This window comes from Anolis carolinensis, chromosome 1, assembly GCF_035594765.1.
Source record: "Anolis carolinensis isolate JA03-04 chromosome 1, rAnoCar3.1.pri, whole genome shotgun sequence".
In the NCBI taxonomy this organism is placed as follows: domain Eukaryota; kingdom Metazoa; phylum Chordata; class Lepidosauria; order Squamata; family Dactyloidae; genus Anolis; species Anolis carolinensis.
Window position 1 is genome coordinate 185,561,572 of NC_085841.1, and position 59,586 is coordinate 185,621,157.

The 59,586-nt window shown below is 40.4% G+C and overlaps 2 protein-coding genes across 3 annotated transcripts; one reads left to right on the top strand and one right to left on the bottom strand.

Annotated features, from left to right (window-relative positions):
• Nucleotides 1–230: 230 nt before the first annotated feature.
• Nucleotides 231–38,046, top strand: fam117b (family with sequence similarity 117 member B). 2 transcript variants are annotated; one of them, XM_008114965.3, is made up of 8 exons: nucleotides 231–1,051; nucleotides 16,626–16,774; nucleotides 22,701–22,793; nucleotides 24,466–24,579; nucleotides 26,510–26,653; nucleotides 29,537–29,762; nucleotides 30,802–30,922; nucleotides 32,339–38,046. In XM_008114965.3, the coding sequence occupies exons 1-8, from the start codon at nucleotides 364–366 to the stop codon at nucleotides 32,655–32,657; spliced, it is 1,854 nt and encodes a 617-aa protein (XP_008113172.2). In that variant the 5' UTR covers nucleotides 231–363; the 3' UTR covers nucleotides 32,658–38,046. The 2 variants fall into 2 exon arrangements, with proteins under 2 accessions (XP_008113172.2, XP_008113171.2); XM_008114964.3 differs by having other exon boundaries at nucleotides 232–1,051; nucleotides 16,623–16,774.
• Nucleotides 38,047–39,899: 1,853 nt separating this feature from the next.
• wdr12 (WD repeat domain 12) lies at nucleotides 39,900–58,890 on the bottom strand. The gene is made up of 13 exons (XM_003223543.4): nucleotides 58,735–58,890; nucleotides 56,480–56,574; nucleotides 54,636–54,730; nucleotides 54,391–54,497; nucleotides 53,805–53,920; nucleotides 51,734–51,888; nucleotides 47,359–47,404; nucleotides 45,653–45,744; nucleotides 44,219–44,359; nucleotides 44,012–44,117; nucleotides 42,620–42,752; nucleotides 41,435–41,507; nucleotides 39,900–40,513 (listed from the first exon to the last, which is right to left on the bottom strand). The coding sequence occupies exons 1-13, from the start codon at nucleotides 58,773–58,775 to the stop codon at nucleotides 40,436–40,438; spliced, it is 1,278 nt and encodes a 425-aa protein (XP_003223591.1). The 5' UTR covers nucleotides 58,776–58,890; the 3' UTR covers nucleotides 39,900–40,435.
• Nucleotides 58,891–59,586: the final 696 nt, after the last annotated feature.

Below are 59,586 nucleotides of genomic sequence, written 5' to 3' on the forward strand. Positions count from 1 at the left end.
AGGCGCCCTTCTCCACGCCGCCTCCAGGGGGCGCTGTTTGCAAAACCAAAAAAGGGAGGCGTAGGAGCACGATGCCTACAACTCCCTCCCTCCGCCGCAGTCTTTCTCGGGGAGCGCCTGTCTCTTTAAGCCTTTGGCCACGCCCCCTAGCCAATCAGGGCGCTGTAGCGGTCTGGGCGCATCCAATGGGAGAGGCCGCTGCAGCCACTATTGTTGATGAGGCAGCCTCCTCGCGAGGGTCTTTCTCAGTCAGTCAGTGTCGATGCGAGGAGGAGAAGAGGAGGAGGAGGCTGAAGAGGAGAGGGCCGCCGAGGCCTTGTTTTTCTCCTCCGCCATTGAGGGCTTCCCTCAGGCGCGGCGAAAATGTCTTCCCATCCGCGAGGAGGAGGAGGAGGGGCAGCGCCGGCGGCACCGGCGGCACCTTTAGCAGCGGTGACGGCCTCGAGCACGAGCAGTAGCCGCCTTCAGCCCATGCGGGCCACGGTGCCTTTCCAGCTGAAGCAGCATGGAAGCCCCACCCGGAGCGGAGGCAACGGAGGAGGAGGAGGGGAAAGAGAGAGAGACAGAGAGAGAGACAGAGGAGGAGGAGGCCTGCCTCGCGCGGCTATGGCAGCAGCGGCGACGCCCTCAACGGCCGCCGCAGCCCCGCCCTCTCCTCGCGCCGCCAGCCCCACGCGACCAGCGCTTGGCAACGGCGCGCGCGGAGGGGGCGCAGGAGGAGGAGGGGGCAGCAGCAGCCCCGCTGTGGCCACGCAGACGCCCGTCGCCGCTGCAGCAGCAGTAGCAGGATCCTCCTTGTCGCCCAGCCCCCCTCGGCTGCCCCCTCCTCCTCTGCCGCTGGGTTCCACCCCGTCGCCCTGCTCCTCGCCGGTCTCCCCGCCAGCCCCCGAGAGCAGCGCCTGCTCCTCCTCCTCCTCCCCCGCCGCCGGGGCCTCCTCCTCCTCCTCTTCCGCCGGAGGGGGGCGCGTCCGGCACCGGCAGCGCCGCCGCTCCCCCGAGCACAGCCGCGCCTCGCCCGAGAGGAAGAGCCCCAGCTCCCCCGGCGCCAAAGGTGCGTGGCAATCACCTTCCATCATCATTATTATTATTACTGGGTTGTTATGAGTTTTCCGGGCTGTCTGGCCATGTTTCAGAAGCATTCTTTCCTGACGTTTCGCCCCCATCTGTGACAGGCATCCTCAGAGGTTGTGAGGTCTGTTGGAAACTAGGCCAGTGGGGTTTATATCTCTGTGGAATAATGTCCAGCGGGAAAGAAAAACCTCGTCTGTTTGAGTTAAGTGTGTATATTGCAGTTGGCCACCTTGATTAGCATTGAATGGCCTTGCAGCTTTCTGGGCACACAGGAGATTGGGCGACTTGGGACCTCATCACACTAGAGTTTGGATCCCTTTTAGGGAGGGGGCTTTAAACAGTTCAGCCAGACAGGTCCTGGGCCTCACCAAATTACAAACCCCAGAATTCTGCAGGAGGCAGAAACCAGATTTAAAGTGGAATCATGCTCTGGTGTGATGAGGCAGTTGGAAGGTGCTGGACAGACTGCTCTCTGGCACCACGAGATGCAGAGCCAACTTTAAGAAATGGGACCACAAAGTGGAGTCCATGACATGTGAGTGTGCAGAAGAGCAAACCACAGACCACCTTTTACAATTCAGCCTGAGTCCTGCCACATGCACAATGGAGGGCCTTCTTATAGCAACACCAGAGGCACTCCAAGTGGCCAGCTACTGGTCTAAGGACATTTAGTATACAGTAATGCTAAGTTTTTAACTGTTTTCAAATACATTACAATTGTACCCTCGGTTTGCTTCTAACACAATACATACATAAGCTTCAAAGACTGGCTGCTTCCTGCCTTGGGGAATTCTATGTTGGGAGGTGTTAGCTGGCCACGATTGATTCCTGTCTGGAATTTGCCTGCGTTCAGAGTGTTTTTCTTTATTTACTACCCTGATTTTAGAATTTTTAAATATTGGTAGCCAGATTTCGTTCATTTTTCATGTTTTTGCCCTTTCTGTTGAAAGCATCCACATGCTTGTGGATTTCAGTGGCTTCTCTGATTACTCTGACATGGTAGTTGTCAGAGTGGTCCAGTATTTCTGTGTTCTCAAGTAATATGCTGAGTCCAGGTTGGTTCATCAGGTGCTCTGCTATGGCTGACTTGAATTAGTTTGCAGTGGCTTTCATGTTCTTCAGCTATGGACAAGTCTATGTAGGGACCACCAAACACAGCGCCCAAACACAAATCAAGGAACATGAAAGGCACTGCAGACTTATTCAACTAGAGAAGTCAGCCATAGCAGAGCACCTGATGAGCCAACCAAGATACAGCATATTATTTGAGAACACAGAAATGCTGGACCACTCTGACAACCACCAAGAACTCTTGTCTGCTTGAGGCAAGTGTGAATTTTGCAATTGATTACCTTGATCAGCATTGAAAAGCCTTGCAGCTTCAAGTCTGGCTGCTTACTTTCTCCCACCCTGGACATTATTCCACAGATATATAAACTCCTTTTGCCTAGTTTCCAACAGACCTCACAACCTCTAAGGATGCCTGCTATAGATGTGGGTGAAATGTCAGGAGAGAATGCTTCTGGAACATGGTCATGAAGTCCAGAAAGCTCACAGCTACCCAGTGATTCTGGCCATGAAAGCCTTTGACAACACGAATTACATAAAATACATGTTCAACAAGACATCACAAGCCAATTAAAGCAGATAACCCATTACCTAACCCATATACAACAAATTAATAAATTACAACATATACCATTAAAAGATTCCATAACCTCAGGCCACTGAGGCTTTCTGTAAAACAGGTTATACTAACATCCTAAAAACCATTTTCATTAGGCTGTGTCACAACTTTGCCAGGTCCAACATAACATACTGAGGTAGATATTACCAGCACCTATCTGGCAGTTAAAATAATAATAACTTTATTTTTATACCCCGCCACCATATTCTCAAAGGTACTCAAGGTGGCTTACCTGCGGGACCAAGCTCAAAGCATACGACAAGATTACCAACTAAAATGTAATTTAAAACATGGTAACTTATAACAGACTAATTAAAACAGCAGGGTATCATAGAACCATAGAATAGTAGAGTTGGAAGAGACCTCATGGGCCATCCAGTCCAACCCACTGCCAAGAAGCAGGAAATTGCATTCAAAGCACCCCCGACAGATGACCATCTAGCCTCTGCTTAAAAGCCTCCAAAGAAGGAGCCTCCACCACAGCCCGGGTGAGAGAGTTCCACTGCCGAACAGCTCACAGTGAGGAAGTTCTTCCTGATGTTCAGGCCATTGTTCAAGTCCTAGTCTCCAGGGCAGCAGAAAACAAGCTTGCTCCCTCCTCCCTATGACTTCCCCTCACATATTTATACATGGCTATCTCTTCTGCAGGCTAAACATGCCGAGTTTTAAGCCACTCATAGGGCTTGTTCTCCAGACCCTTGATCATTTTAGTTGCCCTCCTCTGGACACATTCCAGCTTATCAACATCTCCCTTCAACTGCGATGCCCAGAATTGGACACAGTATTCCAGGTGTGGTCTGACCAAGGCAGAATAGAGGGGTAGCATGTCTTCCCTGGATCTAGACACTATACTCCATTGATGCAGTTGGCTTTTTTAGCAGCCGCATCACATTGTTGGCTCATGTTTAACTTGTTGTCCACGAGGACTCCCAAGATCTTTTTCACATGTACTGCTGTCGAGCCAGGCGTCCCCCATTCTGTATCTTTGCATTCCATTTTCTCTGCCAAAGTGAAGTATCTGTTGAACTTCATTAAAATGTATCAAAACCAAACCTCAAGAACCAGTAACCAGGAATATGGTGGTGATAAAACAAATTCAAAGTGAAAAACCACAGCACCCCATGACTTGATCTTAAACACCTTCATCTTTAAAAACCTTCCTGAATAAAAAAGGCTTTTGCCTGCGGCCAGAAGGACAGTAAGCAGGGGGCCATTCTGGCTTCCCTGGGAAGAAGGGAGTTCTTCTCAGAATCAAGGGGCAGCCACCAAGAAGGAAGGCCCGGCTTTTTAGTTCCCACCGAGCTTGAGATGGAGGTGGGACCAAGAGAAGGGCCTCTCCTGAAGATCTCAGGGGATGTGGTCAGCCAAATAGTCTGGACATAAGCCATACAGTTGTTCTCAACCTGTGGGTCCCCATGTGTTTTGGCCTATAACTTCCAGAAATCTCAGTCAGTTTACCAGCTGTTAGGATTTCTGTGAGTTGAAGGTCAAAACATCTAGGGACCCACAGGTTAAGAACCACTGATAGGGCTTTAAAGGTCATAACCAGCACTTTAAATTGTGCCTGAGAACACAGTGGCAGCCAGTGGAACTGCTGCAACGAGGGTTGTCTGCTCCCTGTAGCCAGCCCTGGTGAGCAACCTGGCTGGAGCTCTTCATTCTTGTTTTTATCATTCTGTACCGTCTATCAAAAAAAAAAAAAAAGAATATCCAGGGTGAGCATTCTCAAGGCAGCAAGAGTTATACAGTTCTTCCAAAAGAGGGCTATGCGGCAGGCACTTCAGACCCTTTCATTGTTTTGACTCTATTTTGACTCTCGGGTCTGGACTGTTTTTCTCTGTTGCCTTTCCCACCATGACTTAGTTAGGAAGGGCCATCCAGGCCATCGTTGTTCTGCCATCCATAAACACACAATCAAACAATTCGCAGATGGCCGTCCACCCCCCAGAGAAGGAGATTCCACCACCCAGGCAGTATAGTCCACTGTCCAATAGCTCATGATTCAGGCCAAACAACTAATTTAATTAGACAGTAGGAAGTGAATTAATAAGGCATATTCAGTGTGCCTATTAAACAGTCAGAAAATCACTAGTGATCTATAGGTGTCCCTTTCCCTCAAACCAACACTTGGAAACAATCACACCAGACTATAAAGAGCGATACAAGATGGCATTTTCAACACATATTTCTTAATTTGGTTTATTCAAATTAAGATTTACAAACTGTGTGCCCTGACATGTTAATGTGTCGGCTGATGTGTGTAGGTGTGTCGCATGAAACCTCTGAGTCTATGTAGGATAAGCAATAGATCATATTTTTAGAAAATGTAAATGAAAGGTTTTCACAAGCATTTCGATACTACACTTTGTTTGTGTCCATATCTCTTATAAAGGGTGGGTTAGCCTCTGGCTTGCTAGTAAAACTGTACTACTGTGCCACCAAATGATGCATGTCTACAAAGTGTGTCACCAGCATGAAATGTTTTGGAAAGCTCTGGTTTAGGGTATCTCTGGGGTTTATGTGTCTTTCTGTTTGAGAGTTAGAAAGCAACAAATGCTGGGCTTGAGAAGAGGGGGGAATGAAAGGAGTGAATGAACAGGTCTAGACATGTCTGGCATGAATGTAGTTGTAACACTCAGCCACTAGTGCTGTCACTCTCAATAGGTATGAAAGGAGACTGTCGCAGTCGGCCCTCCAGATCCAAGCATCAAACCATGCAGGTGTTGAATGAAAACATTAAATTCCCACACCCCCAAAAGCAAACCTTAGTTTTGCTATTTTATATAAGGCACACCCATTTTCTTCTTCCATTACATACAATGGGTCATCCCTGATTGTTGTTATCCACAGGGGTTCTGGAACCCAACCCCAAAGGATACCAAGGGCCCACTGTGTCTCCTTCAGGGAAAGAATCTATCCCATACAAAGGAGATTATAGAGGGGGAAGGAAACCAACAGCTTGACAGAACACTCCCAAGCCTCTGAGTGTGGCTTTTTACCAGACAACTTCCCATGTCATCTGTTTTGCCCTGCAAATTATTCTTCAGAACCCTGAATGTCTAGGTCTTGGAAGGTTAATAGATTCAGACAAGCCCCATTGCTTAATTTGATACGGGATTAATATCAAGATAGAAGTATTTCAACTTTATTTCTGTAGTGACTCTCTTTCAGTGGGGAATTTTTCTTTTGAGTCTATTAAAAATTTCTGTATCTTAGGTCTAGGAAGAAGCCTCTTGCAAAGAGTAGTGGGCCTTTGCAGGTGCATTGGTGTGACTTAAACAATAATCTCAAGAAAGCAGTACCCCACCCCATACATAAACTTAACTGAATAGCCTTGAATGTAGTCAGTCAACAGAAGGATGAGCATAACAGCTCCCCCATTCCTTTATTCAGTGAAGATACATAATACAAAGATCTCAGAAACAATAACAGTGCCTGGGGAAAGAGTAGATAGTTTCTAAGAGCATAGAGTATATAGTTTCAAGAAACCAGGGAATACTGAGAAGAGGCAGCATGTCTACATAGCAATGAGCTGTCAAAACCTTGCATTTTGTGTAACTGTAGTGTTACTGCTTTTACCGTATATCCACTTGCTTTTTAAACCTCTACCAAGGATCAAGTTTCACCAATCATGGAAGCTCCTGAAAATTACATAGACCAACAACGACAACAAAATTTCTTGGTGTCTTTGTTTGTAGGTCTGTTTCTGGGGTTATTTGTGGTTACATAGACCACATCTGCTCTAGTTTCTTAGATATGGTTATCATGGTTTTCTGTGGGTGAGCAGATGGCAATTGGCAGGTGGCATATGTTCTGTATTTCAAAAACTAGAACTGATAGGGGAAAACTGATGTATAGCAGGTCAAAAATACCAGAAACAGGTCCAACATTTGAGGTACCGTATTTTGGCCAGTGTTATTGAAGAGGCAGCTGAAATTTTCTGGAACCCTATTACCTTTTGACTCCTTTGCAAGACTGTAATAGTGAAAAATATTGTAATACCTGACATTCTTTTATTCTGGAAGTCAACATTTTAAGTATAGAATAGAATTCCAAGCTTCAACATAATCCTAATCTATTTGCAAGAAGATGGAGTAAAGATTTTTGTGTACACGCTTCTGCATATTTGTATGAATGCAGAGTATAGGATCAAACTACACACCTAAAAACAATACGTTTTTTCTCTTTGATATATGCATCTTTTCTTCATGTATCTATAGCTGTAAATCTGAAGAAGGAAGATGCTCTTGCATTGCATTGTTCAGTGATTTATTGGATTTTGACATCCTGTATTAAAAGTTGGCTTTTAGGAAGAAGAGCACAGAGTTTTTTTAAGAAGAGTTTGATATCTTATTTTTTAATACAGAATAGGAGGAATGAAGTTTATTTTTCAAGGGGCCTCTATGTATATATTTAATGTAGATTTTCCCCTTTCTTTCTGTTTGTAAGTAGAGAAACAACAAGGAGCTCTCATTTAGGTGCTGGCAATTTCATTTGAAAGTGAACATATAGAAATATTAACTTTTCTACAGTGGCATGCACAAAGAAGGTTTTTAAAGAGTTAAAACTGTCAAATGAGAAAACTGACAGAAAGTAGGAGTTTTAATGCATTAGTAGGAGATAGAGCATGTTATAAATGGTAAATAGTTTTTTGAATAATATAATAAGAATTCTTTTTACACTGCTGTGTATTACTTATAATTAAGTACTGCCAGCCAATTTATTCCAGACTTGAAACATCTGCAGTAAATGTTGCCTGGAATATAAAGAGTATGGTAACTCTAGGCTCGGGAAATTGATATATTCCATATATTGATTCTGATATACAGTATGGATAAGAGAGTTGACACCTTCCCATTTAAGGTTGAGAGTCCACCTTTGGTTTGTACCAATGCCTTCTTCCTGCTCTGTTGTTGTGTGCCTTCAGATTATTTCTGACTTGATTGTGACCTCGACACTGTATGATTTTGGAAACTAAGCAGGGTTGGCCCTAGTTTATATTTGGGTAGGGGACCACCAAGGAATACAACGTGTTAGTTATATTTCAAAAGAAGGAACTGGCAGAGGCACCCGTGAGTTTCCTTATCTAAGAAAACCTTCTACAATTCATGGCTTCACCATAAGTCAATAGATGACTTGAAGGTACATACACACACAGAGGTAATATTAATTTATCATACGAGTTTATTTCTAGGATTTGTTTATAGGTGGTTTCCTCCATCTGAGGGTGAGAGAATGTGAATTGTCCCAAGATTAACCAGCAGTGGGTTTCTATGACTAAGCAGGGATTTGAATCCTGGTTTCCAGAGCTATTGTGCAACATTCAAAACACTAGACCATAATGGCTCTAATTGATTCCTGTGTATAGATCAGAGAACTTACAGGGTAAAAGTCCACCCTTGAGTCATGCCAGTGCATTTTTCCCACAAATGCGTATATTTTAGGCCTTCTGATGGGAAAAAACAAGGAAAGATTTGGGTGGGGAGTACAAGCCAAATAATCTGTTCTGTCACCATGAGATGTACAAAGAAGTTTGATTTTCTTTGTATGTAGTCATCTTTGCCTGACTTCAAGGGGTGGGGGGCTACCTTTGTTCCTGGTTGTTGAATCCAGTAATACTTGTATGTCTGGCTGCTTAGCTACAGTTCTGTTAATGCCATGTAATTGATTCTGAATGTCTTTCTGTGAGAGGAAATGGGTTCATGGGTTTTGCACTTACTACCTATGACTATTGAGAGCTGATTCAAGAAGGTTGGAGAGCTTTCAGAGCAGCTTCTTGGGAGAATGGCCAGAAATAGGCCATTCACAGAAGAATTTGATCCATGTAACACTGACCTGAAACACAAGACAATCCATGTAGTCCAATTACATGTTTAGAAATTAGTTTTTCAAAAGTGCTCAGCTGGATTCAGCTGAAGGTTTACTTAAATCTAGCATCCTGTTCTCCAGATCCCTAATGCAAAACAAGTTCAACACATATACTTAAAATGTGGTTGAGTGTTCAGTAAAATATGAATGTAGAGCCACATAGACCTAAATATCAAGAACTAGGAAACATATTTAATATGTGCTTGTTTTGACTCCTTAGTAGTTTTCTTACTGTTATGTAACGACCTTACCTTCATTGAAACAAAATGGTGGATCAAGCAGAAAATTGTAAAATGGCCTTAGCTATATATTACTGATTTCTTGCTCACTGGATATTTCAGGGTTTTTTTCCTGAAAAATATCTGAATGAGAAAAGTTGCCTAGTTTTAGTTTAATTGGGATACTTTAGCCACCTGAAGAATTGATCTGGGTTTCTAGAGATATCAGGTGAGATTGAGATGGTAGTGACCTTAAATGTGTGCAATGGGAAATTTATAGCAGAGTGAGGAAAGCAAGGCATTTCTTTATGTCAGTCACCTGTGTGGCAGGGAGTTGGACTGGGATGGCTCATGTGGTCTCTTCCAACTCTCTGATCCTGTGATCATCCTGTTGGCAAACCCACCAGTAAAGAGGAGGACAGCTGTCCTGGTCTGTTGCTAAAATCTGACAAGTCACCTAAAACATCTCTTGCTGCCTTACACCAAATCAATCCCTCTAGCTCAGTAATGTCTACATTAGCTGGCTTCTGGAGTTTCAGATATGAGTCTTTCCTCCTTATATCTGGAAAATTCAGAGATTTAACACGGGGACATTTATTTGTTCAAAAATATTTTTATCCTTTTCTTCAGCCAAAAAAGGCATCCATAGTGGCTTGCAAAAAAAAGTGATCATTGTCTTTGGGCATTACGTTCTATGTGGGTGGGAGGAAGAAAAAAACAGGATGTGGTGATAGAATTCATTTGCCCATACAAGTATATCTATTCTGGAATTGATTATATACTTGGTTCTGCATTTTGTTTTGCTTGTGGGTTGGAATGTTTTTTCCTTGACCTAACCTAGTTTTTTTCTGTTACTTTGTTTCTTTTCAACTTCTACATTCTACTTATGAACTCGTACCTCCTCTCCAGCATAAGAAAAATGGTTCTTGAGCAGACCTTCTGGTGGCAGTTGGGGATGTACAGTGGGAAATGGTAGTGCCAGTGGCCATGTTAACTGGCCACTTCTGCTGCTGAGTAATGGCTCAATGGTCATATGGGTACCCAGATCTTTCCTTGTGTTGTGTGCTCCAGATTATGCTTCAGCAGCACAAATTCAATACACAGAACAGAAATTTCTGTGATAAATTGGGATTCTTCCTCCCTTACCTGATTCCCTCGGTTTCCTCTTGGGTTCTGCATGCAGGTTCACTGGTACTATTTGGGAAGTTATTGGGAAGCTAGCATAGCACATCTACTTTGATTTGCAACATTTCCATCTTTCCAATATTTGTTCCTTATTGTGTATCTATGTATGCATGTGTATGTCTTGTTTTTAATGTTTATGTGTTTGGATGAATTTCAGTAATCAGAAAATCTTAGAATTCTAGCTGCTCATAAAAATATATAGACTTCAACTTCAACAACATATGGTTTTGGAAATATGATCAGCTTATGCAGGTTGGACACCCCATATTTAGAATTCTGAAAACTGAAATCTTCCTAAATCCAACATTGTCCACATGGGTGTTTGAGATACTCATGTCTTTAAATCCTGATGTTCCAGTGTACACAGGCTTGGTTTCATGCACTACATTAATTAAAATATTGTATAAAAATAAAATTCAGAGGCTGTGTATAAAGTATATATGAAACATGAATGAATTTTATGTTTGGACTTGAATCCCATCTACAAGATTGCTTGTTATATATGTTTGTATAAATGAAGATACAGTATTCCAAATCTCAAAACTCCAAATCCAAAACACTTCCAGGCCCAAGCATTTTATTTCAGGATACTCAACCTATATTATTGTAGTGTATATGCCTAGTCCACATTCATATCCTTTGTATTTCCTGTATATGCTTACTCTTCAGCAAAACAGTAAAATGGCTCATAGGTGGCTGATTTAGCATTTTCATGATACTAAAATAAACATTAAGTTTTTTAAACATCTTTTCTTTAGTCAATGGCAACAGCAAAATTATACCATACAAAGCATAAAATAAGCTTAACAAAATGAAACCAGGAAATGCCTCCATTCTTTAGTTACTGTGTTTTGGTCTAGATAAATATTCATTTCAGCTCTTTCATAACATAGTGCTACAGTTGTGTTGTTAAAACATCTGCTGCCCTACTAATTTTTATTTTCTTTTTATGTACATCTACAACTTTTAATGTCAAATCAGTATACAATAAAATAATGGTAAAACACTCACATAAATTTAGAGTACTATGAATAAAATATTAAATTCACCTGAACTGAAGAGAGCTTGTCTTTCCAGATGACATTTCACTCCAGGTTGTCCTAAGGTTTCTTCTTTTCAATAGCATAATTTATTTTGAGCACATGTTTCCAGTAAGGTGGGTATACAAATTCTTTGCTGATTTATTGCAAATGACTCAGATTTTTCAGTTGGTCTCAAGTCACCTGCTGTCCATCTGTGCTCTGAATGGCTGGACACTTGCACCTTGTTGTCTAGTGTCTACCCTAATCCAGGGACCTTAACAGTAGGAACTGTTCGTCCCAATCCCAAATGAGCTATAGCTTTCAGACACTGCTGATATGAATCCATTAGATCAGGGGTGTCCAACCTTTTGGCTTCCCTGGGCCACAGTGCAAGAAGAAGAATTGCCTTGAGTCACACATAAAATAAACTTACACTAACAATGAGCAAAAAAAAAAAAAAGGCTGTTCATAATTTTCACCACCACAGATAAGCAAAAAAAAAAAGTTCTTGCATAGTTATCCTAATTATGTGCTGCTGCTTTCAGAGAGTCGTCTAAAATTGCTGAGCAGGTCTGGTTGGACAGTTTTCAATTATAATGGGAATTACGGATAATACTCAAATATTTGTAGGCATAGCGTACTCTAATTATTCCATTCTGTTGTCATCTACAATGTTTTCACATGATCCACACAATCAAGTTATAATCCCCACCCCCACCATCAAATCTCATAATGTTTTAAGTAAGTTTACAATTTCATGGAAGTACTGGGCCTCATTCGGCTTATGGGCCACAGGTTGGGAAAGCTTGCATTAGATCAAGGATTAGGATCATGCTATCTCACCCACTCCATGATGATGTATTTCAACTCCCAACAGGGTCTAGTTAGCAAAGGCATTGAAGAGGAATGTTGAAAGTCGTAGTCTAATGGTATCTGGACAGCTGCATGATTCCCACCCCTGTGTTAAATTATAATCTTAATATTAACAAATTAATTTGTGTATTCTGTCAGGGAATCTTAAATGGTATGATGTTTTCTGAGGGAACTGATTATTTTTCTAGATTGCTGCCTGCAAAATGGTGGTGTAGCACATGCAGGGAAATACAGCATCTGTTGCCAGATTAGGGCTAGCTGGATTTTTGGGCTGGCATGGAGGAGCAGTCCACATACTGATTGTGTGGCAGTGGGATTTCTGTTTTTTACCAGATGGCAAGCATGTAGCCTAGGTGCTATGCAGAAACGCCCATTCCTGTTTGTGTTTTCCAATAGTAGAGCTAACATGTTAGATATTCATGTTAACAAAACATGCCAGTGAATTTGTGATTTTCCACAAAGCAACACTGATGTTCTCCTTTATACTCGGTAATATGAATTGTAGATTTAGAACTACAACACAATTTATTATTTACTTCGCTTTATACATTATTAAGATCTTTAACCGCTGTGCTTTCCTTGTTTCATATGACTGACTGCTGGGATCCTGGCTTTCTGTGTGCTGACATCCTTTCTGCTGAGATTTTTGTTTTGACAGCCTTTTGGAAGAACTGGCAAATGCTTTTAGGGATGGGTGGCTCAGTATTTTCAGTCTCTTTGTTTCATTTGTGTTCATTCATAAGTCTGTTCTAGCATATTTCTGCATTGAACTATAAGGTTTAGAGGAAAATGTGTAAACATTTTATGGGAAAATATCATTTTTTGTTCATTTTAAGTCAGAGGATGTATTACAGAGTTCAGAAAAAGGTTCATTGAAAAGATGTTTGTTAGGAATTGTGAACCAGGTCAGTTTACTTCTTAAAAAAGATGAAAAGAAATATTTGTACTAGTGAGTGTTAACAGTGTTGTTGATAGGTTCTTATGTGTTTTAGTTTTAAATAGTCTTGGAAACAAGTCCATAGAAATTATTATTCTGTGTGCCTCATGATAGATAGATATGGTAGATAGATATGTTATTTAAAGCCAGAAAACCTCCCCTTTCCTGCTTTCCTGAACACCATTATCAGAAACAACTGAGCAGGAAAATTATATTATATTAAAGTTTATATTTACTATATCTGGTGTATATGAGCTCATTTAAGAATACCTCAAACTGTAGAATGAAAAAGCTAAGCCATAGATTTACTGAGAGTACTTAGTTCCTGGTTCATAAAATAGTTAAATGACATTTTCTGTATTTAGCTTTGCATAATTTTACTATAGAGTGATTCATTCAATTTCAAAATATCTATTTCAGAACTTAAGATTCTGGAACTCTTTCTGCTTTATTTTTTTATAACTCATTTCTTTTCTACCACATAATATGCATATACACATACTAATCTTTATTGTAGGCGAGTACTATGTCCAGGCAATTGCATTGCCATAGTGTAATTAGGTCTAATAAAATAAGACATTGCTAAAATACCACTATTGTTCACCCTCCCAGCTGTTGTAACTGCTATCTTGAAGCAAGTGCATCTCTTGTTATGTAGGTCACATCATGTGAAGCTAGCAGCTGAGCACTTGTGGGCAAGGGGGGCGGGTGGGCTGGCACAGGAGGGAAAATTACAATGAGAATACTATGTCCTTCGTATTTTTTTTTAAAAAACAAGATATTAACAATTCACTTAGGAATATAGATGAGTAAATGTGTTGGCTGTATTCAAAAATAATAAAATAATTTAAATAGCTTTGATTTTAGGGTTGATTGTGGCTGATTTATGCAGAATTGCGCAGTTAATTATATTGTGTGCATATTTTTTCACATGAGCCCCATAAATGCATGTATTTATCTTCCACAAGGAAGAAAAAAGTCATATGAAGCATGATTACATTAAGGTAGTGTATGAGGAATGAAGTAAAATGACATCTATGTCTTAAAATAATTGTCTATTTGGTGACAGTATGACAGAGCTATAGACAAGTCTTGTTTCCTTAACAGAATTGTGTTTTGTGTGTGTTCATGCACATGCTTTGTATGATGTTTTCTACATTGGCCTTATATAAACAATAACAAAATAATTTTATAAAAGGAGATAAAGTTAAATCCTATGTAACTGAGCTATTTGAATAGAGGTTTGTCTATGTTTTTGTTTTCTGGATGACCAGCTGACCGTTTTCCCCCTGGATAGAGGTTGTAATATACATTGTATTATAATTTGTGCTTTACTGTACAACTGATACCATATGCATTTTTATTTTAAAATGTTAAAGGAGTTTGAATAAAAAGCAGTGAGGTTACATAATAAAAAGAGCAGTATGTTAGGAACATTCTGAGTAACTGGATAAACAGTTGCATATGTTTTAGTGTTGAAGATCTTAACAGAATTTGATAGATGTTTTCCCATCTGTGTCATATCTGATGATGCCAGTAGAAACATGAAGTTTCTTCTCTCTATCTCAAAATATAAAATGCTCATATCTTACTGGACACCCTAAAAATTCCTGGAAGAGATATTATTTTTGAAAGAGAAGAAAGGTGTTCATGCACAAAAAATGTTTTTTCTCTTTTAAATGCAAAACTAGTTGTTTTTCAGACATTTCTAAAAAAAGCAATGGAAGACATAGAAATAAAGCAAATTTAAGTTGGATACAGTTACTTCACTTCTTGGGGTTAGGAGTGTAAGACCACCACAAATATGGGGAAAAATTACAAGTAAAATCACTTTTTTAAAAAAATCTGAAGACTGTTCTGGGTCCTCCAGCATTACTCCATAGTCCACATCTGGGGTGGGGGTTGTCAGCCATAGAGTTGCACAGGAAAACATAGATATTCCTAGAGACACAATATTGATCAAATCTGCTAATTTTATTACTACCTGGCATTTTAAATTCAAAAATGTCATTCCTTACCCTCTGAAAACGCAGGTGTTTGATGTTCCCATTCAATACAAGTAGAAGAAGTTTCAATTTTGTCTTATCATTTCAGTTTATGTTCTCCACAGTGATGTGGGTTTTCTAGAAGCAAAACTGAAAGTTTTCAAAAAGAAACTCCATTATCTAAGTATTTGTTTTGGCATGTTCTGTTCTAAACAAATATTGTGATATGTAAAGCATAGATTTGGCCTGAGACGTAATGATATTGCACACGGATACTGAGGATGTTGGAAATGTTAGACTTCAAAAGGGGTAGGCCCCAGGTTTGATTGTCTAGTGCAGTTGTTCCCAAACTTATTTGGCCTACCGCCCCCTTTCCAGAAAAAATATTACTCGGCGCCCCCCTGGGGGGCGTGGCTTAAATGGGGTGGGCGTGGCTCCTGCTCAAGAGGGCGGGGTTGAGCCCCTCCCCTAGTCCAAGATGCAGGGCTGGGAGGGGCAAGGTGGGCGGGGCCACAAACGGGTGGCCAGAACTGGGATGGTGGAGTTACGAGCTCTGAGGCAGGGCTGAGCTTCTATCCCTGTCCTGTGGCGCCTGCCAGGACACGAGGCGGGGCTAGAGGAAGGGGCAGGGCCTCTTCCCAAGTGCCTGCCCCCGCCCCTAGCCCTGCCCTTTAGTCCTAAAAAGCCTCTCAGGAGAGGTATAGAGGCTCAGCCCTGTCTCAGGTTCTTGGAAGGAGGCCCCGCCCCCTTCTCTAGCTCAGCCCTCTGTGTCCCAACAAGCGCCTCAGGAGAGGTATAGATTCTCAGCCCTGTCTTGGGCTCTTGGGAAGAAGCCATGCCCACTCCTCTAGCTCCGCCCCCTGTGTGTCCTAACAGGCGCCTCAGGGGCTCAGCCCTGTCTCCGGCACTTGGGAAGAGGCTCCGCCCCTTCCCTGGCCCCACCCCATCTCTTAATAGGTGCCATCACCACCCCTCTGGATCGCTACCGCGTCCACCGGGGGCAGTAGCGCCCACTTTGGGAATCACTGGTCTAGTGAGCAAAATGTATTTTAATGAGCCTGAGCATGCTTACCTGATCAGTTGATGACTTGTGGCGATGGCAGCAGTAAATGGGTGTGGGCTGTAGTTTTAATTTCCCACAATAACTCAGTGTTATGTTGCATAGTTACTTGAGTAACTAATGCACTTTGCTACCTGATGCTGCTGAAAGCACCAGGTGGGGAAAGGGTATACAGTATAGTAGCCTTAAGATTGTATTCCTAGATACCATTGTCATTAAAATACAAATAAATCTTAAGCCAAATTGTGAAATACCAAACTTTCACTAAAAGCCAGAATGAGAAAACTGCAGTTACCCTACTTTGGATATATTTTGAAAAAAGAATGAAACTATGGTAAACAGGAAAAGAAGTCATGGAAGATGCATTTTATCTTGGGGGAAATCATTCACATGGTTGCCATAATTTGAAGCTGATTTGATGGTACAGAGCAAATTTTGTAAAAGGTTGGGACTTTGGCAACTATCAAAGGATGTCAGATGTTGATACCTAGCTAGAGTCCAAACATTCTATTAGTGTTAATAGGAAGCCTTTGCACTATTTGGCACAACAGACCTTTGCTGTCAAAGAATGAGTAGACTCTGATCAAATAAATGTCCGTAACCTCATAAAAACTGTCATATGTTGAGTATGAAAAACAATGAACAGAATGAGAGTCTGAGCATAAAATGTGTTTTATTCCTACTGATGATGGGCATATCTTCTTTTCTTTTTTTAGTAGATAAGCCACGGCCACCATCATCAAGCCCTTCTAGTATTGCTCGCCGTACCCCTTCCCTAGACATACTTGCTGCTCCGTACCTTGCTGGACAGTGGCCTCGTGAGAATCATGGACAAGCTGCGCCTTGCATGAGGGACAAAGCCACACAGGTAAGAGAGCTGATTACATACAACTAAGAAAACATTACTCAATGAAAGCATTGCTCTGATCACTTCTTACAGCTTTGGTGGATTCACTGAACATCAAGCCAATGAAGTTTTATACAACAAACAGGCATGTTTCAATTAGTTCTAACACTGAAATAAGATTCAGATGTTTTATGGTTAAGTACCGGGTTGGATAATGTGGAACATCTTCCATTGTCCCCGGCACTCGCTCCATCTTCACCATTTGAACTTGCGTCTGAAAGGCAAAAGAAGCATGAGGTTGAAGGGTGGCCAGTTGTAAGCAAGTATAGATTGTAGTGGCACATAGCATCATGCCTGATTATGAGACCCATTTGTTAAGTCACCAGCTTTAGCTTCTAATTTCCTGGCTTTATGGTGCCTGACCTGAAATGAGAGTCTTGACTTGGGTCTTAAACCAACAGGCCTTCGACTATTGAATCTATAGCCGTGCTTAGTGGTGGTTTAGTCTTATCCTCCACGAATTTATTTAATCCTCTTTGAAAGCCATTCTGTTTTGTACTAGCAAATTCCATAGTTTAACTATGTACTGTGTGAAGTACTTAGATATTATTTTGTTTGGCAATGTGGCTTGCTGTCAAATGATGGCCACATAACAAGTTACTTCTCCTTCCATCCACAGAAATCAGTGACCTAAACTTAGAAATTGCATTGCTGCCACACATTCTGTGAGAACACATAGAAATCAAACATGCCTTCACTTAGTATTTGGAGTGCATTTTATTTCTTCTAGGCTTATTTTTCTCCTAAACAATGTACTGAGTAACTGGCCTAGGAAGTGACAGCTACAGCCACCATGGCATTAGTCACTAACAGGAGTGCAAAAGAAGATTCTACCAGTCTTCTTAGAGGTGAAATCTTTGTAATTTCCCCCAGCAATTAAGATCAGCACGGCAAAATGATTGGATAGGAGCACAGTCCCATTTTCGCACAAAATTAACCAAAAAATGTGGGAAAACAGACAAGTAATGAGTGCACACCTGATGAGATCTTGAAAATGAGCATAAATCACAAATGCAAAAAGAGTTCCAATTTTTTTCAAAACAAGATCAAGGATAATCAGAGCCTAAGAATGAATCTCCATTTCAGAAGCATATCAGTAACAAGGTAGGGATTTGTTGGTGTTCTTCCTGGCAGACATCTGACTAGAGTTACACCTTCAAAGCATCACCTGCTATGGGTTCTCAGAAAACTAGGGTACAGAGAATCTAAACCAGCTCAGGGATGTATTTGCTAGGGTTGCAAGATACACTAACACAGCCCATGAATTGTCTGAAAAAGCACCAGGTCATCAAATATCAAACCTTTAAAGCAATGATTTATCAAAACCTATTTTCTGAAATACATAAAAGAACCAGAGTTTCATCCTTTTGCTGGTGTCAAGAGATGCTGGTATTTGCTAGCACTGTGGCTTCTCATTAAGTTAAAGGTATTCAAAGGTGGATAAAATCCTTCCTTTTGGTATGAAGGCGCTCCAACAGCACTCCATGACAGCAGAACAACTTTGAAAATCCCTGGTTAATCGCACAGTCCTGATTACTAGTAGGACGAAATGAGATCCAGTAATTCATTTAGTACATTACTCTTTGATAACTTTGCTTTCTGGGAAATGCCAGGTTACCTTTTTGTGAAGATAAAATGGGGAAATTACTTTTTCAGTTACCAAAGTGTTTGGTAGTCATCTGTGAGAACCCTATTAAAAGCATTGTTGTGGTTCAGGCTTGAGATAAATGTCTTGTAATTGCATCCTAGTGGGTGGGAATGGGAGGAGGTATGTCAAGACAGTCTTCAGACATTTTGGCTCCTGCATATCTCCCTCTGGGTTACTGGCTATTATCTGCCTGAGTTCTCTGTATAGCAGAAGGCAAGATTTGAGAGGATGTGGAGCTAGAGTTGTAGTAGTCTGTTGGGACTCCCATCTTTTTCACATGTGCTTTTTCCCACAGTCTGGTTTGTATGACTACATTTTTAAGGTAGGTGGCAGGGATGGAGTAGGGATTCTATTGGTGTATCACCTTGCCTGCTGCTCTATTGTCTCCTGAGTTGAACTCATCAACAGTTTTGGAGTCTCCCCCCCGCCTTCCCAGCTTCTTTTGCTTAGACAACAAATATCCATGCTGAGACTTCTCTTTTGGGTGCAGCTCCACGTTGACCATGAGTCGGCCACAAGTGTTCCCTCCTACAGATTAGAGCCAAACAAGCTGGCAGTGAATGAAGTAGTGGGTTGGAGACAAAAAATGCTGCTTATATCTTGTTATTGGGTACTTTCCATTTTGTGCAGCCATTACATTTGTACTACAGTTGGGCCCTTCCTAACTTGGTAGAGTGACTTCAAGAGACACTGCTTTTTGCCGTGTTCAGTCTGGTGGATATTTTTTTGATTTGCCTGCTTTTTCTGAAGCTGTTTTGTCTTTGTGCCACATTCTATGCTATAAAGTCACATTTAGTTTGAAGTTTAAAAAATCTCGTATTCCACTTTTGTGGGCTTCACACTAGCGCATTTGATTATTTGCCAAATTTGAAATGCTGTTGTCTCTTGAAGTTGGTGCTGCCATGTGAACATTCATATGGTAGCCCATCTTTAGGGAGTGAGGAGACTATCTGGGAGTTTTGTTTGCTGTGAAATTTCTATTGTGTCTAGTGTTTCCTTTCTTTCCTAAACGAAACTTCTTTGCCTAGATGGCAAACACTTGGATAGTTCCTCCTCTTACTTGCATTCTGCAAGTTTGTTTCCTCTTCTTGAGTTCCATGAATTTCATTTCTGTCCAGGCAAAGGAAGGGAAGTACCAGGGAGAACAAGAATATGCAACACAGAGGAAGAGGAGAAAGAACCAGATCTGCTAAAGCTGGTTACATCTCTTCTTCTGGTTTACTGTGTGTTTCTTTTCCCCTTGCTATCTTCCCTTTTCTGAGTGAAAGGGAGACTCATTCCACATAGAAAGAAGAAAATAAGCTGGTTTCTGCAGAGTAAGTGAAGTGGTGCATGGAGTCGGCTCCACCCCTGGGCCCATAGAGGTGGCGCCACATCTCCCCCCACAATCTTCATGTTTTTTCCATTTTCACAGAGGAGCTGCATTCCTAATCTTCGCAACAGTGAGGCAGGACTGTACTTAGAGCCCTCATTCAAGCTCTTGGTTATATAGATTTGATTTCAAGTATGGCAGACATACTTCACAATGTAATTCGAATTAGGCTTTGCATGCTAGCTGTTCTGCATACTCCAATCAGGTACTATATTTTCTAGCTGTAAACACAGCAGATGAGCACTAGAGGGAACCCTTTCTTATTTTTGAGTCCTTCATTTTTCCCAACTTTCTCCCAGGTTTTGCCTGGGAGTCCTTAAACATCCAGTAAATTATATTATCGGCTCACCAATGAGGTCCTAAAAATAAGGAGAAGAGGTGGAAAAAGACAAATGCTTTTTTGAAAGTTGCTCTAAGAAATAAAAGTAGAAAATGTGTATTCCCCAAGTTATTAATTCTTAGTTATTAGGTGGTTCTCATAATCCTGGAGATCTTGATTTTACATCAGAGGTTATGGGGTTGTAACCTCTGATGTAGAGCTCAATTTTTCTGTTCTTGTGTTCTAATCCAGGAACCAACCTGGCTCTATCCAAAAGTCATCCCCCATCAAGACTTCCAAGTTGAATCATACCGTCATACATTGTACTTTGCCTATCAAATCAACTTCTTTAAGCATCAGTCTGCTATTTGTCTTTGGCCATTCTTGTATTTTCTGAGTTCATGATTTTAGCTATCTTATCATGTATCCCCTGGTTAGGAAACCTTCTCTAGGCACCTTTATAGGAGGTGGCTTACTGTGAATCACAAGAAACTCTCCTTGGTGTTGAATAATATGAAAAAATATATAAATTCTGTCCACTTTAGCTCATTCATCCTAGTCCTGTATTGTAACGATTATATGTTCCTGCTATATGTCTTGTGAAGCCAGGGCATTTATTTTCCATCTGAGCATATCAGCAGGTGAATGTCTTTTCAGCTTGAGTCTAGTTCTGTCATTATATACAGAGCTACTTATCTTTGTCCTCCACTTTTCCCTAGTAGCTGATCACCTTGCCTTCTGACCTGAGAGCCTCAAGTGCTATCACTATCTGTTGCTTTTTTTAAGATTGTCTTGTCATAATGTTTAATGAAAAAGAAAATTCAAAAGTGGGATGCCAGTCTCTTAGACATCCACCAGTGCACTCTTTCCCTTCCAGCCTAAGCTGATTGGAAATATTTTTCAGAAAGTGTGCTGTGTTTGTCTGAACAGAAGATCTCCTGAAGTTTCCAAGTCCTGAGGACTGTTCTGATCATGCATTAGTCAAATGTTTACTCCTGTGGATAGTTGGCAAAAGAAAAGACTCTTTCTGTACGTAACACAATTGTTCCAGAGTTCAAAGAAGAGTATTTCATGGGAACCGATGGAATGTTTCTAGAAAGAATTATTCTAGTGCTATAGTATATTGCCTTCCCTGTATCTGCTTAGCAAATGTGAAACTAAGGATTTGTTAGAAGTCTCTGCAATGCAAGGATACTAAGTAGCAGTATTTGCTTGAAGATTCAATGTTCAGGACTATCTCAAATCAAGAACTAGCCATTACTGAGTAAACCTGTTTTTCTACAAAGTGGAAAGTAAGTGCCCATGCTTTTTGTTTGATACTACAGGCTGTGGCATGTAAACAAAAGTGTATATAATTGCTGTGTCATTTATATTCTCTGCCTATATTTGTTGAATAATTCTGTTCTGGTTTGTTGTTTTGTGTCCAAAAACTAGCTTTAACTTAATTTGTTTGGTCATAGACTCAGCTGTATGAAAGTGTATTCTTAAACTTTGTTTTTATATATTGACTGAGATCCTACATATTCTGTCAGAGTAGAAAGCTTTGTCTCCTGTCACACAGCCTAACTCGCTTCAGCCAGACTCCTACAGATTAAGAAATCCTTCTGATCATTAAGGCTCTCAAGAGAAAGCCAATCTTCTTCATGAGTCTGGCTGCAGAAGAACAGTCAGGCACTATTTGACTGAATGTGCAGGCAGGAGTTCATTGAGGCCAGATGGCTGGCTATAAAGGATACAGTATATTCAGGTGTGGTGTGAAATTAGTCCTCCTTTTTTCAATAACAGAGTTCTGGCCATCCTCTTCTTTCCTTGCTCCTATGCCCCAGTAACGGCGCCCCATGCAGTCATGCCGGCCACATGACCTTGGAGGTGTCTACGGACAACGCAGGCTCTTTGGCTTAGAAATGGAGATGAGCACCAACCCCCAGAGTCAGACATGACTGGACTTAATGTCAGGGGAAACCTATACCTTTATGCCCCAGTATATTTATTTGCCTTAAGTCTTTTATTTTTTGTTACATATAAACCAAAAGAAATATTAAAGTTGCCTGCAAACTATACAACAACATTCATGTATAACTTTCTGTATCAAAATAAGATTTTACAGTAGAGTCTCACATCCAAACTAAACAGGCCAGCAGAACCTTGGATAAGTGAATATCTTGGATAATATGGAGGGATTAAGGAAAAGCCTATTAAACATCAAATTAGGTTATGATTTTACAAATTAAGCACCAAAACATCATGTTATACAACAAATTTGACAGAAAAAGTAGTTCAATACGCAGTAATGTTATGTTGTAATTGCTGTATTTACAAATTTAGCACCAAAATATGACGATATATTGAAAACATTGACTACAAAAATGCATTGGATAATCCAGAAGCTTGGATAAGTGAGACTCTATTGTACTTTAAGTCAGTTTACTTTTCAGGGATGTTTGAGATAAATGCATGTTTGAATCTGTTTGTCTTTAAATTGTGAATATTTTTTGTTCAATCTTCTTCTGAACTTACATTTCAAGAAAACTTTTTATTTCTTTTTTAGACAGAGAGTGCTTGGGCTGAGGAATACTTAGAAAAGAAGAAAGGATCTCATAAGCGATCAGCATCTTGGGGCAGCACGGATCAGCTTAAAGAGGTTGAGAAATATGTAGAACTGTATTTCAATCAATATACTTGTCTAGCAAAATAGTTTAGCTTGTCTGCACTCAATTGAAACAGAATATGCCACAATAACATTTACAAGATGAGAACTTGAATTCTGATTCATAAATGTTATCCTTGTTTATGGAAGCAAAGACATCCATTGCCAGTTCTTTTAGCAGTCTCTACTGTCATCACATGGATTGGTTATGAAGGATCACATTTGGAACAGTTTTTCAAAACATGCATAGGAAAAGGGGAAGTATTGACTGGCAAAAGCATCCCCGAAGTGGAATTCTTTTCTGGGGATGCTCCTGCCAGCAAATTAAAATCTGGAGTCAATCCAGTTTTAATAGGCAGCAGGTCATCATTATATAGTCAGCCTACCTTCATAACAGGAAGGACAAAGGCAGGGTGGCTGTGTCCAGGTCGTGCATAGGACACACATATACACACACCAGTCACTACTGTATCTCAAGACCTAGGAATTGTTGTACTAATGCAGAAGTAAAAAAAAAATATAAAAAGGTATGTGTTAAGTGGCCCACCAGGCTCCCCCAGTTTTTCCTTTTTTAAAACCACAAATCCATTCAGAAATCACCCTGTTGTGCATTGGAAGCAATTCTGGAGCTTCCCTGGTTATTTTTCTGACAGATTAATTTCTGAGTCTGTTCCCAATCAAAATACAGGCAGTCCCCTGATTACGAAACAAGATTGTTTCTGTAGGTTTGTTCTTGAATTTGTATGTAAATTGGCACAGGTAGATTTTTAAGTGTAACAATGGTTAAGTGTAACGATGGTGATTTATTTAGAAGGGTTAACACATATGTAACATTTGTTTTGCTGTCTGTGCCTCTGTTCAGAAGATTTCACTTCACTTTCTGTCTCTATGACAATTGGATTTTGAAAATTTTCTGTTGTCATGGAACCAAATATTGGAAACACCTTTTTACCAGGATAACTCTTCCAGGAGTGAATTTCCCTTCCTAGGAGTAGTTTTCCCCCCCTCATTTCCTGTTGTCTCACCCCCTTTTGTAACCAGGAGTCACATGTAAGTCAATGTTTATAACTCAGGGACTGCTTGTAATGGCTTTCCTGGGGTGAAGTGGCCCAGAAAGAGACAAAAAATATAAATAATTTTTCTGAAGTCATGGAGGGATTTGGGAAGAATAAAATAGAATGAGGACTCTTTATGGTAGAGGGGTGCAGCCCTCCATGTTCCCCTGGTGCTTTTCCCTTTTTCCCCACCCCTCTATTGTAAATGCATATACATTTATATTCTTTTAGTCATGTGATCATGTGATTTTAATGTTTATATTAGGATGTTTTGATTGTATGTCTTAATGTTTAAATGTTGTTTATATCTTATGTTTTAATGGTCTTAATGATTTTAACTCACAGTTATATGCTATTGTTTAGATATTATGATTTGCTTTTTACATGTATATTTGGCATTGAATTTTGCCACTATTACGTTGTAAACCGTTTTGAGGCTCTCCAGGGGTGAAAAAAACGGTATATAGATACAGTAAATGAATATTCTTATAGTACAAAGGTTTTCATAGTACATAAACTCTCATAGCACACAACCTACTTTTTACATTATTGTTCACAAGTTTCATTATTATGTACTTTTAAAGAAAAATCTAAACGGTTTATTCTTTCAGATCGCCAAACTTCGCCAGCAATTGCAAAGAAGTAAACACAGTAGCAGACATCACCGAGACAAAGAAAGGCAGTCCCCATTCCATGGTAATCATGCAGCCATTAACCAATGCCAGGTAAGATCATGACACTTCATTAAAAATGTAAGAGTTCATGATTCAGGAGAAGTTGGCATATTTCAGGGATTGTGTGGCAAAAAGGGATTGTCTCAAATATATGTTAGCTGTCACCATTACAGGAGCAGCAACATACATGAAATGTTGGTTAACTGAACAAATTACTTCACAAATTGTTTGCACAACTTGAAGATCAACATTTGAAATATATATAAAGAAGTAGAGGAGGGAAAAGATTTAAGTTTCGAGGGGTTACTGGGATCTTTCCCAGGTTATCATGGATGAGTAATGCAAAATTTTGGTTTTGAACCTTGGGTAGACATTACATAGACACAGACACTTGGTTAAGATGTAGAAATATTGGTTAAAATTATGTCATAAGCTACCCAAGCCTAAAATGTAATTTAAAAACCTTTTTTTCAGTACTAAAGCCACTATCTTAATAAGACTTTTGGCATCTTGGCATTTCCAAAATCAAAAACAAAGCAAAACGAATTATAGTGTAGTTATGCTCAAAAGAGGAGATAAGATAGAACTACTGAAATCATATTTCATAGAATCATAGAATAGTAGAGTTGGAAGAGACCTCATGGGCCATCCAGTCCAACCCCCTGCCAAGAAGCAGGAAATCGCATTCAAGCAGGAAATCGCATTCATATTTGGGGCAAAGGCTGACACTCTGACACTAGAATTGGCAATGACATTAGTACTGAAGTACTAATTAAGTATATTTTCTCTTTATATTTCCCATATTTTTCTTTTATTTAAAGTACACCCCCCCCCCCCCCATCTTGCCTGGATATGGGAGATACCAGCTATGTCAAGGAATCACTTTATAATAAAAATGAGAACTGAAGCTACATCCTCATTTGTTTTCCTTTAAAGCCCATAGGAATATAATTTTGGAAAATGGCATTCATAACCTTTTGGAAAACACCATTTGGAGGTCATAACTTTTTAGAAAAGCATGACCTTTCAGAGAAGAGCCAAAAACCTTTTCGAGTAGAATCTTTTCGAGTATACAACCAGATGTAATTATGTTAAGCAGTGGTTTCAGTTGTTACACTGAATAACCTGTTATCTCTGATCTGTTAGGAAAACAGTGATTTTGCCAGTGCATAAAAACAGCAGAGCTTTAGAAGGATTGTTCCAGTGCCAAAATATACAGTAGAGTCTCACTTATCCAACATAAACGGACCAGCAGAACGTTGGATAAGTGAAAATGTTGAATACTAAGGAGGGATTAAGAAAAAGCCTATTGAACATCAAATTACGTTATGATTTTACAAATTAAGCATCAAAATATGTTTTACAATAAGTCCTCCACTTGTTTGGGAGCATGGCTGCATTTGTGTTCTTGTTGGGCATGTTGGCCCGCTGCGCGTTGCTGTCTAGAGAAACAGCTATGGATCCGGGCGGGAAGCAGACTGCGTTGGATATTACAGAACGTTGGATAAGCGAAGGTTGGATAAGCAAGACTCTACTGTATATATACTCTTCCATAAAACAACTTGTTTTATATCATGCACTCAAAAGACAAAAATGAAGTAGATTTTGATGAAAATAACATATTTGGTTTACTCACAACCTTCATGTGTTCGGCATACACACGTACAAAACTTATCAGTCCAGTTTCAGATTTGTTTGAGATAATTCTCTGTGCCATCCGGCCAGGGCATCTCTCTTATAACAAAACAGCTATCAACAGGTCATATAGTCAAAAGGAGAGAGAAAGAGAACATGTGGTCTGCAGCCCCTTTTATAACTTCTCAGGAACTATAGAGTAAGGGAAGCTGCATACCATAACATATGTCAGGAAACAGTAAGCAACAGGATCATAGATAAACATTACTTAGAGAAGGCTTGAAGAAGGTTGTCATTTCCAATATATAATCACTATCTTCCTTATTTCTTTTGGGTGGCATTACAGGCTCCCGTCCCAAAGACTGTGCTAGTCCCTGTCATACCAATTGCCAAATCAACAGGATCGCGTTTCCGTAACAGCATAGAGGGGCTGAATCAAGAGATTGAAATAATCATAAAGGAGACAGGAGAGAAAGAGGAACAACTTATTGTAAGTAAAATCACTGTAAGCAAGTATTCCTTGCTACCATTAGCTATAGTGGACCATTCATACAAATTTGTAGATCCCGAAAAACAAGTGAACTTCTTGGAAACCGATAGCAGAAGTTTTTATGTGCAAGTGTATTTTGATAACGAATGCATTACTGGAAAGGTTTAAACATTTAGTTAGGACTGGTTAGATACTAGTCCTCTTCAGACATAATGACATAATTGTAGTTTTAAAAAAAACTAGAACTGACAGATTATAGCCCTCATAAAGCAGGGGGAGCAACAAGGTAGAAGAATCCTAGACTCTTGCTCATTTCCCAAACTATGGTTTAAGAAACAAATGTTATTTGCTGTGTCTGAAATAATGAGCTTTGATTTAGTAGTCTCTACATAGGATCTTAAATCAGGGCCACACTGGTTTAAGATCTGGGTTAATTAAAGGATGTCAAATCACAGCTTCCCATTTTGGATAAATAAGGAACTGTGAGGAGTTTGCCCACCATTTTGCAGATAAAATCGCTCAGATTCGCTCTGACTTAGACGCACAGTTGATACAGCTCCAGTGGATGTAACCTTGCCACCTGCTTGTCCAGTGTTGATGGTTACCTTTCAATTTGTGCAACTTGAGGATATGGGCAGGATTCTTGGAGAAGTGAGAACTACCACATGTGCTCTTGACCTTCCTGGCTAATAAAACAGGCCGGGGGGAAGGGGACTGATGGAGTGGATCAGGAAAATTATTAATACCCCCCTACATCAGGACAGGGCAGGCCTCAAGGAGGCTGTGGTAAGACCACTTTTTAAAAAACCTTCCCTAGACCCCTCTGTATGGGACAGCTACAGACCAGTCTCCAACCTCCCATTTGTAGACAAGGTTCTACAAATGTGGTGGCTTCGCAATTCCAGGGGTTCCTTTTCAGTCTGGTTTCAGGCCTGGTTTTGGGACAGAGACAGCTTTGGTTGCCTTGGTGGATGAACTACACAGACAACTGGACAGAGGGAGTGTGCCCCTGTTGGTCTTCCTGGACCATTCAGGAGCTTTCGACACCATCGACCATAGTATTGTTCTTGGTCGCCTTTCTGGGATGGGGCTTGGAGGTACTGTTCTTCCTTCTTGGAGGGATGTTCTCAGAAGATGGTGCTGGGAGCATCCTGTCTGACAGCTTGACCACTGGCCTGTGGGGTCCCTCAGGGCTCTGTGCTGTCCTACATGCTGTTCAACATATACATGAAACTGCTGGGAGAGGTCATCTAGAGTTTTGGAGTGCAGTGCTAACTATACTCAGATGGCACCCAACTATCACTTCTTTCCATCTAATTCCACGGAAGTGGTTGCTGTGCTAAACTGGTGCTTGGCAGCTGTAATGGACTGGATGAGGGGAAACAAATTGAAGCTTAATCCAGACAAGACAGAGATGCTCCTAGTCAGTCATAAGACAGATCTGGAAATAGGGAGTCAGTCTGTGTTAGATAGCGTTACACTCTACCTGAAAACGCAGGTTTGCAGTTTTGGAGTACTCCTGGGTTTGGCTATGAACCTGGAGGCCTAGCTGTCATCAGTGACCAGGAGTGCTTTGGCACAGTTAAAGCTAGTGTGCCAACTGTGCTTGTTACTGGAAAAGTCAGAACTGGTCTCGGTGGTACATGCCTTGGTTACATCCAGGTTGGACTACTGTAATGCGCTCTAAATGGGGCTGCCTTTGAAAAGTGCTCTGGAACTTCAGTTGATCCAAAGAGCAGCAGCCAGTCTGCTAACTGGGGCCGGAGACGGGGAGCGTACAACACCACTATTGCAACTGGCTGCAAACAAGTTTCCAAGCACAATTCAGAGTGCTGGTTTTGACCTACAAAACCCTGTATAGCTCTGCTCCAGGTTATCTGAAGGACCGTATCTCTTTCTATGTACCGGGGAAACACCTACTATCTACTGGGGAGGGCCCTCTCGTGGCTCCACCAACTGCTCAAGCACGCTTGGTGGGAACAGCTTTTTGGTAGCTGGTTCTAGACTGTGGAACTCCCTCCCAAGAGAGACCAGGGTGGCCCCATCCCTGCTGGCCTTCTGCAAGCAGGTCAAGACCTTCTTCTGCCAACAGGCATTTGGAGAAGGGGAAGAGGCATGCTTTGGGGAGGTTGGGTGGGATTAAGGGGGAATATGAGTTTTAAAGGCCATTTTAGTGTATTTACTATAATTTAAATGTTTTTACCACACAGTTACTTTTAAACTGTTTTTATCTATTTTATTGTACCTTTTAAACATGTCTAGTGTGGAGTCTTAGTCGCCTTGAGTCCTTATAGAGAGAAAGGCGAGGTACAAATAAAGATAATAATAATAGTAATTATTGTTCAGCCGAGACTGAGCTAAGAGTGCAACAGAAGGAGGTGAAGTGTGCAGCTGGATGTTATGTTTTGCCATAAGAAGCCATTATTTATTAGACCACAAGTGTTATTTTGAGGTGTTATCTCAGAACATATCCAGCTGGTTGTGCATGGAATTCTTCCAAGACTAAATGCATGCATGTGAAAGCTAATGCCTTACCAAGGCAAAGGAAAACAGACATTAAGAAAGGGGTCATTCACAAGGCAGTCTGGTTGGTTTTTGTACAGGATCATCCTTTTAATCTTATTAAGTGTGTGTGTGTGTGTGTGTTTTCCCCCCCTTCCTCCTCCTCCACCCCCTTCCCTAGAATGCCTTACGAGACCCCAAATCTCCTTAAGTTTGGCTTCCCATTTTTTCTTGAAGTCTGAAAAAAAAAACTAATCTGCTAAGGAGCTTTATTTATACAAAGGGCTAAATAGTTTATTAACATGCAATGTGATTTTTAGCTAGACTAGATTAATAGTCTGTTTCATGACATAATATATATGAGGTGTTTTTATTAAACAGCCGCAAGATGTTCCAGATGGGCATCGAGCTCCTCCCCCTCTGGTGCAGCGTAGCAGCAGTACCCGCAGCATTGATACGCAGACACCTGGTGGAGCAGAAAAGGGCAGCAACAATAGCAGCCGGTCTCAGTCTGTGTCTCCTGGCTCTTTCCTTGCCATCACCAATGAGAGCAACGAGGAGAGCCCATGCCCTACTGATGACCTGCTTGGGGACCCCAGAGATAAAGGTATTCACTGAAGAGGACGCTTCGTAGGCCTCAGTCACATTACAGACTAAGTGCTACTTTGCATCATGAAAACTTGTTTCATTCCTTGGATTTTTTTATGTCTGGGCCCAAATCCTACAAACTGTTTATGCTCATGTGGAATATTTTATCTATAGAATTTCACCTTTATTCCTATCATCCATTTTTAGATACTGTCATTTCAAAAACAAAACCTCAAAACCTGTTCATATTATATGTTTGAATCATAGAGTTAGAAGAGACCACATGGGCCATCTAGTCCAAGCTCATTCTGCCATATAGGAAAAGCACAATCTAAGCACCCCTGGCAGATGGTCATCCATCCTCTGTTTAAAAGCCTCCAAAGAAGGAGTCTCCACCACCCTCCAAGGCAGAGAGTTCCACTGTTGAACAACTGTATGCAAATCAAGGGCCGTACCTTGCCCCCCTGGTTCAAATACATCCATAGTATGATAGTTGTAATTAGTTGCATTTCTAAAAGTAACATTCTCTGCTGAGAGCTACCCTATAGTGTGCTAAATTATAGCTTGATTTAGGGTTTTAGAGGCAAATATGCCAAGATGTCGTATTGCAGCTATAACATCAGTATGGAAATAACGTATATGTATAGAGTGAAAGAGTGTGTGTGTATGTGTGTTTGACATTAATTCCTGCCTTTTTCTCAGTATGGGATCACAGAAATTAAAACAAAAGACAGGAAAAATCAGCATGATACAAAAGTCTTTTGAAAACCAATTTTATTAACAACACCGAATTAAAACTATTTTCCAGGTGTTTTGGACTTCAACTCCCAGAAATCTCAGCCAGCTTACCAGCTGTTCGGAACTGTGGGAGCTGAAGTCCAAAACACCTGGAGGCCCAAATGTTGGGAACTACTGATTTAAATATATTTTCCAGCAAAGGTATGCTTCTACATGCTGGATAAAATTGTATATCATTTTGTATATAATGTAAATGAAGAACAGGGTGTGGGTCAGAACTGAAGAGGTGCTGATTTTTTATTTTGATATGTTCACTACAGAGAATGGGAACTGTTCTCCCCTGCCGAAATATGCCACCTCACCAAAACCCAACAACAGCTACATGTTCAAACGTGAACCTCCTGAAGGCTGTGAGAAGGTTAAAGTGTTTGAAGACAGCTTGTAAGTAGCCTTGTACAATATAGTGCTCTAAAGTCGAAAAGCTAGTGCACCTTATGTATGAATTTCTGTTATGGCACAGTTCATAGGCTCGGGTCTGTCATTTTTTAAAACTTATAAACACAATATTTATTTAATGCTGTTTGAAATCCATTTGGGGAGTGCTGGATTTTCCTCCAAATGAGGAAAGTATATATGGTTATGTTTTTGTGTGCTTTATCCATGTGTATGGGATACTTGCACCTTTTTGTGTGAGGATCCTTATGCTGTACTTCATAAAAAACAAAATGAGCTTGTTTAGCAAGCCTTTCAAATGCTGATTTATGATTAGTAAATGTTTTTATATCTATTTTATATACCTATGTATTTGGGGTCATGTAAATTCCCAGACGGAAAGGGGTTGTGAGCGGAAAAGGTTTAGGAAGCCCTGGTCTAGATAAGACACACAGAGAAGCTATTTCCTAAAGAGAAGCTATTCTAAAATATCCATGAACATAATATAGTTATTCAATAAAGAAATCAGAGATACTCAGATTTAAATATAAATGGAATATGGCTGGAACTGGGCACAGTTTCTTACCATTGTTGTTTACCAATGAAAGAAGAGGGATTTGGAATGGAGTATTAGTACCTTTTCACTTAATTGAGTTTAAATAAGTGGAAGGGCTTTTCCAGCCTTTTGGAACCAACCTTTTTTTTTCCAGGGACCACTTGACCAGGGACCACTCTCTAACATTAGTACCAAAAGGGTTATGAATTTTTGGACAACTTTAGATTCGGTTTGGTTATTTGGGGTGCTGATTTAGAAAATTGCATTGGCTGGACCACATCAGCTCTCGTTTCTGATACAGAACATATGCCTTTCAGTATTTGCCATCTACTCGCCTACAGAAAACCATATTTAATCTAGAGCTGATGTGGTCTAGCCAATGCAATTTTCTGAATCAGCACCCCAAATAACCCCAAGAACAGGCCTAAAAACAAAGACACCAAGGTGCCCCCACTTTCAGGCGCTACATGGAATGGCTCCTCTTGGGGGAGGGAGAAGGAGGAGAAGCAGCAGTCAGGAGGCTTGTTGTTGCGCCTTTCGTGGGTAGTCAGCCTCTCTCCTCCCAACATACCCGTTGCCTCTGCACTATAAGAGGGTTTCGCAAGACCAGTTGCTCTCATTGGAACAGTGTAGTAACGGTGAGACTGTGGACCATGTTTTAGTTTTTGGGGACCACTGGTGGTCCACGGACCACAGGTTGAGAACCACTGCACTAAATAAATGTGTTTTCATAGTATTTCCACATTTAATTTATGTACTTTTAGTATCTTCAGTTACATTGTCAAAAATTTTGTGTAACTTGTGTGACATCGAGATTTCCGTGTTAACATTTGCCTCTTTTGCTGTGATGCTGTTTTTTTCCTCTGTAGGCCAAAGCCGTTGCATGAAATCCCAGCCTTTTATTGTCCTGATAAGAATAAAGTCAATTTCATTCCAAAAAGTGGCTCCGCTTTCTGCCTTGTCAGTATCCTCAAGCCACTTCTCCCCACACAAGATCTTACTCTCAAAGGTGCTACTCACAACCTGACCGTCCCATCTGGGATGACGCCCGCATTGCTGCAGCCTATTTCCATGGCCGCCTTATCGGCAAGCACAGACCAAGACCGACTGTCTCGTGGAGGAAGCAAAATAATGCCACCAATAACTGTGCTCCAGCAGTCAGGCCATGCTGAAGAAACTGAAGGGTAAACTTGGCTTTGTTTACTTCCGAGAGAACTGTATTGAAGCTAGCTGTGATCAAGCCTTCCAAATTGCATCTCTTTGCATCATTCTTGTCAGCAGTTTCATAAACAGTTCCTGCTGATATCCTGATCTCCCCACGATGACTGAGACTCGGGTGAGACCTAGGAAAGAAGAGTGGCTGTGCAACTGCTACACTTGTCTTGAGGCGGCTCCAATTCAGTCCCCTCTTCTGCACTTTTTTTTAAAGCTTTGGTACAATAAAGAAGGGAGACATTATCTATCTTACTTTACCAGCAGAGGAACCAGTTTTTTCTGAGGCTTTGTGTTCCAGTTTCAAGTTTTGGAAAAGGAAAAATTCAAAATATACCAGCTGTTCATAACAAGATCTGCAAGGGGAACAACAAGCAAATTCATACCGCAAGATCTCTTTTTTCACCAAAAAGTATTTACAAATAATGTGGGGGGAGGGATGATGCACCCCCATGAAACAGGGTGCTCACAGGATGGTCGCACTTTTCTTGCTGCATTGTTTCTACTGTTGGGAAGAGAGACCTGAATCTACTGTTCAGCATTGTGCAGTGTGACCACTTTGATTTCTTCCCTTCTCCGGATAACATCTTCAAGACTATAAAGAAAAGCAATATTGGTACAACTTTGGTGAAGGCAGGATGGATAAGCACACGGACAAAATTCATTGTCCGGAAATAGCATTTCAGAGCACTTCTGCCAATAGTGTAATAACTTGTTGCTAGTCTTGTGACTCTTGTTTCAAAATGATATTCCTTTCCACTTTCTGCAAAAATGCCAACTAACTGTCACATCAGTGCCTCTTGGGACATCTTGGTTTCTTGTGTTGCTGTCAAACTCTTGAATTGCCTTTGGCGTATACCCGATCCTATACTGTCTTGCCACTGTACTATATAAACCTTGTAGTCATATGATCTTGAAATGGCCATGCATGGTTCTTCCTGCTTGTCAAAGTACTGTTTTGTGGGTCTGTTGAGGGTAGTAGTTTGTCAGGCATGGTAATTGTTAAAGCAGTTTATTTCAGTGGACATAGTCTTCTTTTTGAGGAGCAATATCATTAGGGTGTTAAGCTAAGGGAACTTGGTATTCTTGGTCATTGCAGCAGATGTGGCCCATTTCATTTCTTGTGTCACTTTTTAAAAAAGTAACAGTTAACAGTAGAAAGGGTTTTGCATTCCAAACTCTGCTTTTGAAAGCTACTGAACTGATTTGGTTATGAAAGTGTGTTTATGGAGGTCCATTACACAACAAAGTGTGAGCTAGAGCAGTTGCTTAAAGATCAAATTTTCAGATTCTAAAATGCTTCCAGAGTTCGAAATTTTCATGGGAGATGGACTAAGTAACGTTCAAAGACTCTTGGTGTATAGCATTGATCAGAACAAACTAGGGCCAACTATGGAGCTATAGAAAAGTTACCATTTAAGAGTTACATTTTTCTGGTATCTTTAGACTAACAAAACATGACCAACATTAGGGCAAACCACTCCAGACTAGCAGATGTGATGAATAACCACAGCAACACTGTTAAATTATTCATCTTGGGTGCACCTAGTCATCACCAGCAATCAATAGGTGGGAATAAGGCTTGGCTGGAGAAATTGCCACTTTCTCTTACAACTTCCAAAACTGCCTTTTTGGGTGACAGATCCCTGAATCCCACAGCCACAAGGGCCACATAGCCATGCTGGCTGGCTGGCTGGCTGGTTCTGAACAAAGTCACCCAAAAATCTCCCTTTTCCTTGCTCTGACTCATATGTCAGAGTATGTCTCATGATCTTGTATTTGTTTTTCCTTAGTAACAATTGCTTAGTACTATGACAGTACTTATATCCTACATTGTTTGGCCTTGGTTTCACTTGGTTTTTACAACCTCTTTATACTCAGGGTATCTGTACCTATCTAGTTAGGTAACTACTTTGTCCATGTGACAAAGCGGGCTCTGACTCACAAAAGCTGATACTATAATATATTTGTTAGTCTTTAAGGTGCTGTTGAACTTTGTTGTGTTTGCTGCAACAGACCAGCAAAGCTATGCATCTGGAATTCTAAAGTATTACTTAAATATACTCAATCCCACATTGTATTAGTTTTATTTTGTTTGTGTTGTATTACTGTGCTTTCAAATGTTGTATTTGCAAATTAAGATGATTTCACATCCATTCCATGGACTTAACTTGCTGGCATATCAAGTCCTAGGACAACTGATGATAATGACCAGAGTTGTTATTGTTTACTTTATTTTTCTTTGTATATTGTTTTCCCATGCATCAGGTATAACTCCTTTAAACTGAGATGTCAAACGAAGTCAAACGTTCTAGCAATGTAATATATTTGTTGTCTGTAATTTTTTTTGGACACACATCAGCTTTCTTATGAAACTCCTAATGTTTGGTCTTTGTGAAACATATGGAAGCAGCCTTCTTTTGTGCAAAAGCGATATTTGCAGCTTGTTTAAATGCAATTCAGCATTTCAGGTTTTTTAAATGGTTTATAGTTACCAGACTAATGGTGGTTCTTGCAAAAAAGATTTACATTGAATATCTGAGAGCCAGTTTTCAATTAGGAATTCTCTGGAAAAGATAGGTTTTTGAAATTCCTCAAAATGTTGGATTCACTGTTCTAATGAATCTCTGTAAAATGTAAGGTACAACAAAACCCAAAATCCACAAAACTTTTTTTTTATCAAACCCTTTTGGGAGGCCAACTAAAAAGTGTAAAATGCAACAGGCAAGCTTTAAAAGCTCCGTGGCTTCTTCATAAGGCAAAGGTTGTTTAAAAATCATACATCTTTTTTTTGTAAAATAATCTTTATTTAAATTTTAATACACATAAAATCCTTTGGGGGGGAGGGGAATTGAGGGGGGGGGAGGTAGGGTAATAGGGGTGGGTAAGGCAAGGTTTCAGGATGAGGGTAGGGGGTTAGTACTTCCAGGACGATACATCTTAACATCCTCTGTATGATTTTTAAAGATCATTTGCCTGATGAAAAAGCCAGTGGACCTTTGGAGACTTGCATTATGTATTTTGTGCTTTTCAGTTGGCCAGATAAAGGTATTGCGCATTTGGAATGTTGTTGTATTTTCCTGCATGGCTTGACATGCTATTCCTGAATATAGTCTCTGTAAGGTGTGTTTAAGATGTGGTAAAAGGTGCTTGTTTTAAAAGTTAACATGGCTTTTCCATGGCTTTATATTAGAGAAAAGCTGGGCAGACAGCCCATTGCCCTCAGTGTACTTCAGGCTGGCCTGCAGGTGCATACCAGATAGGTGATACTTCAGCTTTCATTAAAAGAGTAATATTTGGTTATATCTCTGTGACTGTGAAGAAATAATGGTAAGATTCTAAAGAATCCATGTCATAAGCAGCAATTGTTTGGCTAGTAAATTGAATGGCATAAGACTGCTCGCCCGTTTTGCACTGAAAAAATGTTAGCCAATAGCAAATAATAATCGGAGCAAGCTGAGGTTGCTTACTGTTGTTTGGAATTCCAATTACATGTTTTCAGGTTTTTGTTAATCACTTATCTGTTTGGTTCTTGGTTTCCAATAACTGTGAAGTCAGAGCGATTAATCTAGGAACTTCAGGAGATGTATAATTAGAGTAGGACCATCTTTAGCTAGTTGAAAATAATCAACTCTCATGATTTAATGCTCTGCATAGCTGTGGCATTTTGCCAAGTAATTCATTGCCCCCCCCCCCCCAAAAAAAGTTCTGCAGGAGATACTTTCTTGGAAATCACGTTGATATGTGAAACTGCAGAGAATAGCAAAGCCTATTGAAGTGAAGGATATCTAGCCCAAGAATGCCATAGATTAATGCTGGAGGACCTAGAAAATGCCTGGACAGTTCAGATAAATGGAACCACAGAGACCAGTCCTGTGGATATTGGGGGAGGGGGGAAGTGGATTAGACTTTATTTTAAAAATGTATGTCACTTTCCAGGTACTTCTGTTATACTGACCATACCCAATAAATGGGTATTCAATATTCTGTCTTTCTTCCTCTGATTTACCAGAAGTTGGTTTGGATTGGTAATGGTGGAAATGAACCCCCCTCCATTCCTCAATTCTTAAACTGCTATGTCTGTGGGAAGCCTCTCTATTTTGCTCACAGCTCTAGAGTTGTTCAGAGAACAGAAAGGAAGCAGTGTTTGGTGTACTATCACCTTTCAGAAAGGCAAGCTGGGGAAAGCAAGAGTGGAGATGTACACAAATCTGAGTGTGTGAGCCTGTGTGCTTACTTAACATTTGATTTCTCCCCAAGAGTCCCCATGTGCTTGACTTTTTTTAGGGGAACATCACAGTTATAGGAATTGTATATTTCAGGTGGGATTTACTCCAAACTGCAGATGTTTAAATGCATCAGAGAACCAATTCTAGAGAAGTTATCTCATGCACAGAACCACATGAGATTTTCTTAGTTTCTAAGATAGTTGCATGAATACACATATACTCTTGGCTATTGCTGCTAATTTTAAACCCTCATTTGAAACATTGCTGCTTATCACAAGTTTTCCATCTGAGAAATCAAATGAAATATATAACATTCTCTTTCATTATATGTATGAAGTTAGTGACCAGAAACTGGGCTATCTGAGAGAACAGTTGTATGTATTGTTTTAGCTAGATATTGATGTGACTATAATCATTGTCTTTTGGCAAGTTTCATGGTATATTTCATCATTTGGATTTTACACTAAAAGCAAAATACAAATGTCCATAATTAAGCCCTTTTAGAGCATTGAAGATCATTCTTGAGTCATGAAGATTACATTTGCTTAACCAATATGTATTTCCAGTACTAGATAACAAAACAAGTAACTAACTTTCAGTGATGGCTTAGTTACTAAGTATGAATATTTTCATTTCTGATTTCACCATCTTGTTTGCTGTCAGTGTCTCGGTCAAGTATGTTCAATTGATAAAATATTCTGAAGGTGTATCTTTCCTCCTAACACCTAACTCTGTCTGGATATTGTGTAGCGTGACTTAATCACAGCAGTCCACTGCCAGTGGCATGTCATGTATTTCCCTTCCAAGTTTACCTTTTCTTGCTAGCTACTGGCTCTCCTGTTTTATTGCCTGTACTAGGGAGAAAGATGTTGTGGAGCAATCCACATCTATTTGGGTAAGCTGTGTATTATATTTGCAAAGGCCAATGATGTCTACATATATAAGATTTTTTTAAGAAGTCTTTTTTCCTCTCAAGGCACACCTGTGTGTTTGGGCATTTCTTGTTTTTCTATTGTTTTTATTTTAATGATTGATGTAAGACCAGAGTCTGCAAGAAATGTTATTGAATTTTTTTACAAAAATGTTTTACTCACCTTTATGGAATTCGCACACTTTCAATAAATATTTCAAGTGAAGACCGGTGTTCCTTAATTTTTTCCCCTGTAACTGAGCTAATAATGAGATCAGACACATGTGGCCAGATATGGTTATCAACATCCTTGTGTAATTTGGAAATATATATCAAATGCACGTACACACGCTGCAATATTTCACTCCATTATTTTAAATCAGGCCTGCATAACCTGATAAACCTCCATGTGTTTTGGACTTCAGCATCCGGAATTCCTGAGTTGGACAAGCCGGCTAGGGCTTCTGGAAGTTTGAGTCCCAAATAGGTTATGCAGGCCTGCTTTAAATTCAAAACAAAACATTAGGACAAGGCTTTTCAATAGGTAGTGTTTTGGGGAAACAGGACTCTAGTTCTGATTTTGGCAGAAACCTCAGGGTTTCTTGGGCCAGATCGTTTCCCTTTATTTTAATTAATTTTCAGTCAAATGAATTTTTTCTCATAAATTCTTATTCGTTGAGGGAAGCAGTGGTCTTTGGGATGATGCCTTGCCATAGCTAGAGGCAAGATCACTTGGTAGTATACCATGGGACAGGCTTATCCCAGTTAAAGGAGAAAAACATGTATCTTGGAGGAGTGGTGTTCTATTAAATTGGGACTGTAATTGGAATGTCCTAATGTATGGTTCCTTCTCTTCATAGCTGTGGGAAACATGCTGCAGTGGAGCAAATTGACTGGCATATGGGTACAGTTGATAGCAATGACTTGAGTGTTTTCAGAGATAGTGCATGTATTGTGCCATTTGTATGCTGTATTTACATTCTGGGATATTTGTATTCCCTTCTTTCTCAAGCAGAACATTTACAGAATCCCTGTATTTCTCCCAACCCTCCATAACTGGAGAACAGAAGTGGTTTACCTAGGAACTAGATAAGAAAAGAAGGCAGACATCAAAACAACAGAACGAGACTGATGCCATATTGCTAATGTGTTTACTGTCTGTATGTAAGAGATTTCTATAATTCTGGCAAAGATTAAGGGAAGCAAAGGCTTAACCCAACACTAGAAGTAGTGCACTGTATTAACATGCCTATTCCACAATTCTATAAATCCCCTCTAATCTGTTTTTTGTTTTATGTGTGTGCAAGGAATCAGGCAAAATAGCTCATTCGGTTTGAGAATTCAGAAGAAATTATGAATTTTCACCAGCCATTTGATAAGACATTCATGATGAATGATTAGTTTTGGTTTAAGTACATACTAATCTACATGTATGTTAATCATTTTTACGTGCTTTCAAGTCATTTCTTATCACCTGGGTTTTGCCTTTCCCTTCTTTTAAGAGAATTGGATTTGCTTAAGGTCACCCAGGGATTTCCATTGCCAAGCAGGAATATGAACCCTGATCTCCGCAAACCACGACACCACGCTGGCTCTCCATCGCAGCTTAGCTCAAGCAGAAATAAATTAAGTCCTTAAAATGGTTGCTACTCTTTAAAATGAAGTGTTTACTTCCGAGGCATTTTTGCATTTGATTGTAAACTGGTATTTTAAAAAAATATTTTCTCTTAATAGAAAATGTGAACTGTTAAATGTAAATGTCTGAATGTGCTTAGTTGCAAAAGAAAGGCGATTGATTTGTCCCTGTAGTTGTACATGAATTAGGACAAGGTTGAATAACACTACTTAACACTTATCTCACTGGACCCAAAGTCGACCATTACATACATACATACACATACACATACACATACATACACACATACATACATATACATACATACACATATACATATACATATATATATATATATATATATATATATATATATATATATATATATCTATTAGCTCAGGTTGCAGGTGAAAGTAATGGAAACCGTTAAGCGGAATAGCATTAACTTAACAAAAACACCTGGACAAAATAAAAACGTTTTAATAAACTTTTACACAATGTTTAAATACTGCAGAGCACAAATGTGTCAAGCTATTGACTCATTTTCTTATGGTTATTATAGGACAGGGGCTTCAAATATAATCACCCTACCTCCCACACACATAGTCTTGAACAAAAGCACATGCACACATTTTGTGTTCGTGTCCTTTCTTTCAAAAGTCCATTCTGTTTAGGGAAGAGACAGAGGTGGAACAGAAGCACACAGAAAAGGAAGGATTTACGCTGATTTTCCTCGCAAGCGCTCTACCGCATTGTTCCAGAGGGCCTGTCTGTCCATCCGGAGGAACATTTTAAAGTGAAGGGGAAATGAACAAAAATCAGGTCTAGCTATTCCTCCAGTAGATACCTTTGAAAGCACGTTCCACTTGCGTGAAATCTGGATTAAATACATGATTTCTAAGTCTGTAAAATAGCGCATTTTCTACAGCTGTGGTACAAAAAGCTGCAATATTATCAAGCAGAAGAAAAGTTCTCGGTTGGCTCATCTGTTTATTTGCTTTCATGCCCCAACATCAGAGATGGTTGCTTGATATCTGTAGGAATATAGCTTGTTGTCTGCTCCACCACTCAAAAGCAACTGTAGTGTGAAAGGAAGAAAATTAATTACAATAAGATACTTTTAAGGAGAAGCTTTTAAAAATCCAAACAAGAATAATCTAAAAATAATAAAGCACATGATTACATCTCAAAACATGTTTTTTTTAAGGAGTAGAAGGTAGAGGTAAAGGTTTTCCCCTGACATTAAGTTCAGTCGTGTCCGACTCGGGGGGGTGGGGGGTGGGGGGGGGGGTGCTCATCTCTATTTGTAAGCCGAAGAGCCAGCGTTGTCCACAGACACCTCCAAGGTCATGTGGCTGGCATGACTGCATGGAGCGCCGTTATCTTCCCGCCGGAGTGGTACCTATGATCTCACATTTGCATGTTTTCAAACTGCTAGGTTGGCAGAAGCTGAGGCTAACAGCGGATGCTCATTCCGCTCCCTGGATTCAAACCTGTGACGTTTTGGTTATCAAGTTCAGCAGCTCAGCGCTTTAACACGCTGCACCACTAAAGGAGTAGCATTTTGAAAATAATGAAATCTTCCATAACACTTTAAATCTTTGGGTCAATTCATAAGTACAAGGAAAGGTGGTCATTTCACTATTTCCCCAATATGGGGAAAAAAGGAAGGAACATTCTTTCCCTGCATCTGCTGGAACAAGGTTTTGCCCACGATTTGTGTTTTTGCTGTAGTATTAGTGTGTAGCTTTTATGTAGTGTCTCTGGGACATGAATTTTTCCTAAGTGTTCAATGAGGACTTGTTATTTTGAAAAGTTTTTATTTGTAGGGGGTCAGATCTGGATAGCGGGGAACAGAGCATTTTTTTTTTGCTGCTGCTGCTGCTGTTTTTACCCCACATGCTGCACTTCAGGGAAGAGGCTGTCAGATACAGGTTACCTATTTTTTACCCAATCCACCCATTTGCCTGCCATTTCCATCAATTTCAGAAGTTCTTACCCCTGCTTCTGTCCATTCGATGCACAAGACTTTGTCTTCATGAGCCGCCAAGTCGTAGAGAGGAGCCTTGCAACTGATGATACACAAATATTTGAAACAGTCACTCTACTCATAGTACACAGAAGTAATGAAGTTGATGAAACCACCCATCGAATTTTTTGGAGAATAGAACTGGGAAAAGTGTAGTGCCCAGACCATACTTATGCAGTTTACAAGATTCCTTGGGAATTCCCAAAGGCTCCCAACATCTTTTAAAAGACCCCAAAACCCCTGTTTTAGACATTGGAGCTTTTTGCAGTATTTGTCTAAATCAGTGGTTCCCAGCCTTTGGGCCTCCAGGTGTTTTGGACTTCAGCTCCCACAGTTCCTAACAGCTGGTAAGCTGGCTGCGGTTTCTGGGAGTTGAAGTCCTAAACACCTGGATGCCCAAAGGTTGGAAACCACTGGTCTAAATTAAAGAAAATTACTTGCAAATCCCTTTTTCTGCTTCATGTCAAACTCCCTCAAAATCACTTTGTTATAGCCAAAAAGCAGTGACTGGCACGCACCCCCAGCACATTGGAACATGCCTATGGGGTCCAAAGACAACAATTTGTCCATCTCTGCTTTATGGTAAGTTGCTCCTCCAATTCCCTTTTCCCGCTTTATAATTTACATACTAGGTCCACAGGGACATGTAGCCTCACTCTGAAATTCAATGCATAGTTATCTATGTGTTTCAATATCCTGCAAATAAGCACTCATTCTTCATTTTAACCATAAATGGTGTATCTTGAAGCACTGATGAAACGAAGTGCCACATAAAATAAAACTAAGGCCAAGTTTGCTAAAAACACTTGCAGAGTCAAACCTAAAATTCTGATAAAAGGTAAAAGTTTTCCCCTGACATTAAGTCTAGTTGTGTCTGACTCTGCGGGTTGGGGCTCATCTCCCATTTCTAAGCTGAAGAGCCAGCGTTGTCCACAGACACCCCCAAGGTCATGTGGCCAGCATGAATGTATGGAGCGCCGTTATTCTGATAGAAACATTAAAATGAGGCATATGAACCAGTCATGTCTCAAGGCTGGCACAATTTTCCTAGGCATTCTGAACACCTGAATTGGCATTATATCTGTTTGCATGTCATATAATAACTTGAAGGCATGTCTAAACAAGTACGTAAATACAGAAGAGATGTAAGTTTACCTTCTCGTGTCCCAGAGTTTGACAACGTTGTCTAAAGAACCCGAAATGAGCTGTTGTTCGTGGGTTGGTGACCACTTCACACATGTTACCCAACCAGTATGCGAGGTCAGGGAAAGGAGGACCAAAGAGCCATCTGCAACAGTGCAAAGAAGGCTCATGAACCAACTTTGAGAAACACATGTCAGACACAGAAATCAATGGAGGCTAATATTTTGGCCAACTGTGCCAAATGGCAACATATCAAGTTCAAAGCAGGAAACTGTACCGTGTTAATGTATAGTACAGTGACACCTTGACTTGTTTAATTCATTCTTTAATCAAACTCTTAACTCAAAACAAATTTCCCATTGTAATGCTATTAATCCATTCTGGGGCCCCGAATCCCCCTGCCATTTTTTTGTTGTGTGTTTTTAAATTAAAAATGTATAAATGCATATTCACATGGAACAAAAAAAGAAAAGAAAGATCAACTTTAAAATGGTAGAAGCACAAGGTTGTGGCAAAGAAGCACAAAGTGAAGTGGCAGAAGCATCATTTTCTTCAAACTCGACTCATTCCAGCCTGCCTCCCTCTCTTGCTCTCTCTCCCTCTCTCTCTTCATGAAGCCAAACATACCAGGAATAAAAAACAAAATAAACTAAAAGTTCCTCAAAGCAGACAAGAGCAAAGCGAACAGCAATCTCCCAAAGCGGACAAGAGCATGAGGCACGGAGGCTGCTACCTTGAAGCCCTACTCTCACACAAGCGCTCTCCCCGGCATTAGCTCATAACTCAAAATGATGTCTGTATGTCAAAGCAAAACCAGGCTGAGTAATAGCTCTTAACTCAAAATGCTCTTTGTTGGGACACCCTTAAGTCGAGGTTCCACTGTATAAAACAGGGTGCCTATCTTTGAGAATGGCTTTGGATTTAGACTAACATGGTGGAAAGAAAGCACAATTTCACCCAGAAGAGGGGGGTGCAATCTAAATTCTGCTACGGCAGATCTGCTTTTGTTTTTCTGATCTCTCATAAACTTCATCCCAGCTAGACTATTCACGAGGAGGAACATCTGATTCCTTTTGGAAGCTGGAATGAAATAGTTTAAGAAAAAAAGCAAACAAATGAAGCATAACAATAAAAGAAAGGACACCTTAAAGTCCTAGAATAATAAAGTTGGAAGACGCCACATGGGCCATTTGTCCAACCCCCTGGCATGCAGGAAATGCAGAATCAAAGGCAATCAGTAGAAAATAAAGCTTGCAAAGGTAGGGAATAGAATCACTTTTTGGCTTTCTGGGTTAGGAAGCCTTATCAGAACAGCTTTTCATTAAATTCCAGTAAAATTCAGTAAATGTTTCAGCACTTGAGGAACATGTCAGAATTCTCTCACCACATCTCATCATGACTGACCTTTGGTTCGAGGATCCCATAAACGAATGTGTCTATCAGTGCTCCCAGAGGCTAGACGCTGACACAGTGGCGAGTAGGATATCGAATTAAAGACTTTGTTTCCAGTCTGTGTAACAACAAAGGGAAAGATATGCATTTTATACAAATTCTCTTTTGGAATCTGTTAAGTGAAAGACCTGAGCGTCAACCAATGGCAAACGCACTCACCAAAGTGGATTTAAGGCCTCCTGTTTCAACATCCCAGATCTTAATTGTGTGGTCCCAGGAAGCACTGCATATTTCATCTGTATCTGACCAAAGTACAGAAGAAACAGATTCTGTATGACCAGAGAGGGTTGTAATAGGAGTCTGGACATAAAAAATAAAAAGATGAGGCAATAGGGTTATTGGAAATACTTTTTTTTCCTGATGCAGATTTACATCCGTGAAAGTTGTACTCACATGCACATTCACTGCAATTTACTTGCAGATCAGTGTGCGTGGAACTGCGTTACAAATTTCAGATGTGTTCCCGTTTATCCATATTATTTAGCTCTAGAGTCAACAGGCTGTCTGATTGCACCCCAAAATGTAGCTGAAAATTAACTTTTCCAAAAAAAACAGGCTATCTTGGGTATTCTCCTGTGCTGATTCATGAGGTTTAAGGAGTAAAAACCCCTATTTTGTAGCAGTCACTGTGTTTCCTTGCCCACAATAAACTATAATTTATTGGGACCAGAGTGAAGAACCAGGGGGCCAGGAAGACATCATACCAACCTGAAAGCCAGGAAAATAGTTCCATCTTGTCTCCTGTGCCATAGCAACATGCTATGCTAATTTTACATACACACACACACACACACACACACACACACACACACACAAAATATACAATAATTTATAAATAAATAATATATTGTATATGCTTATATTATTATTATACTAGTATAATTTTAATTATACATTATATATGAAATGTAATATTACTAATAATATTACCATATAATGATATAGTACAATATAGTAATTTAATACTTATATTGTGCTATGCTAATAATATATTGTATGTACATTTGATTTGTAAGCCGTTCTGAGTCCCCTCCAGGGTGAGAAGAGCGGGATATAAATGTAGTAAATAAATAAATAAATAAATAATAAATAATGGTAATGTCATGGCAATGAATTCTGGAGAAACAAAGGTCACTTTTATGCTACTATATAAAATCCAGATTATCTGCTTTGAACTGGATCATATGGCAGTGTAGACTCATATAATCCAGTTCAAAGCAGATAATGTGGATTGTCTGCTTTGATAATCTGTATTATATGGCAGTGTAGAAGGGAACAAAGATGGCAGCCGAAACTAGCATTTACTGAGACCCTGAAGTGGATACTATAACATGCTATAATAGATGCAACTATTAGTAGTAGGCTCTATCACAGTGGTTCTCAACCTGAGGTGCCCAGATGTTTTTGACGTTCAACTCCCAGAAATCCTAACAGCCGGTAAACTGGCTGGGATTTCTGGGAGTTGGAGGCTAAAACACCTGGGGACCCCAGGTTGAGAACCAGTGCTCTAGCAGCTACTCAAATATAAGTACACATATTATGGGTAATACCCTCCATTCTAATGTAACTCTATTAGCTCTAGCTTTATCTTACTCTTGTCAGTCCCAATTGCTCTGTTTTCTGCTTTTTCCTTGGTCTATTCGCTACTTCCTCTGTTTCCATTTCATCCTCTTCATCTGTAGGTACTGAAAACAAATTAAGACTATATTAACCATAATCTAAATAATCCATTCTCTTAGCACAGTGAATCTTTGCATTAATAATACATTTTATTTATGCCCCACCCCCTCTCCCCGAAGGACCTCGGGGCGACTTACAACAAGCAATAATACAAAAATATAAGCAATTCATGAAATATAGGCTGGGCTGTGGCGCAGCTGGTTAGTAGCCAGCAGCAATAAATCGCCACTGACCGAGAGGTTGTTGGTTCAAAGCTCGGGTCGGGGTTGAGCTCCTGACCATTAATTAGCCTAGCTTGAGCAGCTTGAAAACAGCTGCGTCTGTGAGTAGAAAATCCTAGGTACTGCTTAATGCGGGGAGGCTAATTTAACTTAATTTATGACAGCATAAAACTGCCAGCAGCGTGCAAAGAACATGAGGAAGTACTACCATCAAGAAGGACTCGGCATCACAGTGGATGAGGAAGCGGCAGCTCCCCCTGTGGCCAGAATTGAGCATACTCTCATGAAGCCGGAAGCTGGAAATGTTAATATCCTCTACTGACTGTCTGTATATGTGATATGTCTGATAATAGCAATGAATGCTGTTCTGTCCTGTCCTGTCTGTCCAAATGGCATTGAATGTTTGCCGTGTATGTGAACAGTTACCCGCCCTGAGTCCCCTTGGGGAGATAGGGCGGAATATAAAGTGTTGTTGTTGTGTTGTTATATAAGCAATACATTTTAAAAATTGTCTGTTTTCCTAACAAATCTGACACTGAAATAACAAATTCTACTTTGTATTGTCATTTCTAAAAGCTTTTCCAAGAACATTTGAATATCACATTAATTTGTTTTCACAATGGTGTGTGTTTAGAATCCAAGTATTCTGTAAGTAAAGTCCTAACAAGATTTTATTAAAAGCAAAAACAGTCTTTCCAAAGCTGGGTTCAGATATTTAAGCTACAACATGCATTAGAGACAATCGATATGACCAAAAATTAATGATAGAAATTATAATCTACATCATCTGGAGGGACCCAAAACAAAGGCCATCTGCAAGGACGTTGCCTGGGGGATGCCTGGATGTTTTACCATCCAATGGGAGGCTTCTCTCATGTCCCCGCATGGGAAGCTGGAGCTGACAGATGGGAGCTCAGATGGGATTCAAACAATTGACTGTGATCTATAAGCAATTCCATTTAGATGTTTTATCACCTACATCAACTTTCTAGTCCCAACTAGAATCATACCAACAGAATCACTACAATTTACATAGATACTGATTTATAACATGCCTTTTGAATCGAGTCATGCAATTACATCAAAGCTCTAAAGAAGTAGGTGCTGAAAATTTTAGGCAAGTTACGAAAAAGATAGGTCCTGTACGTTTGTTTTTAAGCTGAATTCGATTGTAAGTTGGAACAGGTACATTTTTACGTGAAACTCCAGCCACAAATATATATGTTTTAGCTTTGGATAACATAGGGAAGGGTTCACAGCCCTGTGGTGTTTGCTTTGCTATGTGTGCCCCTGTTCCCCTCACTTTTTGTTCCTGTGATAATTGGATTTTTTTTTTAAATGGCTTGTTGTGGAAAGAAGGATTGCTGATACATGTAACTTAATGTTCAAAACCCATACCTGCAGACCAGATCTTCAGCATTTTATCCCAGGATCCACTGCAAAACTAGGAAAAACAAAAGCCACTTTTCAACAGAAATTTCACAACCATTTGAGAAAAGTCAGCTTTCCCTAAGCTTGATTGAGAATGAGTTTGACTCAAAAATTTTACTTTGGACTAGACTGGGCCCAATCAGTGTCTAATAGGCTTGCTCAAATAATTCGATTTTCCCGTTACCCGTTATTAATTCGTTATTTTCGTTTGTTTTGAAGCAATATAGAACCTTGGTTGTCCACACGTCTGGGTATCGCGGTTTTGAATCGCGAGAGGCCGTTTTTTCTTATTTCTTCGTTTTTTTCGTTAAGAAAAAAAAGCTTTTGCAAATCACCCAAACTCCTTTCCTTTTGCCCCTCAGCCAATGGGAGGCTCAGCCAATGGGAGGGGGCGAGGGGGAAGGAGGCCGAGGAGGAGGAGGAAGACGGAGGGGGGAAATGGCCGCCGCCGCTGCCTCGCCTCAGCTCAGGCCTGGAGAGACCGAGAGGGGCCCGGCGGTGAGGAGGAAGAGGCCCGGGATGCGAGGGGGTGTGGGCCAGGCCCATCCTCGGCTGCTCCCAGGGGCCCAGATTCGCACCCTCCCTCCCCCCAATACAGGTCTCCAGTCCATACCACGCTACATGAACTTGAATGGATACTGTGGTTGTGTTGTCGAAAGCTTTCATGGCCGGGATCACACTGTTGTGGTATGTATTCCGGGCTATATGGCCATGTGCCAGAAGCATTCTCTCCTGACATTTCACCCACATCTGTGGCAGACATAGAGGTTTTGACGTCTGTGCGAAGCTAGGCAAGTGGGGTTTATATATCTGTGGAAGGTCCAGGGTGGGAGAAAGAACTCTTGTCTGTGGGAGGCAAGTGTGAATGTTGCAATTGGTCACCTTGATTAGCATTGAATAGCCTTGCAGCTTCAAAGCCTGGCTGCTTCCTACCTGGGGGAATCCTTTGTTGGGAGGTATTAGCTGGCCCTGATTGTTTCCTGTCTGGAATTCCCATTTTCTGGGTGTTTCTGGGAAGGTAATGGCACTCCATGTAGTCATGCCGGCCACATGACCTTGGAGGTGTCTATGGACAACACTGGCTCTTGGGCTTAGAAATGGAGATGAGCACCAACCCCCAGAGTCAGACATGACTGAACTTAACGTCAAGGGATACCTTTACCTTTACCTACACACACACACACACACACACACACACACACACACACACACACACACAAGCAGGGACTATATATATATATATATATATATATATATATATATATATATATATATATACACAATATATATCACACACACACCAATTTAACAAAGTTTCAGCCACAAAAACAAAGTTTCTGAAGTAGAACAATGACTTTCACAGTAAAGACAACCCAATTTAACAGGAAATAAGACTTTCAAACCAGGAACAGATTTCTGCAATTATTAAAAAATGGTTTATTATAAAAGCTATGAAAATTTGCCAAAAATCAGAGGATAAGGGAAACGTTCCACATTTTGGTGAGCTATCAGTGTTAAATGTGTTCTACCACTGTACCAAGTTTGAAGAAGATCACTCAAAAAATGAGGGCGGGAGAGCCCCCTAAGTCGGGCTGTTTTTGGGCCACCGCGCATGCGCGTCCGCCATTAACGAATTAATTTAGAAAATAACGAATTTTCGTTAATTTCGAAAAATTTTGGGGGCCAAATTCGTTATTAGCAACAAAAACGAAAAACTGCCCCCTCTAGTTTTGAAACGAGTTTAGAATCAAATTTTTCATGGATCGATCAAGCCTAGTGTCTAAACCCAAACCAGATTTGAACTGAATCCAGGGGAGCTCCCCACTAGCAGTTGCCTTGTGCCAAAAGTACAGACTTATCATGATGCTAAATTTATTTTTTTGGGCATGAATGCTTCCAAAATTCCTCAACAAGCATTGTCACTTTAGCTAGCGATAAAACATGCCCAGTGTTGGACATTATGGCATTTCCCACCCTAGTTGGGCTTTGCAAGCTGTGCCTGGTGAGATTGTCTTAGCAGTGGAAACAACTGGAAGTATTAAAGAGGCAAGCATAAAGGCAAAATTATTCCATACACACATTACAAACACCCACTATAAGTGGGTGGCATAGAAATGCCACTCCTAATACTTCCTGGCATCACTGGATGGTTCTTCTTAGGTCACCAAATGTCAGAAATGATTTGAAGTTAAACAACAATAGCAATAACCCCCTCAATATAAGATTGGTGTCATCTTTAAAAAATAAATGTGCTTCAGCAATCAACACCACATATGATGGCAGAATATCCAGAATAGGGTTTAAATTGTGTGTCCTCCTCGGGACTTTATTTCCCAGCATCCAGGCTTTACACTGACCCTTTCCAAAGTCCTGTCCTGTAACTAATGTTTCTAAAGTCACTTCTAACTTTTCAGTCTGATCAATCACTGTAGCTGGAGGAATTCAAAAGCAACTCATCATATTCAAACATGTCCCCTCCTCCCAACAAATCCCAGAAACTGCACGTTTGAATGGAAAATTTGCAATTTTTGGCTATAATATGGCATGTTGTTGTCCCTCACATTCTCTGCACAAACCCACCCTGACTCAGAAACTGCACAACAGCCACTCTACATGATGGAAGTCAGGAGGGATGTAAATATAAAATAAATATAAATTAGTTCTCAACATACTTTCCCTTTGTTGTTGGTTATTCGTTCAGTCGCTCCCGACTCTTTGTGACTTCATGGACCAGCCCACACCAGAGCTCCTGTACTTTCCCTATTTTTCCGTAAACTATTAAGTGATCCAAGGGAAATTACAAAGTACAACCAGAAACTTGCTGCTGTCACAACTAGAAAAGGCTGGGAGCCACAGCAAGGTACACTCTAAAGTACTTTCCTCGTTCTGCCAGCTCATCAAAGTTTGTCCCATACTTGGAGAAGATACAAAATTCAAAGAAAGGTGTCCCATGATGTAACATTAAATAGGCATATTTCAAGTAGATCTCCTAGAAATTTCCATCAGGATGGTTCTGCTGTCTGGTGGATTCTGGGAGTTGTCGTCCAGAAACATTGCAAACTCTGGTTTTAGGTGATAATGCAGTACAAGAGAAAACTGCAGGGCCATCACAATCCACTGGTTTACTAAAAGTGAAATTTTAACACAGTACAACCTGCTTATCTATTGATTTGATATTCAGTTTCACTTAGGTAAGTAAAGGTTTCCCCTGACGTTAAGTCCCGTCGTGTCCGACTCTGGGGGTTGGTGCTCATCTCCATTTCTAAGCCGAAGAGCCGGCGTTGTCCATAGACACCTCCAAGGTCATGTGGTCGGCATGACTGCATGGAACGCCGTTATCTTCCCGCCAGAGCGGTACCTATTGATCTACTCACATTTGCATGTTTTCGAACTGCTAGGTTGGTAGAAGCTGGAGCTAACAGCGGGCGCTCACTCCACTCCCGGGATTTGAACCTGGGACCTTTCGGTCTGCAAGTTCAGCAGCTCAGTGCTTTAACACACTGGGCCACCGGAGGCTCCTCAGTTTCACTTACCCATGCTTAAAAAAAAATTGCTCCGAAATGCTTGTGAGCCTCTTTCGGGCCCCTTCCACACAGCTGTATAAAATCCACATTGAACTGGATTATATGGCAGTGTGGATATTGTGGATTATCTGCCTTGATATTCTGGGTTATATGACTGTGTGGAAGGGCACACTGCAAATCTACAGTATGCCTCTGGCCCAAGTAACGTAACATGATTTTTATTCCTGGGTTATAAGTGTCATTTCCTATTTGGTTCAATCATAAAACATGAAAAAGGTTGATTAAACTGCAAAAAAATTGTTTTAATGGGTGGGACATCCTGCAACACAGTTTTTCAATGAATATCTCATAGTCTCAAACAATTCAACATAGTTTTTGGAAGCCACAAAAATGAAGTTTCTGGAGTATAACACCTCCTTTTAAGGTAAGGATCACACAATTAAACAGGAAATAACACTTTCAAACCAGGAACAGATTGTGTTGTCGAAGGCTTTCATGGCCAGAATCACAGGGTTGCTGTGTGTTTTCCGGGTTGTATGGCCATGTTCCAGAAGCATTCTCTCCTGACATTTTGCCCACATCTATGGCAGGCATTCTCAGGAACAGGTTGTTTTTTCAAATTTTCTAACATCATGTAATCAAAAGACTATGTTTGTGATTACCTATTGTTTCAGGTATCCACTGGTGTGGGTTTCTGGAATGTATCTCCCAATGATATGCGAGTCATACTGCATTTGAGAACTGGATCAAAGCCTTTTACACCAAACAGCAACACCTTCTCCTGTCTGCCTTCTTCAGTAAGTTGTCATGCAGCTTACCTTAGTTCTTGAGCCATCCACAGCCACTGATTCCACACTTCCGGCATGTCCTCTACAGCAGTGAAGGGCCTTTGTTTTGTTTTTTTCCACGTTCCACTCCCACAGCAAGATAGTTTGGTCCATAGAAGCACTGAGTAGCAGACATGACAAGCTGTCTGAGAAAGGCAGGTAGAGAACACAGAGTCATTTCCTAAGGTGCCCGTGTTATTGAGAGCTGGCACAGTGCCGCCTAGTGGCCAGCGCCACCAGGTTTGGCTTCTTCCAATGCTATTAAGTGGGTGAGTCACTAGGGTAAAATATCCCATTGCATTAAGTATTTGAGCCCATCTTTGATCATTTTTCTTTTCCTTTTGCACAGTAAATTCTTTTAGACTGGTTTTCCACCTCCGGTCCTCCATATAAGCCCCAGCCTGCATACAGAGCAAAAACATCTAAAGCAGTCGTTCCCAACCTTTGGGCCTCCCAAGTGTTTTGGACTACAACTCCCAGGAATCCCAGCCGGTTTACCAGCTGTTAGGAACTGTGGGAGCTGAAGTCCAAAACACCTGGAGGCCCAAAGGTTGGGAATTACTGATCTAAAGGAACAAAGCTGAGATCTACTGTTTTGTACTCAAAGTATGAGAGAGGGATTCTGCTGATTTTTCGTTTTTATGTATTTATGGCAAGGAAATGGCTCTGAAATAATTTCAAAAGATCGAGAGAGGGTTATGGGGAATGGGATGAGAAATGCCTTTTGAATGAGTGACACATGGGCAAGACTGAGTTAAATATACATGGGACACAAATCCTTGTTTCAAATTTAAAGTGCTACATAAACAACCATAAAGTAGAAATTTCAAAGATGACTGAAGGATTACGTTTGTTTGACATCTCTTTGTAAGAGACATCTTCATCTGTTGCAGCAAAACAACAACAAAGGCCCTTTTTACACTGTCATAGGTAATGGTAAAGGTTTCCCCTGACATTAAGTCTAGTAGTCTCCGATTCTCGGGGGTGGTACTCATCTCCATTTCTAAGCCAAAGAGCCGGCATTGTCTGTAAACACCTCCTATGTCATGTGGCTGGCATGACTATATGGAGCGCTGTTACCTTCCCGCCAAAGTAGTACCTATTGATCTACTTGCATATGCATGTTTTCTAACTGCTAGGTTGGCAGAAACTGGGGCTACCAGCGGGAGCTCACCCTGCTCCCCAGATTCGAACCGCTGACCTTTCAGTCAGCAAGTTCAACAGCTCAGCGGTTTCAACCACTGCGCCATTGGGGGCTCCTACACTGGCATATATATTCCAAATAATCTGCTTCGAACTAGATTATATGGCAGTGTGGACTCTCGCTGGCTACACTGGCTATATGACCTTTTAATAATGACTCTAATTGAATATTAAATGTTGTTTATATAATTTATGCTTAAAGTTTAGTATGTTAAATGCAGATTAACTAGTTGTTTATGTTTCTGTTTACGTATTGGATCTAGCATTGAATGTTTGCCATCTTTTGTTGCAATCTACCCTGAGTCCCTTTGGGGAGAGAGGGCGGAATAAAAATAAAAGTTTTATTACTATAATCCAGTGCAAAGCAGATGTGGATTATCTGTTTTCATAATCTGGATCATATGGCAGTGTAAAAGGAGCCAAAGACCCTCAGTATCTTAAAAGACATTACTAGAGTTCAGTAACACTATGTAACACGATTTTTGTTCCTGGGTTATAAATGTCATTTTCTAACTGGTTCGATCATAAAAGCATGGAAAAGGTTTATTAATCTGCAAAATATTTGTTTTTGCGGGAGGGATATCCTGCAGCATATTTTGCTCTAATTTTTCAATGAACATCTCATAAAGTCTTAACCAATACAACATAGTTTGTGGCAGTTGCAAAAACAAAATTTCTGGTAACCACTACAAGTAAGAACTGCACAATTAAACAGGAAATAATACTTTCAAACTAGAACAAAACATTTTTCAATTTTTGTTACATAGTGCAATAAATTGGTTACCCAAACAATACAGGTCAGCTAGCTTTCTGTGGAATCAATTAAACCCAAGAGTTTTAAAAAGTGAAATCTACTCACCCTTTTTTATCCAGGCTACATCTTTCACTACGTCTGTGTGTCCAGCAAGTGTCATGATGGGTTTGCCTTCTGCTGACCAGATCCGAGAAGTTTGATCATAGGACCCAGACAAGATCCTATGGAATTCAAAAGCAGAGAATATAGTTGGCGGTACACATAAACTGGCCTCTCCTCTGTCAATTTGAGATGTTTCAGGTGCATTTACATAACCCTGGGGAAAAACAGTTTTCAGTTCCCTGCCCCACATTACTCAGAAAGTACTGTTTTAAAGCACATAACAACAACACCATTCACTTTTCTTGGTAAGTTGCTTCTTAGGCCCCTTCTACACTGCCATATAATCCAGATTATCAAAGCAAATAATTCACATGATCTGCTTTGAATTGGATTATATGAGTCCACACTACCATATAATCCAGTTCAAAGCAGATAATCTGGATTTTATATGATAGTGTAGAAGGGGCCAAAGTTTCAAAGAACCGTATCCTGTCTGTTTGAAACCTTGATGTAGGGAATGAAAGATGGTGAACCCAACAGATAGTAAATGGCAAAGACAATTAAGAACAATTGAACAAGCTTTTGTTACCATTCCTCTGTAGCTTCAATAGAACTGATCCAATCATCATGTAGCATGCATTCTTCCGGCTGCGGTGCTGTGTATTTCTCTACATACTCGATTTCTACTACGTCTTCCTAGTGGTGCAAAAAAAAACCAAGAAAGTAAATTATGTTTAGAGTTCAACTGTGGAAGAGGATGAGGGAAAGTTTGGCGATACTTGAATATGGTTACCAGCATGCCACCCTATGCAAACCCCTTCACAGATGACTTACTGTTGAGATGTTCTCCACTTCCATGTGTTTAACCAGGGGCATACGCAAGAACTGTCCCTTGACAAGGAAGTCAAACTCCACATATTTATGGCCCTCTGGAAACAAAGGCACAGCAAATGTCAGGTCGAACACCTTACATCATACAATCAAAAGAGGTCATTTCTTTCCGAGACCTCTTCTACATTGCCATATAAAATCCAGATTATCTGCTCTGACCTGGATTATATGGCAGTGTAGACTCATAAAATTCAGTTCAAAGCTGATTATATTGCAGTGTAGAAAGGGGCCTGAATATACTTGTTAAATAGGGAGCGAATATGACGTAGGGCCGTTCCACACAGCCCTATAACCCAGAATACAAGGCAGAAAATCCCACAATACCTACTTTGAACTGGATTATCTGAGTTCACATTGCCATATATTCCAGTTCAAAGCAGACAATGTGGGATTTTATTCAGCTGTGTGGAAGGGGCCATAAATACAACCTCCCTTCAGTTATACTTCTACAAATGTAAAACACTATTACTATTACCAAACTTGAACAAGAGATCAAATTTTATATTTAAAATGTGTACTGAAATGTCAATAAACCATTTTTATTAAAGGAGAAGATTCAGGCTTTCCTTCCCTTGTTAACTTAACTGATGAATCACATTTAAATCTCACTTTCAAAGCAACGTATAAAATAAAATAAAACATTTCTCCCCACTGTATGACACTTTAAACATTTCCGCACAATGCATATTTTATAGTTTTGGCTCTTTTTTTCTTTCTGGCGAAGCAATCATGAGAACAGACCTTATCCCAGGAAAGTCTGAAGACCAGATAGAAATTATTTTCTGCTCTTGTGGCAAAAGTAACCACTGACTTATCACAGGCAGACCTGACATATGCAAAATTATGTTTTGTTCTGTCATTCTACATACATAATGTGATTGGAGATGGTATTTAATATCGTTGTACGTAAGTTATTCTATTCTATTACACCCAGGCCCCTTCTACATTGCCATATAAAATCCAGATTATCTGCTTTGAATCGGATTATCTGGAAGTGTACAATCCAGTTCAAAGCAGATAATGTGGATTGTCTGCTTTGATAATCTGGATTATATGGCAGTGTAGAAGGGGCCTATGTTTCACATTCTTTGAAACAGAACAAAAAAACTTTAATTCCTTTCCAAATGATCTCTAGCACAAAATAGATCTTTTAATACATTAGCTAAATATTGGGTGACAGTTTTATTGCACTTTTATCACCCTGAACAGAAACCATCTAATCACTTTAATCTTCTGTTCTCTTTTTAAAATTTCTTTAAAAAAAATATCCAAGTAGAAATGAGTTTACTGTAAATCAAAATCATACACTAGCAATCTCAGTCCAGAATTCCTTACCAGTCCAGGTAAGATCCCTGTTTCTTTGATGGATCAGGACAGTAAATAAAGAACAACACTCTGAAAATGGGAAATCCAGACATGAAACAATCAGGACCAGCTAACACTTCCCAATTAAGGATTCCCACAGGCAGGAAGTAGCCAGGCTTTGGAGCTGCAAGGCTATTCAGTGCCAATCAATGTGATTAATTGCAACATTCACACCTTCCTCCAACAGACAAGAGTTCTTTCTCCCAACCAGGATTTTCCACAGATATAAACCTCCCTTGCCTAGTCTCCAACAGACCTCACAACCTCTGAGGATGCCTGTCAGGAGAGAATGCTTCTGGAACAAGGCAACCTAGATAAGTTCTTAGTACTATGTTATATATTCCTAAGAGGGCTAGAATCAAATCAGTAACAGTGGTGATGGATAAAGCATCTGAAATCACTTCTCACCAAACAAGACATACCATTTTTAGCTTCCAGCAACTTGTTGATAACATTACTGAGGTCGGCAACTTCAGAAGAAGCTGGGACAGAGAAAGGAACATCATCCACTATGTACCTGCAGAGGAAAAAACAATGGCATTTTTAGAATCAGGTGACATCAGTTGGGGCCCCTCCCCCAATAACTTTTTTTTCTGTGTCAGGAGCGACTTGAGAAACTGCAAGTTGCTTCTGGTGTGAGAGAATTGGCTGTCTGCAAGGATGTTGCCCAGGGGACGCCTGGATGTTTTGATGTTTTTATCATCCTTGTGGGAGGCTTCTCTCATGTCCCCGCATAGAGCTAGAGCTGATAGAGTGAGCTCATCCACACTCTCCCTGGGTGGGATTCGAACTGGCAGCCTTCAGGTCAGCAACCCAACCTTCAAGTCACAAGGCTTTAATCCACTATGCCACCGGGGGCTCCACACCCAATAACATGCTACGCTAGTAACATTATAAATATATAATATATTGTATATACATATAATAATATTGATAATAATATTACAATGTAATACAATATAATGCTAATAATAATACAATATAATAATATTAATTATATATTATATATTACATGTAATATTACTAATAATATTTCACTATAGTGGTATAGTACAATATGGTAATATAGGTGGTGGCGCAGTGTGTTAAAGCGCTGAGCTGCTGAACTTGCAGACCGAAAGGTCCCAGGTTCAAATCTTGGAAGCGGAATGAGCACCCACTGTTAGCCCCAGCTCCTGCCAACCTAGCAGTTCAAAAACATGCAAATGTGAGTAGATCAATAGGTACTGCTCCGGCGGGAAGGTAACGGCGTGCCATGCAGTCATGCCGGCCACATGACCTTGGAGGTGTCTACGGACAACGCCAGCTCTTCGGCTTAGAAATGGAGATGAGCACCAACCCCCAGAGTCGGACACGACTGGACTTAATGTCAGGGGAAAACCTTTACCTTTTTATAATGCTAATATTGTGCTCTGCTAAAAAATGTAATATATTGTATGTACATATAATTTGTAAGCCGCTCTGAGTCCCCTTTAGGGTGAAAAGGGCAGGATATAAATGTAGTAAATAAATAAATAAAATCTCGATCTTTCAATCCTAATTCATAAAATCTAGGCCCCATTTACACTGCTATATAAAATCCAGATTATCTGCTTTGAACAGGGTTATATGGCAGTTCAAACATATAATCCAGTTCAAAGCAGATCATGTGAATTATCTGCTTTGATAATCCTGATGATATAGCAGTGTAGGAATAGTCCTAGAAAGCTATCAGTTAAGCAAGGCCCCTTCTACACTGCCATATAATCCAGTTCAAAGCAGACAGTCTGGATTTTATATGGCAGAGTAGAAGGGGCCCAAGTATGTGACATTAAACCATGCAAATATGCTACACAGACTTTAGTGCCTCTTCAATGGGCCTAGTATAAAGCATCACCATTACCTCTACTGTCTGTCTGTATATGTCATGTCTGATAATGACACTGAATGCTGTTCTGTTCTGTCCTGTCGTCCAAAAGTTTGCCACATATGTGTGTACTGTGATCTGCCCTGAATCCCCTTGGGGAGATAGGGCGGAATATAAATAGTTATATTATTATTACTAGCTGAGCCCGGCCACGCGTTGCTGTGGCGAAGTATGGTGGTATGGGAAATAAAGTATTGAGGAATTGGTGGTAGTTAAGGTAAAGGGTTCCCTGGGCTGAGTGGGTTGCTAGGAGACCAAGTGAGTGGAGCTTAGCCTTCTGGCAGAAATTGGATAAAAACAATTATTCCTCTCCCTCTAATTAGGACTTTATTTTTCTTTTCTTTTTGTTGTATCAACCTAGAGGCATGGATGAGGGCTTGTGCTGTCAATTTTCAAGGTTGTGGGGTGTTTACTTTTGTTGTTTTGTCCGCTGCCGTGATGCCATCACTCTTTTATATATATATATAGATTACCACCATGATACAGATATTGGAATCTATCATAGCTTTGTAAACTGCTTTGGAAACCTGGAAGTCATAGTTTTCAAAGGCCTTGCGCCTTCCTCTGCCAAAGAGGGCTGGTGCCCCCGCAAACTACAACTCCTTTAGCACTGAACCAAAGCAGTCTCAAACTCCACTGATTTCTTGCAGGGTAGATTTCTTGCATCTATTTTCCAATATCTCAGTGTTGGTTTCATAATCATTATACCTCCTCCTCCCAGGGTCAAACCCCAAAGCGTTCAATGGGCAAAGAAGGCCTTGCCTGACTTACTTGGGGTCGTCGGTGAAGAAGCGAGCCTGAAGCTGCGCCATGCTTCCAGCCAATGGAGCTTAGCCGTAACCCCCGCTCTCGCCCCACGTGGCTCAAAGAACCGATGGATAGCTCAGCAGCCGGTTGATAATGCTTGCCCTTAAAGGGAAAGAACACTCCCTCTCACTTTCCTGCCTTCCTTCTGCCGTCACTCATGCTCGCCAGGCGGGACAATCGATCGCCCAAAGAGTCGATGGTCTGCTCAGCAGTGTTTCAGAAGGCGTTGCTTTAAACCAGGGGTCCCCAAACTTTTTAAACGGGGGGCCAGTTCACAATCCTTCGGACCATTGGAGGGCTGGACTATAGTTGGCCACCGAGCAATAAATAATAATAATAATAATAAAAAGAGGATTGGCAGAGACCCTTTGGGCCATTGAGTCCAATCCCCTTCTGCCTCTGTACACTGAAAGCACAAGCACAGCACCCCTAAAAGATGGCCACCCAGCCTCAATGTTAATAATAATAGTAATAATAGGAATAGTAGTAATAATAATAATAATAATAATAATAATAATAATAATAATAATACAGGGTTTTGGAACACAATACTCCTGACCTCACAATCATATTAAAAAACAAAGTATGGATTGTCGATGTTGCAATTCCAGGTAACAGCAGGATTGAGGAAAAACAATTGGAAAAGCTGACACGATATGAGGATTTAAAGATCAAATTACAAAGACTCTGACACAAGTCAGTCAAGTTGGTCCCAGTGGTGATCGGCACACTGGGTGCAGTGCCTAAAGACCTTGGCCTGCACTTAAGCACAATTGGCGCTGAACCAATCCCCACCTGCCAGCTGCAGAAGGCCAC

Bases quoted from the DNA above. Each gene is read 5' to 3' on its own strand.
- fam117b (XM_008114964.3), top strand. From the start codon at position 364: ATGTCTTCCCATCCGCGAGGAGGAGGAGGAGGGGCAGCGCCGGCGGCA. The intron at 29,763-30,801 runs GTATTCACTGAA...TGTTCACTACAG, and splicing joins TGGGGACCCCAGAGATAAAG to AGAATGGGAACTGTTCTCCC. The intron at 30,923-32,338 runs GTAAGTAGCCTT...TTTCCTCTGTAG, and splicing joins AAAGTGTTTGAAGACAGCTT to GCCAAAGCCGTTGCATGAAA.
- wdr12 (XM_003223543.4), bottom strand. From the start codon at position 58,775: ATGGCGCAGCTTCAGGCTCGCTTCTTCACCGACGACCCCAA. The intron at 51,889-53,804 runs GTGAGTAGATTT...TGCCTTTCTCAG, and splicing joins TGTAGCCTGGATAAAAAAGG to ACAGCTTGTCATGTCTGCTA. The intron at 47,405-51,733 runs GTAAGCTGCATG...TGTTTTTCCTAG, and splicing joins TGGATGGCTCAAGAACTAAG to TTTTGCAGTGGATCCTGGGA.